The sequence below is a fragment of the Conger conger genome, chromosome 4, assembly GCF_963514075.1.
Source record: "Conger conger chromosome 4, fConCon1.1, whole genome shotgun sequence".
Classification (NCBI taxonomy): domain Eukaryota; kingdom Metazoa; phylum Chordata; class Actinopteri; order Anguilliformes; family Congridae; genus Conger; species Conger conger.
The window spans coordinates 78,923,201-78,992,886 of record NC_083763.1 but is presented as its reverse complement, the minus strand read 5'-3'; the positions used below and the strand labels follow the sequence as shown (position 1 = coordinate 78,992,886).

General features: G+C 46.2%; 2 protein-coding genes across 3 annotated transcripts; one reads left to right on the top strand and one right to left on the bottom strand.

Annotated features, from left to right (window-relative positions):
- Positions 1-33,046: 33,046 nt before the first annotated feature.
- spata18 (spermatogenesis associated 18) lies at positions 33,047-45,757 on the bottom strand. The gene is made up of 12 exons (XM_061238829.1): positions 45,625-45,757; positions 43,106-43,211; positions 41,263-41,378; positions 40,477-40,595; positions 40,018-40,113; positions 39,580-39,714; positions 38,784-39,015; positions 36,495-36,653; positions 35,584-35,759; positions 34,537-34,660; positions 33,533-33,598; positions 33,047-33,162 (listed from the first exon to the last, which is right to left on the bottom strand). The coding sequence occupies exons 1-12, from the start codon at positions 45,709-45,711 to the stop codon at positions 33,112-33,114; spliced, it is 1,467 nt and encodes a 488-aa protein (XP_061094813.1). The 5' UTR covers positions 45,712-45,757; the 3' UTR covers positions 33,047-33,111.
- Positions 45,758-48,494: 2,737 nt separating this feature from the next.
- sgcb (sarcoglycan, beta (dystrophin-associated glycoprotein)) lies at positions 48,495-58,907 on the top strand. Of its 2 annotated transcripts, none has more exons than XM_061238838.1 (6): positions 48,495-48,599; positions 50,175-50,384; positions 51,458-51,643; positions 52,851-53,042; positions 54,169-54,300; positions 54,836-58,907. In XM_061238838.1, exons 1-6 carry the CDS (start codon positions 48,585-48,587, stop codon positions 55,043-55,045), a joined length of 945 nt encoding a protein of 314 aa, XP_061094822.1. In that variant the 5' UTR covers positions 48,495-48,584; the 3' UTR covers positions 55,046-58,907. The 2 variants fall into 2 exon arrangements, with proteins under 2 accessions (XP_061094822.1, XP_061094821.1); XM_061238837.1 differs by lacking the exon at positions 48,495-48,599 and adding an exon at positions 48,746-48,869.
- Positions 58,908-69,686: the final 10,779 nt, after the last annotated feature.

Below are 69,686 nucleotides of genomic sequence, written 5' to 3'. Positions count from 1 at the left end.
TGTCTGTTGAGGTGTGTTTGTGACAATGTGTCTGTAGATGTGTGTTTGTGGTAGTGTGTTTGTAGAGGTGTGTTTGTGACAGTGTGTCTGTAGAGGTGTGTTTGTGACAATGTGTCTGTAGATGTGTGTTTGTGGTAGTGTGATTGTAGAGGTGTGTTTGTGACAGTGTGTCTGTAGAGGTGTGTTTGTGACAGTGTGTCTGTAGACATGTGTTTGTCACAATGTGTCTGTAGATGTGTGTTTGTGGTAGTGTGTTTGTAGAGGTGTGTTTGTGACAGTGTGTCTGTAGAAGTGTGTTTGTGACAGTGTGTCTGTAGAGGTGTGTTTGTGACTGTGCCTGTAGAGGTGTGTTTGTGACAATGTGTCTGTAGATGTGTGTTTGTGGCAGTGTGTTTGTAGAAGTGTGTTTGTGACAATGTGCCTGTAGAGGTGTGTTTGTGACAGTGTGTCTGTAGAGGTGTGTTTGTGACAATGTGTCTGTAGATGTGTGTTTGTGGTAGTGTGATTGTAGAGGTCTGTTTGTGACAGTGTGTCTGTAGAGGTGTGTTTGTGACAGTGTGTCTGTAGAGGTGTGTTTGTGACAATGTGTCTGTAGATGTGTGTTTGTGGTAGTGTTATTGTAGAGGTGTGTTTGTGACAGTGTGTCTGTAGAGGTGTGTTTGTGACAGTGTGTCTGTAGAGGTGTGTTTGTGACAATGTGTCTGTAGAGGTGTGTTTGTGGTAGTGTGTTTGTAGAGGTGTGTTTGTGACAGTGTGTCTGTAGAGGTGTGTTTGTGACAGTGTGTCTGTAGAGGTGTGTTTGTGACAATGTGTCTGTAGAGGTGTGTTTGTGACAATGTGTCTGTAGATGTGTGTTTGTGGTAGTGTGTTTGTAGAAGTGTGTTTGTGACAATGTGTCTGTAGAGGTGTGTTTGTGACAGTGTGTCTGTAGAGGTGTGTTTGTGACAATGTGTCTGTAGATGTGTGTTTGTGGTAGTGTGTTGTAGAGGTGTGTTTGTGACAGTGTGTCTGTAGAGGTGTGTTTGTGACAGTGTGTCTGTAGAGGTGTGTTTGTGACAATGTGTCTGTAGATGTGTGTTTGTGGTAGTGTGATTGTAGAGGTGTGTTTGTGACAGTGTGTCTGTAGAGGTGTGTTTGTGACAGTGTGTCTGTAGAGGTGGGTTTGTCACAATGTGTCTGTAGATGTGTGTTTGTGGTAGTGTGTTTGTAGAGGTGTGTTTGTGACAGTGTGTCTGTAGAAGTGTGTATGTGACAGTGTGTCTGTAGAGGTGTGTTTGTGAGTGTGCCTGTAGAGGTGTGTTTGTGACAGTGTGTCTGTAGACGTGCGTTTGTGACAGTGTGTCTGTAGAGGTGTGTTTGTGACAGTGTGTCTGTAGAGGTGTGTTTGTGACAATGTGTCTGTAGATGTGTGTTTGTGGTAGTGTGTTTGTAGATGTGTGTTTGTGACAGTGTGTCTGTAGAGGTGTGTTTGTGACAATGAGTCTGTAGATGTGTGTTTGTGGTAGTGTGATTGTAGAGGTGTGTTTGTGACAGTGTGTCTGTAGAGGTGTGTTTGTGACAGTGTGTCTGTAGAGGTGTGTTTGTGACAATGTGTCTGTAGATGTGTGTTTGTGGTAGTGTGTTTGTAGAGGTGTGTTTGTGACAGTGTGTCTGTAGAAGTGTGTTTGTGACAGTGTGTCTGTAGAGGTGTGTTTGTGACAGTGTGTCTGTAGAGGTGTGTTTGTGACAGTGTGTCTGTAGAAGTGTGTTTGTGACAATGTGTCTGTAGATGTGTGTTTGTGGTAGTGTCATTGTAGAGGTGTGTTTGTGACAGTGTGTCTGTAGAGGTGTGTTTGTCACAGTGTGTCTGTAGAGGTGTGTTTGTGACAATGTGTCTGTAGAGGTGTGTTTGTGGTAGTGTGTTTGTAGAGGTGTGTTTGTGACAGTGTGTCTGTAGAGGTGTGTTTGTGACAGTGTGTCTGTAGAGGTGTGTTTGTGACAATGTGTCTGTAGAGGTGTGTTTGTGACAATGTGTCTGTAGATGTGTGTTTGTGGTAGTGTGTTTGTAGAAGTGTGTTTGTGACAATGTGTCTGTAGAGGTGTGTTTGTGACAGTGTGTCTGTAGAGGTGTGTTTGTGACAATGTGTCTGTAGATGTGTGTTTGTGGTAGTTTGATTGTAGAGGTGTGTTTGTGACAGTGTGTCTGTAGAGGTGTGTTTGTGACAGTGTGTCTGTAGAGGTGTGTTTGTGACAATGTGTCTGTAGATGTGTGTTTGTGGTAGTGTGTTTGTAGAGGTGTGTTTGTGACAGTGTATCTGTAGAGCTGTGCTTGTGACAGTGTGTCTGTAGAAGTGTGTTTGTGACAGTGTGCCTGTAGAGGTGTGTTTGTGACAGTGTGTCTGTAGAAGTGCGTTTGTGACAGTGTGTCTGTAGAGGTATGTTTGTGACAGTGTGCCTGTAGAAGTGTGTTTGTGAGTGTGTCTGTAGAGGTGTGTTTGTGAGTGTCTGTAGAAGTGTGTTTGTGACAGTGTGTCTGTAGAGGTGTGTTTGTGACAATGTGTCTGTAGATGTGTGTTTGTGGTAGTGTGGTTGTAGAAGTGTGTTTGTGACAATGTGTCTGTAGAGGTGTGTTTGTGACAGTGTGTCTGTAGAGGTGTGTTTGTGACAATGTGTCTGTAGATGTGTGTTTGTGGTAGTGTGATTGTAGAGGTGTGTTTGTGACAGTGTGACTGTAGAGGTGTGTTTGTGACAGTGTGTCTGTAGAGGTGTGTTTGTGACAATGTGTCTGTAGATGTGTGTTTGTGGTAGTGTGATTGTAGAGGTGTGTTTGTGACAGTGGGTCTGTAGAGGTGTGTTTGTGACAGAGTGTCTGTAGAAGTGTGTTTGTGACAGTGTGTCTGTAGAGGTGTGTTTGTGACAGTGTGTCTGTCGAGGTGTGTTTGTGGTAGTGTGTCTGTAGATGTGTTTGTGACTGTGTCTGTAGAGGTGTGTTTGTGAGTGTGTCTGTAGAGGTGTGTTTGTGACAGTGTGTCTGTAGAAGTGCGTTTGTGACAGTGTGTCTGTAGAGGTGTGTTTGTGACAGTGTGTCTTTTGAAGTGTGTTTGTGAGTGTGTCTGTAGAGGTGTGTTTGTGAGTGTGTCTGTAGAAGTGTGTTTGTGACAGTGTGTCTGTAGAGCTGTGCTTGTGACAGTGTGTCTGTAGAAGTGCGTTTGTGACAGTGTGTCTGTAGAGGTGTGTTTGTGACAGTGTGTCTGTAGAAGTGTGTTTGTGACAATGTGTCTGTAGATGTGTGTTTGTGGTAGTGTGTTTGTAGAGGTGTGATTGTGACAGTGTGTCTGTAGAGGTGTGTTTGTGACAGTGTGTCTGTAGAGGTGTGTTTGTGAGTGTGCCTGTAGAGGTGTGTTTGTGACATTGTGTCTGTAGATGTGTGTTTGTGGTAGTGTGTTTGTAGAAGTGTGTTTGTGACAATGTGTCTGTAGAGGTGTGTTTGTGACAGTGTGTCTGTAGAGGTGTGTTTGTGACAATGTGTCTGTAGATGTGTGTGTGTGGTAGTGTGATTGTAGAGGTGTGTTTGTGACAGTGTGTCTGTAGAGGTGTGTTTGTGACAATGTGTCTGTAGATGTGTGTTTGTGGTAGTGTGATTGTAGAGGTGTGTTTGTGACAGTGTGTCTGTAGAGGTGTGTTTGTGACAGTGTGTCTGTAGAGGTGTGTTTGTGACAATGTGTCTGTAGATGTGTGTTTGTGGTAGTGTGTTTGTAGAGGTGTGTTTGTGACAGTGTGTCTGTAGAGGTGTGTTTGTGACAGTGTGTCTGTAGAGGTGTGTTTGTGACAATGTGTCTGTAGATGTGTGTTTGTGGTAGTGTGTTGGTAGAGGTGTGTTTGTGACAGTGTGTCTGTAGAGGTGTGTTTGTGACAGTGTGTCTTTAGAGGTGTGTTTGTGAGTGTGCCTGTAGAGGTGTGTTTGTGACAATGTGTCTGTAGATGTGTGTTTGTGGTAGTGTGTTTGTAGAAGTATGTTTGTGACAGTGTGTCTGTAGAGGTGTGTTTGTGACAATGTGTCTGTAGATGTGTGTTTGTGGTAGTGTGATTGTAGAGGTGTGTTTGTGACAGTGTGTCTGTAGAGGTGTGTTTGTGACAGTGTGTCTGTAGAGGTGTGTTTGTGACAATGTGTCTGTAGATGTGTGTTTGTGGTAGTGTGATTGTAGAGGTGTGTTTGTGACAGTGTGTCTGTAGAGGTGTGTTTGTGACAGTGTGTCTGTAGAGGTGTGTTTGTGACAATGTGTCTGTAGAGGTGTGTTTGTGGTAGTGTGTTTGTAGAGGTGTGTTTGTGACAGTGTGTCTGTAGAGGTCTGTTTGTGACAATGTGTCTGTAGAGGTGTGTTTGTGACAATGTGTCTGTAGATGTGTGTTTGTGGTAGTGTGTTTGTAGAAGTGTGTTTGTGACAATGTGTCTGTAGAGGTGTGTTTGTGACAGTGTGTCTGTAGAGGTGTGTTTGTGACAATGTGTCTGTAGATGTGTGTTTGTGGTAGTGTGATTGTAGAGGTGTGTTTGTGACAGTGTGTCTGTAGAGGTGTGTTTGTGACAGTGTGTCTGTAGAGGTGTGTTTGTGACAATGTGTCTGTAGATGTGTGTTTGTGGTAGTGTGATTGTAGAGGTGTGTTCGTGACAGTGTGTCTGTAGAGGTGTGTTTGTGACAGTGTGTCTGTTGAGGTGTGTTTGTGACAATGTGTCTGTAGATGTGTGTTTGTGGTAGTGTGTTTGTAGAGGTGTGTTTGTGACAGTGTGTCTGTAGAGGTGTGTTTGTGACAATGTGTCTGTAGATGTGTGTTTGTGGTAGTGTGATTGTAGAGGTGTGTTTGTGACAGTGTGTCTGTAGAGGTGTGTTTGTGACAGTGTGTCTGTAGACATGTGTTTGTCACAATGTGTCTGTAGATGTGTGTTTGTGGTAGTGTGTTTGTAGAGGTGTGTTTGTGACAGTGTGTCTGTAGAAGTGTGTTTGTGACAGTGTGTCTGTAGAGGTGTGTTTGTGACTGTGCCTGTAGAGGTGTGTTTGTGACAATGTGTCTGTAGATGTGTGTTTGTGGCAGTGTGTTTGTAGAAGTGTGTTTGTGACAATGTGCCTGTAGAGGTGTGTTTGTGACAGTGTGTCTGTAGAGGTGTGTTTGTGACAATGTGTCTGTAGATGTGTGTTTGTGGTAGTGTGATTGTAGAGGTCTGTTTGTGACAGTGTGTCTGTAGAGGTGTGTTTGTGACAGTGTGTCTGTAGAGGTGTGTTTGTGACAATGTGTCTGTAGATGTGTGTTTGTGGTAGTGTTATTGTAGAGGTGTGTTTGTGACAGTGTGTCTGTAGAGGTGTGTTTGTGACAGTGTGTCTGTAGAGGTGTGTTTGTGACAATGTGTCTGTAGAGGTGTGTTTGTGGTAGTGTGTTTGTAGAGGTGTGTTTGTGACAGTGTGTCTGTAGAGGTGTGTTTGTGACAGTGTGTCTGTAGAGGTGTGTTTGTGACAATGTGTCTGTAGAGGTGTGTTTGTGACAATGTGTCTGTAGATGTGTGTTTGTGGTAGTGTGTTTGTAGAAGTGTGTTTGTGACAATGTGTCTGTAGAGGTGTGTTTGTGACAGTGTGTCTGTAGAGGTGTGTTTGTGACAATGTGTCTGTAGATGTGTGTTTGTGGTAGTGTGTTGTAGAGGTGTGTTTGTGACAGTGTGTCTGTAGAGGTGTGTTTGTGACAGTGTGTCTGTAGAGGTGTGTTTGTGACAATGTGTCTGTAGATGTGTGTTTGTGGTAGTGTGATTGTAGAGGTGTGTTTGTGACAGTGTGTCTGTAGAGGTGTGTTTGTGACAGTGTGTCTGTAGAGGTGGGTTTGTCACAATGTGTCTGTAGATGTGTGTTTGTGGTAGTGTGTTTGTAGAGGTGTGTTTGTGACAGTGTGTCTGTAGAAGTGTGTATGTGACAGTGTGTCTGTAGAGGTGTGTTTGTGAGTGTGCCTGTAGAGGTGTGTTTGTGACAGTGTGTCTGTAGACGTGCGTTTGTGACAGTGTGTCTGTAGAGGTGTGTTTGTGACAGTGTGTCTGTAGAGGTGTGTTTGTGACAATGTGTCTGTAGATGTGTGTTTGTGGTAGTGTGTTTGTAGATTTGTGTTTGTGACAGTGTGTCTGTAGAGGTGTGTTTGTGACAATGAGTCTGTAGATGTGTGTTTGTGGTAGTGTGATTGTAGAGGTGTGTTTGTGACAGTGTGTCTGTAGAGGTGTGTTTGTGACAGTGTGTCTGTAGAGGTGTGTTTGTGACAATGTGTCTGTAGATGTGTGTTTGTGGTAGTGTGTTTGTAGAGGTGTGTTTGTGACAGTGTGTCTGTAGAAGTGTGTTTGTGACAGTGTGTCTGTAGAGGTGTGTTTGTGACAGTGTGTCTGTAGAGGTGTGTTTGTGACAGTGTGTCTGTAGAAGTGTGTTTGTGACAATGTGTCTGTAGATGTGTGTTTGTGGTAGTGTCATTGTAGAGGTGTGTTTGTGACAGTGTGTCTGTAGAGGTGTGTTTGTCACAGTGTGTCTGTAGAGGTGTGTTTGTGACAATGTGTCTGTAGAGGTGTGTTTGTGGTAGTGTGTTTGTAGAGGTGTGTTTGTGACAGTGTGTCTGTAGAGGTGTGTTTGTGACAGTGTGTCTGTAGAGGTGTGTTTGTGACAGTGTGTCTGTAGAGGTGTGTTTGTGACAATGTGTCTGTAGATGTGTGTTTGTGGTAGTGTGTTTGTAGAAGTGTGTTTGTGACAATGTGTCTGTAGAGGTGTGTTTGTGACAGTGTGTCTGTAGAGGTGTGTTTGTGACAATGTGTCTGTAGATGTGTGTTTGTGGTAGTTTGATTGTAGAGGTGTGTTTGTGACAGTGTGTCTGTAGAGGTGTGTTTGTGACAGTGTGTCTGTAGAGGTGTGTTTGTGACAATGTGTCTGTAGATGTGTGTTTGTGGTAGTGTGTTTGTAGAGGTGTGTTTGTGACAGTGTATCTGTAGAGCTGTGCTTGTGACAGTGTGTCTGTAGAAGTGTGTTTGTGACAGTGTGCCTGTAGAGGTGTGTTTGTGACAGTGTGTCTGTAGAAGTGCGTTTGTGACAGTGTGTCTGTAGAGGTATGTTTGTGACAGTGTGCCTGTAGAAGTGTGTTTGTGAGTGTGTCTGTAGAGGTGTGTTTGTGAGTGTCTGTAGAAGTGTGTTTGTGACAGTGTGTCTGTAGAGGTGTGTTTGTGACAATGTGTCTGTAGATGTGTGTTTGTGGTAGTGTGGTTGTAGAAGTGTGTTTGTGACAATGTGTCTGTAGAGGTGTGTTTGTGACAGTGTGTCTGTAGAGGTGTGTTTGTGACAATGTGTCTGTAGATGTGTGTTTGTGGTAGTGTGATTGTAGAGGTGTGTTTGTGACAGTGTGACTGTAGAGGTGTGTTTGTGACAGTGTGTCTGTAGAGGTGTGTTTGTGACAATGTGTCTGTAGATGTGTGTTTGTGGTAGTGTGATTGTAGAGGTGTGTTTGTGACAGTGGGTCTGTAGAGGTGTGTTTGTGACAGAGTGTCTGTAGAAGTGTGTTTGTGACAGTGTGTCTGTAGAGGTGTGTTTGTGACAGTGTGTCTGTCGAGGTGTGTTTGTGGTAGTGTGTCTGTAGATGTGTTTGTGACTGTGTCTGTAGAGGTGTGTTTGTGAGTGTGTCTGTAGAGGTGTGTTTGTGACAGTGTGTCTGTAGAAGTGCGTTTGTGACAGTGTGTCTGTAGAGGTGTGTTTGTGACAGTGTGTCTTTTGAAGTGTGTTTGTGAGTGTGTCTGTAGAGGTGTGTTTGTGAGTGTGTCTGTAGAAGTGTGTTTGTGACAGTGTGTCTGTAGAGCTGTGCTTGTGACAGTGTGTCTGTAGAAGTGCGTTTGTGACAGTGTGTCTGTAGAGGTGTATTTGTGACAGTGTGTCTGTAGAAGTGTGTTTGTGACAATGTGTCTGTAGATGTGTGTTTGTGGTAGTGTGTTTGTAGAGGTGTGATTGTGACAGTGTGTCTGTAGAGGTGTGTTTGTGACAGTGTGTCTGTAGAGGTGTGTTTGTGAGTGTGCCTGTAGAGGTGTGTTTGTGACATTGTGTCTGTAGATGTGTGTTTGTGGTAGTGTGTTTGTAGAAGTGTGTTTGTGACAATGTGTCTGTAGAGGTGTGTTTGTGACAGTGTGTCTGTAGAGGTGTGTTTGTGACAATGTGTCTGTAGATGTGTGTGTGTGGTAGTGTGATTGTAGAGGTGTGTTTGTGACAGTGTGTCTGTAGAGGTGTGTTTGTGACAATGTGTCTGTAGATGTGTGTTTGTGGTAGTGTGATTGTAGAGGTGTGTTTGTGACAGTGTGTCTGTAGAGGTGTGTTTGTGACAGTGTGTCTGTAGAGGTGTGTTTGTGACAATGTGTCTGTAGATGTGTGTTTGTGGTAGTGTGTTTGTAGAGGTGTGTTTGTGACAGTGTGTCTGTAGAGGTGTGTTTGTGACAGTGTGTCTGTAGAGGTGTGTTTGTGACAATGTGTCTGTAGATGTGTGTTTGTGGTAGTGTGTTGGTAGAGGTGTGTTTGTGACAGTGTGTCTGTAGAGGTGTGTTTGTGACAGTGTGTCTTTAGAGGTGTGTTTGTGAGTGTGCCTGTAGAGGTGTGTTTGTGACAATGTGTCTGTAGATGTGTGTTTGTGGTAGTGTGTTTGTAGAAGTATGTTTGTGACAATGTGTCTGTAGAGGTGTGTTTGTGACAGTGTATCTGTAGAGGTGTGTTTGTGACAGTGTGTCTGTAGAAGTGTGTTTGTGACAGTGTGTCTGTAGAGGTGTGTTTGTGACAGTGTGTCTGTAGAGGTGTGCTTGTGACAGTGTGTCTGTAGAAGTGCGTTTGTGACAGTGTGCCTGTAGAGGTGTGTTTGTGACAGTGTGTCTGTAGAAGTGCGTTTTTGACAGTGTGTCTGTAGAGGTATGTTTGTGACAGTGTGCCTGTAGAAGTGTGTTTGTGAGTGTGTCTGTAGAGGTGTGTTTGTGAGTGTCTGTAGAAGTGTGTTTGTGACAGTCTGTCTGTAGAGGTGTGTTTGTGACAATGTGTCTGTAGATGTGTGTTTGTGGTAGTGTGGTTGTAGAAGTGTGTTTGTGACAATGTGTCTGTAGAGGTGTGTTTGTGACAGTGTGTCTGTAGAGGTGTGTTTGTGACAATGTGTCTGTAGATGTGTGTTTCTGGTAGTGTGATTGTAGAGGTGTGTTTGTGACAGTGTGACTGTAGAGGTGTGTTTGTGACAGTGTGTCTGTAGAGGTGTGTTTGTGACAATGTGTCTGTAGATGTGTGTTTGTGGTAGTGTGATTGTAGAGGTGTGTTTGTGACAGTGTGTCTGTAGAGGTGTGTTTGTGACAGTGTGTCTGTAGAGGTGTGTTTGTGACAATGTGTCTGTAGATGTGTGTTTGTGGTAGTGTGTCTGTAGAGGTGTGTTTGTGACAGTGTGTCTGTAGAGGTGTGTTTGTGACAATGTGTCTGTAGATGTGTGTTTGTGGTAGTGTGTTGGTAGAGGTGTGTTTGTGACAGTGTGTCTGTAGAGGTGTGTTTGTGACAGTGTGTCTTTAGAGGTGTGTTTGTGAGTGTGCCTGTAGAGGTGTGTTTGTGACAATGTGTCTGTAGATGTGTGTTTGTGGTAGTGTGTTTGTAGAAGTATGTTTGTGACAATGTGTCTGTAGAGGTGTGTTTGTGACAGTGTGTCTGTAGAGGTGTGTTTGTGACAGTGTGTCTGTAGAAGTGTGTTTGTGACAGTGTTTCTGTAGAGGTGTGCTTGTGACAGTGTGTCTGTAGAAGTGCGTTTGTGACAGTGTGCCTGTAGAGGTGTGTTTGTGACAGTGTGTCTGTAGAAGTGCGTTTTTGACAGTGTGTCTGTAGAGGTATGTTTGTGACAGTGTGCCTGTAGAAGTGTGTTTGTGAGTGTGTCTGTAGAGGTGTGTTTGTGAGTGTCTGTAGAAGTGTGTTTGTGACAGTCTGTCTGTAGAGGTGTGTTTGTGACAATGTGTCTGTAGATGTGTGTTTGTGGTAGTGTGGTTGTAGAAGTGTGTTTGTGACAATGTGTCTGTAGAGGTGTGTTTGTGACAGTGTGTCTGTAGAGGTGTGTTTGTGACAATGTGTCTGTAGATGTGTGTTTGTGGTAGTGTGATTGTAGAGGTGTGTTTGTGACAGTGTGACTGTAGAGGTGTGTTTGTGACAGTGTGTCTGTAGAGGTGTGTTTGTGACAATGTGTCTGTAGATGTGTGTTTGTGAGTGTGTCTGTAGAGGTGTGTTTGTGAGTGTCTGTAGAAGTGTGTTTGTGACAGTCTGTCTGTAGAGGTGTGTTTGTGACAATGTGTCTGTAGATGTGTGTTTGTGGTAGTGTGGTTGTAGAAGTGTGTTTGTGACAATGTGTCTGTAGAGGTGTGTTTGTGACAGTGTGTCTGTAGAGGTGTGTTTGTGACAATGTGTCTGTAGATGTGTGTTTGTGGTAGTGTGATTGTAGAGGTGTGTTTGTGACAGTGTGACTGTAGAGGTGTGTTTGTGACAGTGTGTCTGTAGAGGTGTGTTTGTGACAATGTGTCTGTAGATGTGTGTTTGTGGTAGTGTGATTGTAGAGGTGTGTTTGTGACAGTGTGTCTGTAGAGGTGTGTTTGTGACAGTGTGTCTGTAGAAGTGTGTTTGTGACAGTGTGTCTGTAGAGGTGTGTTTGTGACAGTGTGTCTGTCGAGGTGTGTTTGTGGTAGTGTGTCTGTAGATGTGTTTGTGACTGTGTCTGTAGAGGTGTGTTTGTGAGTGTGTCTGTAGAGGTGTGTTTGTGACAGTGTGTCTGTAGAAGTGCGTTTGTGACAGTGTGTCTGTAGAGGTGTGTTTGTGACAGTGTGTCTGTAGAAGTGTGTTTGTGAGTGTGTCTGTAGAGGTGTGTTTGTGAGTGTGTCTGTAGAAGTGTGTTTGTGACAGTGTGTCTGTAGAGCTGTGCTTGTGACAGTGTGTCTGTAGAAGTGCATTTGTGACAGTGTGTCTGTAGAGGTGTGTTTGTGACAGTGTGTCTGTAGAAGTGTGTTTGTGACAATGTGTCTGTAGATGTGTTTTTGTGGTAGTGTGTTTGTAGAGGTGTGATTGTGACAGTGTGTCTGTAGAGGTGTGTTTGTGACAGTGTGTCTGTAGAGGTGTGTTTGTGAGTGTGCCTGTAGAGGTGTGTTTGTGACATTGTGTCTGTAGATGTGTGTTTGTGGTAGTGTGTTTGTAGAAGTGTGTTTGTGACAATGTGTCTGTAGAGGTGTGTTTGTGACAGTGTGTCTGTAGAGGTGTGTTTGTGACAATGTGTCTGTAGATGTGTGTGTGTGGTAGTGTGATTGTAGAAGTGTGTTTGTGACAGTGTGTCTGTAGAGGTGTGTTTGTGGTAGTGTGATTGTAGAGGTGTGTTTGTGACAGTGTGTCTGTAGAGGTGTGTTTGTGACAGTGTGTCTGTAGAGGTGTGTTTGTGACAATGTGTCTGTAGATGTGTGTTTGTGGTAGTGTGATTGTAGAGGTGTGTTTGTGACAGTGTGTCTGTTGAGGTGTGTTTGTGACAGTGTGTCTGTAGAGGTGTGTTTGTGACAATGTGTCTGTAGATGTGTGTTTGTGGTAGTGTGTTTGTAGAGGTGTGTTTGTGACAGTGTGTCTGTAGAGGTGTGTTTGTGACAGTGTGTCTGTAGAGGTCTGTTTGTGACAATGTGTCTGTAGATGTGTGTTTGTGGTAGTGTGTTGGTAGAGGTGTGTTTGTGACAGTGTGTCTGTAGAGGTGTGTTTGTGACAGTGTGTCTGTAGAGGTGTGTTTGTGAGTGTGCCTGTAGAGGTGTGTTTGTGACAATGTGTCTGTAGATGTGTGTTTGTGGTAGTGTGTTTGTAGAAGTATGTTTGTGACAATGTGTCTGTAGAGGTGTGTTTGTGACAGTGTGTCTGTAGAGGTGTGTTTGTGACAGTGTGTCTGTAGAAGTGTGTTTGTGACAGTGTGTCTGTAGAGGTGTGTTTGTGACAGTGTGTCTGTAGAGGTGTGCTTGTGACAGTGTGTCTGTAGAAGTGCGTTTGTGACAGTGTGCCTGTAGAGGTGTGTTTGTGACAGTGTGTCTGTAGAAGTGTGTTTGTGACAGTGTGTCTGTAGAGGTATTTTTGTGACAGTGTGCCTGTAGAAGTGTGTTTGTGAGTGTGTCTGTAGAGGTGTGTTTGTGAGTGTCTGTAGAAGTGTGTTTGTGACAGTGTGTCTGTAGAGGTGTGTTTGTGACAATGTGTCTGTAGATGTGTGTTTGTGACAGTGTGTCTGTAGAAGTGTGTTTTTGACAATGTGTCTGTAGATGTGTGTTTGTGGTAGTGTGTTTGTAGAGGTGTGATTGTGACAGTGTGTCTGTAGAGGTGTGTTTGTGACAGTGTGTCTGTAGAGGTGTGTTTGTGAGTGTGCCTGTAGAGGTGTGTTTGTGACATTGTGTCTGTAGATGTGTGTTTGTGGTAGTGTGTTTGTAGAAGTGTGTTTGTGACAATGTGTCTTTAGAGGTGTGTTTGTGACAGTGTGTCTGTAGAGGTGTGTTTGTGACAATGTGTCTGTAGATGTGTGTGTGTGGTAGTGTGATTGTAGAGGTGTGTTTGTGACAGTGTGTCTGTAGAGGTGTGTTTGTGACAATGTGTCTGTAGATGTGTGTTTGTGGTAGTGTGATTGTAGAGGTGTGTTTGTGACAGTGTGTCTGTAGAGGTGTGTTTGTGACAGTGTGTCTGTAGAGGTGTGTTTGTGACAATGTGTCTGTAGATGTGTGTTTGTGGTAGTGTTTTTGTAGAGGTGTGTTTGTGACAGTGTGTCTGTAGAGGTGTGTTTGTGACAGTGTGTCTGTAGAGGTGTGTTTGTGACAATGTGTCTGTAGATGTGTGTTTGTGGTAGTGTGTTGGTAGAGGTGTGTTTGTGAGTGTGCCTGTAGAGGTGTGTTTGTGACAATGTGTCTGTAGATGTGTGTTTGTGGTAGTGTGTTTGTAGAAGTATGTTTGTGACAATGTGTCTGTAGAGGTGTGTTTGTGACAGTGTTTCTGTAGAGGTGTGTTTGTGACAGTTTGTCTGTAGAAGTGTGTTTGTGACAGTGTGTCTGTAGAGGTGTGCTTGTGACAGTGTGTCTGTAGAAGTGCGTTTGTGACAGTGTGCCTGTAGAGGTGTGTTTGTGACAGTGTGTCTGTAGAAGTGCGTTTGTGACAGTGTGTCTGTTGAGGTATTTTTGTGACAGTGTGCCTGTAGAAGTGTGTTTGTCAGTGTGTCTGTAGAGGTGTGTTTGTGAGTGTCTGTAGAAGTGTGTTTGTGACAGTGTGTCTGTAGAGGTGTGTTTGTGACAATGTGTCTGTAGATGTGTGTTTGTGGTAGTGTGGTTGTAGAAGTGTGTTTGTGACAATGTGTCTGTAGAGGTGTGTTTGTGACAGTGTGTCTGTAGAGGTGTGTTTGTGACAATGTGTCTGTAGATGTGTGTTTGTGGTAGTGTGATTGTAGAGGTGTGTTTGTGACAGTGTTACTGTAGAGGTGTGTTTGTGACAGTGTGTCTGTAGAGGTGTGTTTGTGACAGTGTGTCTGTCGAGGTGTGTTTGTGACTGTGTCTGTAGAGGTGTGTTTGTGAGTGTGTCTGTAGAGGTGTGTTTGTGACAGTGTGTCTGTAGAAGTGCGTTTGTGACAGTGTGTCTGTAGAGGTGTGTTTGTGACAGTGTGTCTGTAGAAGTGTGTTTGTGAGTGTGTCTGTAGAGGTGTGTTTGTGAGTGTGTCTGTAGAAGTGTGTTTGTGACAGTGTGTCTGTAGAGCTGTGCTTGTGACAGTGTGTCTGTAGAAGTGCGTTTGTGACAGTGTGTCTGTAGAGGTGTGTTTGTGACAGTGTGTCTTTAGAAGTGTGTTTGTGACAATGTGTCTGTAGATGTGTGTTTGTGGTAGTGTGTTTGTAGAGGTGTGTTTGTGACAGTGTGTCTGTAGAGGTGTGTTTGTGACAGTGTGTCTGTAGAGGTGTGTTTGTGAGTGTGCCTGTAGAGGTGTGTTTGTGACAATGTGTCTGTAGATGTGTGTTTGTGGTAGTGTGTTTGTAGAAGTGTGTTTGTGACAATGTGTCTGTAGAGGTGTGTTTGTGACAGTGTGTCTGTAGACGTGTGTTTGTGACAATGTGTCTGTAGATGTGTGTGTGTGACAATGTGTCTGTAGATGTGTGTTTGTGGTAGTGTGATTGTAGAGGTGTGTTTGTGACAGTGTGTCTGTAGAGGTGTGTTTGTGAAAGTGTGTCTGTAGAGGTGTGTTTGTGACAATGTGTCTGTAGATGTGTGTTTGTGGTAGTGTGTTTGTAGAGGTGTGTTTGTGACAGTGTGTCTGTAGAGGTGTGTTTGTGACAGTGTGTCTGTAGTGGTGTGTTTGTGACAGTGTGTCTGTAGAAGTGTGTTTGTGAGTGTGTCTGTAGAGGTGTGTTTGTGAGTGTGTCTGTAGAGGTGTGTTTGTGAGTGTGTCTGTAGAAGTGTGTTTGTGACAGTGTGTCTGTAGACGTGTGCTTGTGACAATGTGTCTGCTGATGTGTGTTTGTGGTAGTGTGTGTGTAGAGGTGTGTTTGTGACAGTGTGTCTGTAGAGGTGTGTTTGTGACAGTGTGTCTGTAGAGGTGTGTTTGTGAGTGTGCCTGTAGAGGTGTGTTTGTGACAATGTGTCTGTAGATGTGTGTTTGTGGCAGTGTGTTTGTAGAAGTGTGTTTGTGACAATGTGTCTGTAGAGGTGTGTTTGTGACAGTGTGTCTGTAGAGGTGTGTTTGTGACAATGTGTCTGTAGATGTGTGTTTGTGGTAGTGTGATTGTAGAGGTGTGTTTGTGACAGTGTGTCTGTAGAGGTGTGTTTGTGACAGTGTGTCTGTAGAAGTGTGTTTGTGACAGTGTGTCTGTAGAGGTGTGTTTGTGACAATGTGTCTGTAGATGTGTGTGTGTGACAATGTGTCTGTAGATGTGTGTTTGTGGTAGTGTGATTGTAGAGGTGTGTTTGTGACAGTGTGTCTGTAGAGGTGTGTTTGTGAAAGTGTGTCTGTAGAGGTGTGTTTGTGACAATGTGTCTGTAGATGTGAGTTTGTGGTAGTGTGTTTGTAGAGGTGTGTTTGTGACAGTGTGTCTGTAGAGGTGTGTTTGTGACAGTGTGTCTGTAGTGGTGTGTTTGTGACAGTGTGTCTGTAGAAGTGTGTTTGTGAGTGTGTCTGTAGAGGTGTGTTTGTGAGTGTGTCTGTAGAGGTGTGTTTGTGAGTGTGTCTGTAGAAGTGTGTTTGTGACAGTGTGTCTGTAGACGTGTGCTTGTGACAATGTGTCTGCTGATGTGTGTTTGTGGTAGTGTGTGTGTAGAGGTGTGTTTGTGACAGTGTGTCTGTAGAGGTGTGTTTGTGACAGTGTGTCTGTAGAGGTGTGTTTGTGAGTGTGCCTGTAGAGGTGTGTTTGTGACAATGTGTCTGTAGATGTGTGTTTGTGGCAGTGTGTTTGTAGAAGTGTGTTTGTGACAATGTGTCTGTAGAGGTGTGTTTGTGACAGTGTGTCTGTAGAGGTGTGTTTGTGACAATGTGTCTGTAGATGTGTGTTTGTGGTAGTGTGATTGTAGAGGTGTGTTTGTGACAGTGTGTCTGTAGAGGTGTGTTTGTGACAGTGTGTCTGTAGAAGTGTGTTTGTGACAGTGTGTCTGTAGAGGTGTGTTTGTGACAATGTGTCTGTAGAGGTGTGTTTGTGGTAGTGTGTTTGTAGAGGTGTGTTTGTGACAGTGTGTCTATAGAGGTGTGTTTGTGACAGTGTGTCTGTAGAAGTGTGTTTGTGACAATGTGTCTGTAGAGGTGTGTTTGTGACAATGTGTCTGTAGATGTGTGTTTGTGGTAGTGTGTTTGTAGAAGTGTGTTTGTGACAATGTGTCTGTAGAGGTGTGTTTGTGACAGTGTGTCTGTAGAGGTGTGTTTGTGACAATGTGTCTGTAGATGTGTGTTTGTGGTAGTGTGATTGTAGAGGTGTGTTTGTGACAGTGTGTCTGTAGAGGTGTGTTTGTGACAGTGTGTCTGTAGAGGTGTGTTTGTGACAATGTGTCTGTAGATGTGTGTTTGTGGTAGTGTGATTGTAGAGGTGTGTTTGTGACAGTGTGTCTGTAGAGGTGTGTTTGTGACAGTGTGTCTGTAGAGGTGTGATTGTGACAATGTGTCTCTAGATGTGTGTTTGTGGTAGTGTGATTGTAGAGGTGTGTTTGTGACAGTGTGTCTGTAGAGGTGTGTTTGTGAGTGTGCCTGTAGAGGTGTGTTTGTGACAGTGTGTCTGTAGAAGTGCGTTTGTGACAGTGTGTCTGTAGAGGTATGTTTGTGACAGTGTGTCTGTAGAAGTGTGTTTGTGAGTGTGTCTGTAGAGGTGTGTATGTGAGTGTCTGTAGAGGTGTGTTTGTGACAGTGTGTCTGTAGAGGTGTGTTTGTGACAATGTGTCTGTAGATGTGTGTTTGTGGTAGTGTGTTTGTAGAAGTGTGTTTGTGACAATGTGTCTGTAGAGGTGTGTTTGTGACAGTGTGTCTGTAGAGGTGTGTTTGTGACAATGTGTCTGTAGATGTGTGCTTGTGGTAGTGTGATTGTAGAGGTGTGTTTGTGACAGTGTGACTGTAGAGGTGTGTTTGTGACAGTGTGTCTGTAGAGGTGTGTTTGTGACAATGTGTCTGTAGATGTGTGTTTGTGGTAGTGTGATTGCAGAGGTGTGTTTGTGACAGTGTGTCTGTAGAGGTGTGTTTGTGACAGTGTGTCTGTAGAAGTGTGTTTGTGACAGTGTGTCTGTAGAGGTGTGTTTGTGACAGTGTGTCTGTCGAGGTGTGTTTGTGGTAGTGTGTCTGTAGATGTGTTTGTGACTGTGTCTGTAGAGGTGTGTTTGTGAGTGTGTCTGTAGAGGTGTGTTTGTGACAGTGTGTCTGTAGAAGTGCGTTTGTGACAGTGTGTCTGTAGATGTGTGTTTGTGGCAGTGTGTTTGTAGAAGTGTGTTTGTGACAATGTGTCTGTAGAGGTGTGTTTTTGACAGTGTGTCTGTAGAGGTGTGTTTGTGACAATGTGTCTGTAGATGTGTGTTTGTGGTAGTGTGATTGTAGAGGCGTGTTTGTGACAGTGTGTCTGTAGAGGTGTGTTTGTGACAGTGTGTCTGTAGAGGTGTGTTTGTGACAGTGTGTCTGTAGAAGTGTGTTTGTGACAGTGTGTCTGTAGAGGTGTGTTTGTGACAGTGTGTCTGTCGAGGTGTGTTTGTGGTAGTGTGTCTGTAGATGTGTTTGTGACTGTGTCTGTAGAGGTGTGTTTGTGAGTGTGTCTGTAGAGGTGTGTTTGTGACAGTGTGTCTGTAGAAGTGCGTTTGTGACAGTGTGTCTGTAGATGTGTGTTTGTGGCAGTGTGTTTGTAGAAGTGTGTTTATGACAATGTGTCTGTAGAGGTGTGTTTGTGACAGTGTGTCTGTAGAGGTGTGTTTGTGACAATGTGTCTGTAGATGTGTGTTTGTGGTAGTGTGATTGTAGAGGTGTGTTTGTGACAGTGTGTCTGTAGAGGTGTGTTTGTCACAGTGTGTCTGTAGAGGTGTGTTTGTGACAATGTCTCTGTAGATGTGTGTTTGTGGTAGTGTGATTGTAGAGGTGTGTTTGTGACAGTGTGTCTGTAGAGGTGTGTTTGTGACAGTGTGTCTGTAGAGGTGTGTTTGTGACAATGTGTCTGTAGATGTGTGTTTGTGGAAGTGTGTTGCTAGAGGTGTGTTTGTGACAGTGTGTCTGTAGAGGTGTGTTTGTGAGTGTGCCTGTAGAGGTGTGTTTGTGACAATGTGTCTGTAGATGTGTGTTTGTGTTAGTGTGTTTGTAGAAGTATGTTTGTGACAATGTGTCTGTAGAGGTGTGTTTGTGACAGTGTGTCTGTAGAGGTGTGTTTGTTACAGTGTGTCTGTAGAGGTGTGTTTGTGACAGTGTGTGTGTAGAAGTGTGTTTGTGACAGTGTGTCTGTAGAGGTGTGTTTGTGACAGTGTGTCTGTCGAGGTGTGTTTGTGACAATGTGTCTGTAGATGTGTGTTTGTGGTAGTGTGTTTGTAGAAGTGTGTTTGTGACAATGTGTCTGTAGAGGTGTGTTTGGGACAGTGTGTCTGTAGAGGTGTCTTTGTCACAATGTGTCTGTAGAGGTGTGTTTGTGAGTGTGCCTGTAGAGGTGTGTTTGTGACAGTGTGTCTGTAGAAGTGCATTTGTGACAGTGTGTCTGTAGAAGTGTGTTTGTGAGTGTGTCTGTAGAGGTGTGTTTGTGAGTGTCTGTAGAAGTGCGTTTGTGACAGTGTGTCTGTAGAGGTGTGTTTGTGACAATGTGTCGGTAGATGTGTGTTTGTGGTAGTGTGTTTGTAGAAGTGTGTTTGTGACAATGTGTCTGTAGAGGTGTGTTTGTGACAGTGTGTCTGTAGAGGTGTGTTTGTGACAATGTGTCTGTAGATGTGTGTTTGTGGTAGTGTGATTGTAGAGGTGTGTTTGTGACAGTGTGTCTGTAGAGGTGTGTTTGTCACAGTGTGTCTGTAGAGGTGTGTTTGTGACAATGTGTCTGTAGATGTGTGTTTATGGTAGTGTGATTGTAGAGGTGTGTTTGTGACAGTGTGTCTGTAGAGGTGTGTTTGTGACAGTGTGTCTGTAGAGGTGTGTTTGTGAGTGTGTCTGTAGAGGTGTGTTTGTGACAATGTGTCTGTAGATGTGTGTTTGTGGTAGTGTGTTCGTAGAGGTGTGTTTGTGACAGTGTGTCTGTAGATGTGTGTTTGTGACAATGTGTCTGTAGATGTGTGTTTGTGGTAGTGTGTTTGTAGAAGTGTGTTTGTGACAATGTGTCTGTAGAGGTGTGTTTGGGACACTGTGTCTGTAGAGGTGTGTTTGTGACAATGAGTCTGTAGAGGTGTGTTTGTGAGTGTGCCTGTAGAGGTGTGTTTGTGACAGTGTGTCTGTAGAAGTGCATTTGTGACAGTGTTTCTGTAGAGGTGTGTTTGTGACAGTGTGTCTGTAGAAGTGTGTTTGTGAGTGTGTCTGTAGAGGTGTGTTTGTGAGTGTCTGTAGAAGTGTGTTTGTGACAGTGTGTCTGTAGAGGTGTGTTTGTGACAATGTGTCCGTAGATGTGTGTTTGTGGTAGTGTGTCTGTAGAGGTGTGTTTGTGACAGTGTGTCTGTAGAGGTGTGTTTGTGAGTGTGTCTGTAGAGGTGTGTTTGTGAGTGTGTCTGTAGAGAAGTGTTTGTGACAATGTATCTGTAGATTTGTGTTTGTGGTAGTGTGTTTGTAGAGGTGTGTTTGTGACAGTGTGCCTGTAGAAGTGTGTTTGTGACAGTGTGTCTGTAGAGGTGTGTTTGTGAGTGTGCCTGTAGAGATGTGTTTGTGACATTGTGTCTGTAGATGTGTGTTTGTGGTAGTGTGTTTGTAGAAGTGTGTTTGTGACAATGTGTCTGTAGAGGTGTGTTTGTGACAGTGTGTCTGTAGAGGTGTGTTTGTGACAATGTGTCTGTAGATGTGTGTGTGTGGTAGTGTGATTGTAGAGGTGTGTTTGTGACAGTGTGTCTGTAGAGGTGTGTTTGTCACAGTGTGTCTGTAGAGGTGTGTTTGTGACAATGTCTCTGTAGATGTGTGTTTGTGGTAGTGTGATTGTAGAGGTGTGTTTGTGACAGTGTGTCTGTAGAGGTGTGTTTGTGACAGTGTGTCTGTAGAGGTGTGTTTGTGACAATGTGTCTGTAGATGTGTGTTTGTGGAAGTGTGTTGGTAGAGGTGTGTTTGTGACAGTGTGTCTGTAGAGGTGTGTTTGTGACAGTGTGTCTGTAGAGGTGTGTTTGTGAGTGTGCCTGTAGAGGTGTGTTTGTGACAATGTGTCTGTAGATGTGTGTTTGTGTTAGTGTGTTTGTAGAAGTATGTTTGTGACAATGTGTCTGTAGAGGTGTGTTTGTGACAGTGTGTCTGTAGAGGTGTGTTTGTGACAGTGTGTCTGTAGAGGTGTGTTTGTGACAGTGTGTCTGTCGAGGTGTGTTTGTGGTAGTGTGTCTGTAGATGTGTTTGTGACTGTGTCTGTAGAGGTGTGTTTGTGAGTGTATCTGTTGAGGTGTGTTTGTGACAGTGTGTCTGTAGAAGTGCGTTTGTGACAGTGTGTCTGTAGAGGTGTGTTAGTGACAGTGTGTCTGTAGAAGTGTGTTTGTGAGTGTGTCTGTAGAGGTGTGTTTGTGAGTGTGTCTGTAGAAGTGTGTTTGTGACAGTGTGTCTGTAGAAGTGTGTTTGTGAGTGTGTCTGTAGAGGTGTGTTTGTGAGTGTGTCTGTAGAAGTGTGTTTGTGACAGTGTGTCTGTAGACGTGTGCTTGTGACAGTGTGTCTGTAGAGGTGTGTTTGTGACAGTGTGTCTGTAGAAGTGTGTTTGTGACAATGTGTCTGTAGAGGTGTGTTTGTGAGTGTGCCTGTAGAGATGTGTTTGTGACATTGTGTCTGTAGATGTGTGTTTGTGGTAGTGTGTTTGTAGAAGTGTGTTTGTGACAATGTGTCTGTAGAAGTGTGTTTGTGACAATGTGTCTGTAGATGTGTGTTTGTGGTAGTGTGTTTGTAGAGGTGTGTTTGTGACAGTGTGTCTGTAGAGGTGTGTTTGTGACAGTGTGTCTGTAGAGGTGTGTTTGTGAGTGTGCCTGTAGAGGTGTGTTTGTGACATTGTGTCTGTAGATGTGTGTTTGTGGTACTGTGTTTGTAGAAGTGTGTTTGTGACAATGTGTCTGTAGAGCTGTGTTTGTGACAGTGTGTCTGTAGATGTGTGTTTGTGGTAGTGTGATTGTAGAGGTGTGTTTGTGGTAGTGTGATTGTAGAGGTGTGTTTGTGACAGTGTGTCTGTAGAGGTGTGTTTCTGGTAGTGTGATTGTAGAGGTGTGTTTGTGACAGTGTGTCTGTAGAGGTGTGTTTGTGACAGTGTGTCTGTAGAGGTGTGTTTGTGACAATGTGTCTGTAGATGTGTGTTTGTGGTAGTGTGTCGGTAGAGGTGTGTTTGTGACAGTGTGTCTGTAGAGGTGTGTTTGTGACAGTGTGTCTGTAGAGGTGTGTTTGTGACAATGTGTCTGTAGATGTGTGTTTGTGGTAGTGTGTTGGTAGAGGTGTGTTTGTAACAGTGTGTCTCTAGAGGTGTGTTTGTGACAGTGTGTCTGTAGAGGTGTGTTTGTGAGTGTGCCTGTAGAGGTGTGTTTGTGACAATGTGTCTGTAGATGTGTGTTTGTGGTAGTGTGTTTGTAGAAGTGTGTTTGTGACAATGTGTCTGTAGAGGTGTGTTTGGCACAGTGTGTCTGTAGAGGTGTCATTGTCACAATGTGTCTGTAGAGGTGTGTTTGTGAGTGTGCCTGTAGAGGTGTGTTTGTGACAGTGTGTCAGTAGAAGTGTATTTGTGAGTGTCTGTAGAAGTGCGTTTGTGACAGTGTGTCTGTAGAGGTGTGTTTGTGACAATGTGTCTGTAGATGTGTGTTTGTGGTAGTGTGTTTGTAGAAGTGTGTTTGTGACAATGTGTCTGTAGAGGTGTGTTTGTGAGTGTGTCTGTAGAGGTGTGTTTGTGACAATGTGTCTGTAGATGTGTGTTTGTGGCAGTGTGATTGTAGAGGTGTGTTTGTGACAGTGTGTCTGTAGAGGTGTGTTTGTGACAGTGTGTCTGTAGAGGTGTGTTTGTGACAATGTGTCTGTAGATGTGTGTTTATGGTAGTGTGATTGTAGAGGTGTGTTTGTGACAGTGTGTCTGTAGAGGTGTGTTTTTGACAGTGTGTCTATAGAGGTGTGTTTGTGAGTGTGTCTGTAGAGGTGTGTTTGTGACAATGTGTCTGTAGATGTGTGTTTGTGGTAGTGTGTTCGTAGAGGTGTGTTTGTGACAGTGTGTCTGTAGATGTGTGTTTGTGACATTGTGTCTGTAGATGTGTGTTTGTGGTAATGTGTTTGTAGAAGTGTGTTTGTGACAATGTGTCTGTAGAGGTGTGTTTGTGACAGTGTGTCTGAAGAGGTGTGTTTGTGACAATGTGTCTGTAGATGTGTGTGTGTGGTAGTGTGATTGTAGAGGTGTGTTTGTGACAGTGTGTCTGTAGAGGTGTGTTTGTCACAGTGTCTCTGTAGAGGTGTGTTTGTGACAATGTGTCTGTAGATGTGTGTTTGTGGTAGTGTGATTGTAGAGGTGTGTTTGTGACAGTGTGTCTGTAGAGGTGTGTTTGTGACAATGTGTCTGTAGATGTGTGTTTGTGGAAGTGTGTTGGTAGAGGTGTGTTTGTGACAGTGTGTCTGTAGAGGTGTGTTTGTGAGTGTGCCTGTAGAGGTGTGTTTGTGACAATGTGTCTGTAGATGTGTGTTTGTGTTAGTATGTTTGTAGAAGTATGTTTGTGACAATGTGTCTGTAGAGGTGTGTTTGTGACAGTGTGTCTGTAGAGGTGTGTTTGTGACAGTGTGTCTGTAGAGGTGTGTTTGTGACAGTGTGTCTGTAGAGGTGTGTTTGTGACAGTGTGTCTGTCGAGGTGTGTTTGTGGTAGTGTGTCTGTAGATGTGTTTGTGACTGTGTCTGTAGAGGTGTGTTTGTGAGTGTATCTGTTGAGGTGTGTTTGTGACAGTGCGTCTGTAGAAGTGCGTTTGTGACAGTGTGTCTGTAGAGGTGTGTTAGTGACAGTGTGTCTGTAGAAGTGTGTTTGTGAGTGTGTCTGTAGAGGTGTGTTTGTGAGTGTGTCTGTAGAAGTGTGTTTGTGACAGTGTGTCTGTAGAAGTGCGTTTGTGACAGTGTGTCTGTAGAGGTGTGTTTGTGACAGTGTGTCTGTAGAAGTGTGTTTGTGAGTGTGTCTGTAGAGGTGTGTTTGTGAGTGTGTCTGTAGAAGTGTGTTTGTGACAGTGTGTCTGTAGACGTGTGCTTGTGACAGTGTGTCTGTAGAGGTGTGTTTGTGACAGTGTGTCTGTAGAAGTGTGTTTGTGACAGTGTGTCTGTAGATGTGTGTTTGTGGTATTGTGTTTGTAGAGGTGTGTTTGTGACAGTGTGTCTGTAGAGGTGTGTTTGTGACAGTGTGTCTGTAGAGGTGTGTTTGTGAGTGTGCCTGTAGAGGTGTGTTTGTGACATTGTGTCTGTAGATGTGTGTTTGTGGTACTGTGTTTGTAGAAGTGTGTTTGTGACAATGTGTCTGTAGAGCTGTGTTTGTGACAGTGTGTCTGTAGATGTGTGTTTGTGGTAGTGTGATTGTAGAGGTGTGTTTGTGATAGTGTGTCTGTAGAGGTGTGTTTGTGACAATGTGTCTGTAGATGTGTGTTTGTGGTAGTGTGATTGTAGAGGTGTGTTTGTGACAGTGTGTCTGTAGAGGTGTCTTTGTGACAGTGTGTCTGTAGAGGTGTGTTTGTGGTAGTGTGTCTGTAGAAGTGTGTTTGTGGTAGTGTGATTGTAGAGGTGTGTTTGTGACAGTGTGTCTGTAGAGGTGTGTTTGTGACAATGTGTCTGTAGAAGTGTGTTTGTGACAGTGTGTCTGTAGAGGTGTGTTTGTGAGTGTGTCTGTAGAGGTGTGTTTGTGACAATGTGTCTGTAGATGTGTGTTTGTGGTAGTGTGATTGTAGATGTGTGTTTGTGGTAGTGTGATTGTGGAGGTGTGTTTGTGATAGTGTGTCTGTAGAGGTGTGTTTGTGACAATGTGTCTGTAGATGTGTGTTTGTGGTAGTGTGTTTGTAGAAGTGTGTTTGTGACAATGTGTCTGTAGAGGTGTGTTTGTGACAGTGTGTCTGTAGAGGTGTGTTTGTGACAGTGTGTCTGTAGATGTGTGTTTGTGGTAGTGTGATTGTAGAGGTGTGTTTGTGACAGTGTGTCTGTAGAGGTGTGTTTGTGACAATGTGTCTGTAGAAGTGTGTTTGTGACAGTGTGTCTGTAGATGTGTGTTTGTGGTAGTGTGATTGTAGAGGTGTGTTTGTGAGTGTGTCTGTAGAGGTGTGTTTGTGACAATGTGTCTGTAGATGTGTGTTTGTGGTAGTGTGATTGTAGATGTGTGTTTGTGGTAGTGTGATTGTGGAGGTGTGTTTGTGATAGTGTGTCTGTAGAGGTGTGTTTGTGACAATGTGTCTGTAGATGTGTGTTTGTGGTAGTGTGTTTGTAGAAGTGTGTTTGTGACAATGTGTCTGTAGAGGTGTGTTTGTGACAGTGTGTCTGTAGAGGTGTGTTTGTGACAGTGTGTCTGTAGATGTGTGTTTGTGGTAGTGTGATTGTAGAGGTGTGTTTGTGACAGTGTGTCTGTAGAGGTGTGTTTGTGCCAATGTGTCTGTAGAAGTGTGTTTGTGACAGTGTGTCTGTAGAGGTGTGTTTGTGGTAGTGTGTCGGTAGAGGTGTGTTTGTGACAGTGTGTCTGTAGAGGTGTGTTTGTGACAGTGTGTCTGTAGAGGTGTGTTTGTGACAGTGTGTTTGTAGAGGTGTGTTTGTGACAGTGTGTCTGTAGAGGTGTGTTTGTGACAGTGTGTCTGTAGAGGTGTGTTTGTGATAGTGTGTTGGTAGAGGTGTGTTTGTGACAGTGTGTCTGTAGAGGTGTGTTTGTGACAATGTGTCTGTAGATGTGTGTTTGTGGTAGTGTGATTGTAGAGGTGTGTTTGTGACAGTGTGTCTGTAGAAGTGTGTTTGTGACAGTGTGTCTGTATGTGTGTGTTTGTGGTAGTGTGATTGTAGAGGTGTGTTTGTGACAGTGTGTCTGTAGAGGTGTGTTTGTGACAGTGTGTCTGTAGAGGTGTGTTTGTGATAGTGTGTTGGTAGAGGTGTGTTTGTGACAGTGTGTCTGTAGAGGTGTGTTTGTGACAATGTGTCTTTAGATGTGTGTTTGTGGTAGTGTGATTGTAGAGGTGTGTTTGTGACAGTGTGTCTGTAGAGGTGTGTTTGTGACAATGTGTCAGTAGATGTGTGTTTGTGACAGTGTGTCTGTAGAGGTGTGTTTGTGACAGTGTGTCTGTAGAGGTGTGTTTGTGACAGTGTTTGTAGAGGTGTGTTTGTGACAGTGTGTTTGTAGAGGTGTGTTTGTGACAGTGTGTCTGTAGAGGTGTGTTTGTGACAGTGTGTCTGTAGATGTGTGTTTGTGACAGTGTTTCTGTAGATGTGTGTTTGTGGTAGTGTGATTGTAGAGGTGTGTTTGTGACAGTGTGTCTGTAGAGGTGTGTTTGTGACAGTGTCTGTAGAGGTGTGTTTGTGACAGTGTGTCTGTAGAGGTGTGTTTGTGACAATGTGTCTGTAGATGTGTGTTTGTGGTAGTGTGTTTATAGAGGTGTGTTTGTGACAGTGTGTCTGTAGAGGTGTGTTTGTGACAGTGTGTCTGTAGAGGTGTGTTTGTGACAATGTGTCAGTAGATGTGTGTTTGTGACAGTGTGTCTGTAGAGGTGTGTTTGTGACAGTGTGTCTGTAGAGGTGTGTTTGTGACAATGTGTCTGTAGATGTGTGTTTGTGGTAGTGTGTTTGTAGAGGTGTGTTTGTGACAGTGTGTCTGTAGAGGTGTGTTTGTGACAGTGTGTCTGTAGAGGTGTGTTTGTGACAATGTGTCAGTAGATGTGTGTTTGTGACAGTGTGTCTGTAGAGGTGTGTTTGTGACAGTGTGTCTGTCGAGGTGTGTTTGTGGTAGTGTGTCTGTAGATGTGTTTGTGACTGTGTCTGTAGAGGTGTGTTTGTGAGTGTATCTGTTGAGGTGTGTTTGTGACAGTGTGTCTGTAGAAGTGCGTTTGTGACAGTGTGTCTGTAGAGGTGTGTTAGTGACAGTGTGTCTGTAGAAGTGTGTTTGTGAGTGTGTCTGTAGAGGTGTGTTTGTGAGTGTGTCTGTAGAAGTGTGTTTGTGACAGTGTGTCTGTAGAAGTGTGTTTGTGAGTGTGTCTGTAGAGGTGTGTTTGTGAGTGTGTCTGTAGAAGTGTGTTTGTGACAGTGTGTCTGTAGACGTGTGCTTGTGACAGTGTGTCTGTAGAGGTGTGTTTGTGACAGTGTGTCTGTAGAAGTGTGTTTGTGACAATGTGTCTGTAGATGTGTGTTTGTGGTAGTGTGTTTGTAGAGGTGTGTTTGTGACAGTGTGTCTGTAGAGGTGTGTTTGTGACAGTGTGTCTGTAGAGGTGTGTTTGTGAGTGTGCCTGTAGAGGTGTGTTTGTGACATTGTGTCTGTAGATGTGTGTTTGTGGTACTGTGTTTGTAGAAGTGTGTTTGTGACAATGTGTCTGTAGAGCTGTGTTTGTGACAGTGTGTCTGTAGATGTGTGTTTGTGGTAGTGTGATTGTAGAGGTGTGTTTGTGGTAGTGTGATTGTAGAGGTGTGTTTGTGACAGTGTGTCTGTAGAGGTGTGTTTCTGGTAGTGTGATTGTAGAGGTGTGTTTGTGACAGTGTGTCTGTAGAGGTGTGTTTGTGACAGTGTGTCTGTAGAGGTGTGTTTGTGACAATGTGTCTGTAGATGTGTGTTTGTGGTAGTGTGTCGGTAGAGGTGTGTTTGTGACAGTGTGTCTGTAGAGGTGTGTTTGTGACAGTGTGTCTGTAGAGGTGTGTTTGTGACAATGTGTCTGTAGATGTGTGTTTGTGGTAGTGTGTTGGTAGAGGTGTGTTTGTAACAGTGTGTCTCTAGAGGTGTGTTTGTGACAGTGTGTCTCTAGAGGTGTGTTTGTGAGTGTGCCTGTAGAGGTGTGTTTGTGACAATGTGTCTGTAGATGTGTGTTTGTGGTAGTGTGTTTGTAGAAGTGTGTTTGTGACAATGTGTCTGTAGAGGTGTGTTTGGCACAGTGTGTCTGTAGAGGTGTCATTGTCACAATGTGTCTGTAGAGGTGTGTTTGTGAGTGTGCCTGTAGAGGTGTGTTTGTGACAGTGTGTCAGTAGAAGTGTATTTGTGAGTGTCTGTAGAAGTGCGTTTGTGACAGTGTGTCTGTAGAGGTGTGTTTGTGACAATGTGTCTGTAGATGTGTGTTTGTGGTAGTGTGTTTGTAGAAGTGTGTTTGTGACAATGTGTCTGTAGAGGTGTGTTTGTGAGTGTGTCTGTAGAGGTGTGTTTGTGACAATGTGTCTGTAGATGTGTGTTTGTGGCAGTGTGATTGTAGAGGTGTGTTTGTGACAGTGTGTCTGTAGAGGTGTGTTTGTGACAGTGTGTCTGTAGAGGTGTGTTTGTGACAATGTGTCTGTAGATGTGTGTTTATGGTAGTGTGATTGTAGAGGTGTGTTTGTGACAGTGTGTCTGTAGAGGTGTGTTTTTGACAGTGTGTCTATAGAGGTGTGTTTGTGAGTGTGTCTGTAGAGGTGTGTTTGTGACAATGTGTCTGTAGATGTGTGTTTGTGGTAGTGTGTTCGTAGAGGTGTGTTTGTGACAGTGTGTCTGTAGATGTGTGTTTGTGACATTGTGTCTGTAGATGTGTGTTTGTGGTAATGTGTTTGTAGAAGTGTGTTTGTGACAATGTGTCTGTAGAGGTGTGTTTGTGACAGTGTGTCTGAAGAGGTGTGTTTGTGACAATGTGTCTGTAGATGTGTGTGTGTGGTAGTGTGATTGTAGAGGTGTGTTTGTGACAGTGTGTCTGTAGAGGTGTGTTTGTCACAGTGTCTCTGTAGAGGTGTGTTTGTGACAATGTGTCTGTAGATGTGTGTTTGTGGTAGTGTGATTGTAGAGGTGTGTTTGTGACAGTGTGTCTGTAGAGGTGTGTTTGTGACAATGTGTCTGTAGATGTGTGTTTGTGGAAGTGTGTTGGTAGAGGTGTGTTTGTGACAGTGTGTCTGTAGAGGTGTGTTTGTGAGTGTGCCTGTAGAGGTGTGTTTGTGACAATGTGTCTGTAGATGTGTGTTTGTGTTAGTATGTTTGTAGAAGTATGTTTGTGACAATGTGTCTGTAGAGGTGTGTTTGTGACAGTGTGTCTGTAGAGGTGTGTTTGTGACAGTGTGTCTGTAGAGGTGTGTTTGTGACAGTGTGTCTGTAGAGGTGTGTTTGTGACAGTGTGTCTGTCGAGGTGTGTTTGTGGTAGTGTGTCTGTAGATGTGTTTGTGACTGTGTCTGTAGAGGTGTGTTTGTGAGTGTATCTGTTGAGGTGTGTTTGTGACAGTGCGTCTGTAGAAGTGCGTTTGTGACAGTGTGTCTGTAGAGGTGTGTTAGTGACAGTGTGTCTGTAGAAGTGTGTTTGTGAGTGTGTCTGTAGAGGTGTGTTTGTGAGTGTGTCTGTAGAAGTGTGTTTGTGACAGTGTGTCTGTAGAAGTGCGTTTGTGACAGTGTGTCTGTAGAGGTGTGTTTGTGACAGTGTGTCTGTAGAAGTGTGTTTGTGAGTGTGTCTGTAGAGGTGTGTTTGTGAGTGTGTCTGTAGAAGTGTGTTTGTGACAGTGTGTCTGTAGACGTGTGCTTGTGACAGTGTGTCTGTAGAGGTGTGTTTGTGACAGTGTGTCTGTAGAAGTGTGTTTGTGACAGTGTGTCTGTAGATGTGTGTTTGTGGTATTGTGTTTGTAGAGGTGTGTTTGTGACAGTGTGTCTGTAGAGGTGTGTTTGTGACAGTGTGTCTGTAGAGGTGTGTTTGTGAGTGTGCCTGTAGAGGTGTGTTTGTGACATTGTGTCTGTAGATGTGTGTTTGTGGTACTGTGTTTGTAGAAGTGTGTTTGTGACAATGTGTCTGTAGAGCTGTGTTTGTGACAGTGTGTCTGTAGATGTGTGTTTGTGGTAGTGTGATTGTAGAGGTGTGTTTGTGATAGTGTGTCTGTAGAGGTGTGTTTGTGACAATGTGTCTGTAGATGTGTGTTTGTGGTAGTGTGATTGTAGAGGTGTGTTTGTGACAGTGTGTCTGTAGAGGTGTCTTTGTGACAGTGTGTCTGTAGAGGTGTGTTTGTGGTAGTGTGTCTGTAGAAGTGTGTTTGTGGTAGTGTGATTGTAGAGGTGTGTTTGTGACAGTGTGTCTGTAGAGGTGTGTTTGTGACAATGTGTCTGTAGAAGTGTGTTTGTGACAGTGTGTCTGTAGAGGTGTGTTTGTGAGTGTGTCTGTAGAGGTGTGTTTGTGACAATGTGTCTGTAGATGTGTGTTTGTGGTAGTGTGATTGTAGATGTGTGTTTGTGGTAGTGTGATTGTGGAGGTGTGTTTGTGATAGTGTGTCTGTAGAGGTGTGTTTGTGACAATGTGTCTGTAGATGTGTGTTTGTGGTAGTGTGTTTGTAGAAGTGTGTTTGTGACAATGTGTCTGTAGAGGTGTGTTTGTGACAGTGTGTCTGTAGAGGTGTGTTTGTGACAGTGTGTCTGTAGATGTGTGTTTGTGGTAGTGTGATTGTAGAGGTGTGTTTGTGACAGTGTGTCTGTAGAGGTGTGTTTGTGACAATGTGTCTGTAGAAGTGTGTTTGTGACAGTGTGTCTGTAGATGTGTGTTTGTGGTAGTGTGATTGTAGAGGTGTGTTTGTGAGTGTGTCTGTAGAGGTGTGTTTGTGACAATGTGTCTGTAGATGTGTGTTTGTGGTAGTGTGATTGTAGATGTGTGTTTGTGGTAGTGTGATTGTGGAGGTGTGTTTGTGATAGTGTGTCTGTAGAGGTGTGTTTGTGACAATGTGTCTGTAGATGTGTGTTTGTGGTAGTGTGTTTGTAGAAGTGTGTTTGTGACAATGTGTCTGTAGAGGTGTGTTTGTGACAGTGTGTCTGTAGAGGTGTGTTTGTGACAGTGTGTCTGTAGATGTGTGTTTGTGGTAGTGTGATTGTAGAGGTGTGTTTGTGACAGTGTGTCTGTAGAGGTGTGTTTGTGCCAATGTGTCTGTAGAAGTGTGTTTGTGACAGTGTGTCTGTAGAGGTGTGTTTGTGGTAGTGTGTCGGTAGAGGTGTGTTTGTGACAGTGTGTCTGTAGAGGTGTGTTTGTGACAGTGTGTCTGTAGAGGTGTGTTTGTGACAGTGTGTTTGTAGAGGTGTGTTTGTGACAGTGTGTCTGTAGAGGTGTGTTTGTGACAGTGTGTCTGTAGAGGTGTGTTTGTGATAGTGTGTTGGTAGAGGTGTGTTTGTGACAGTGTGTCTGTAGAGGTGTGTTTGTGACAATGTGTCTGTAGATGTGTGTTTGTGGTAGTGTGATTGTAGAGGTGTGTTTGTGACAGTGTGTCTGTAGAAGTGTGTTTGTGACAGTGTGTCTGTATGTGTGTGTTTGTGGTAGTGTGATTGTAGAGGTGTGTTTGTGACAGTGTGTCTGTAGAGGTGTGTTTGTGACAGTGTGTCTGTAGAGGTGTGTTTGTGATAGTGTGTTGGTAGAGGTGTGTTTGTGACAGTGTGTCTGTAGAGGTGTGTTTGTGACAATGTGTCTTTAGATGTGTGTTTGTGGTAGTGTGATTGTAGAGGTGTGTTTGTGACAGTGTGTCTGTAGAGGTGTGTTTGTGACAATGTGTCAGTAGATGTGTGTTTGTGACAGTGTGTCTGTAGAGGTGTGTTTGTGACAGTGTGTCTGTAGAGGTGTGTTTGTGACAGTGTTTGTAGAGGTGTGTTTGTGACAGTGTGTTTGTAGAGGTGTGTTTGTGACAGTGTGTCTGTAGAGGTGTGTTTGTGACAGTGTGTCTGTAGATGTGTGTTTGTGACAGTGTGTCTGTAGATGTGTGTTTGTGGTAGTGTGATTGTAGAGGTGTGTTTGTGACAGTGTGTCTGTAGAGGTGTGTTTGTGACAGTGTCTGTAGAGGTGTGTTTGTGACAGTGTGTCTGTAGAGGTGTGTTTGTGACAATGTGTCTGTAGATGTGTGTTTGTGGTAGTGTGTTTATAGAGGTGTGTTTGTGACAGTGTGTCTGTAGAGGTGTGTTTGTGACAGTGTGTCTGTAGAGGTGTGTTTGTGACAATGTGTCAGTAGATGTGTGTTTGTGACAGTGTGTCTGTAGAGGTGTGTTTGTGACAGTGTGTCTGTAGAGGTGTGTTTGTGACAATGTGTCTGTAGATGTGTGTTTGTGGTAGTGTGTTTGTAGAGGTGTGTTTGTGACAGTGTGTCTGTAGAGGTGTGTTTGTGACAGTGTGTCTGTAGAGGTGTGTTTGTGACAATGTGTCAGTAGATGTGTGTTTGTGACAGTGTGTCTGTAGAGGTGTGTTTGTGACAGTGTGTCTGTAGAGGTGTGTTTGTGACAATGTGTCAGTAGATGTGTGTTTGTGACAGTGTGTCTGTAGAGGTGTGTTTGTGACAGTGTGTCTGTAGAGGTGTGTTTGTGGCAATGTGTCTGTAGATGTGTTTGTGGTAGTGTGTTTGTAGAGGTGTGTTTGTGACAGTGTGTCTGTAGAGGTGTGTTTGTGACAGTGTGTCTGTAGAGGTGTGTTTGTGACAATGTGTCAGTAGATGTGTGTTTGTGACAGTGTGTCTGTAGAGGTGTGTTTGTGACAGTGTGTCTGTAGAGGTGTGTTTGTGACAGTGTTTGTAGAGGTGTGTTTGTGACAGTGTGTTTGTAGAGGTGTGTTTGTGACAGTGTGTTTGTAGAGGTGTGTTTGTGACAGTGTGTCTGTAGAGGTGTGTTTGTGACAGTGTGTCTGTAGATGTGTGTTTGTGACAGTGTGTCTGTAGATGTGTGTTTGTGGTAATGTGTCTGTAGATGTGTGTTTGTGACAGTGTGTCTGTAGAGGTGTGTTTGTGACAGTGTGTCTGTAGAGGTGTGTTTGTGAGTGTGTCTGTAGAGGTGTGTCTGTGACAGTGTGTCTGTAGAGGTGTGTTTGTGACAGTGTGTCTGTAGAGGTGTGTTTGTGACAGTGTGTTTGTAGAGGTGTGTTTGTGACAGTGTGTCTGTAGATGTGTGTTTGTGACAGTGTGTCTGTAGATGTGTGTCTGTGACAGTGTGTCTGTAGAGGTGTGTCTGTGACAGTGTGTCTGTAGAAGGCACTATACAAACAGAATCAGACTGAATGCCGGATCTGCTCTGTGGGCGGAGCCTCAAGCTCCCTCAGTTCTTTCTACCAATCCAAATAGAGCACTCCTTCTTTCCTCCAATCCCATACTGTCCTGTACTGCCCTCTGCATATTATTCCTTCTCCATGTGTTACATGGTGAATAATAATAATAATAATAATAATAATCCCCGTGGAGAATTCAGTACAGAAATTAGTCGATTTTGCGTTGATACATCATTTAATTGATACATTTTGCTATAAAACAAAGGCACACAAATTTGGAAATTGTACAGTGACAGACGTTTCATTCTCAGTAATAATCAGAGCACACAAACACACAGCATTCATGTCCCTGTTTCAGCACCACTCTCTCCTGGCTGGTGACGGCTGCCAGTTCATTTCCAAGGGACATAAGAACAGGATCATTGTTCAATCACTTTTTTAAAGCGCTCAGTCTTCAGCCTGGTCTGCAGTCTCTGCTCTCTGACTGACAGGGAGGCAGAGTGCTGAATTCCCCCTGGGATAGAGGCGGGGCGGGAACCTGCTGAGGGCACAGTGTCAGGGCTTTTCCTGCTTTCCGCAAACTTGCGAACAAGCGAAAATGTGTAAATAATGAAATGACAACATTATTCCGCTTCACTCTTCATTCAGACTGCGGCCACTCCCCTCTGGTCAGTGATGACCTTCTGGAGGAAGTTCATTAGACCCCAGCCCTTCTGGAGGAGTTCATTAGACCCCAGCCCTTCTGGAGGAGTTCATTAGACCCCAGGGCCATAAAGTCACTCAGTCAACAGCACCACTTTTGTTTTGTAACTCACAAAATCTTTAAAAAGCAAAAAGAAGACACACAAAAACTATTGCATCTTCATGTTTGCATTGGATCTGATAATCCTACACCCAGCACTACAACATTAAAAACACCAGCACAGAGAACACCTTCTCAAAACTGCAACTCTTTAGTAATGTGTATATTTGCTAATATTTAAAGACAAACAGCGTTTGACTAATTTACAGAGCACCTACACCATGGGTCAGTTTGTGGTGTTCTCGCCACAGAACTAAAAATAAGAGGAAAAAGTGTTTCTAGGAAACAACATTAATTAAAAAATGAATATCCAAACAAAATGATCACAGCACCTTTCACAGTTGAGAGCTTTCATTCAAGGGGAGGGGGGGGGGGGGGGGGTTTGTTTAAATCAATGTTTGGTCACAAAAACACATCTGAGGGCAGGGGTCAGGGGTCAGAGGGTAGGGGTCAGGGGTCAGAGGGTAGGGGTCAGAGGGCAGGGGTCAGAGGGTAGGGGTCAGGGGTCAGAGGGCAGAGGGCAGGGGTCAGAGGGCAGGGGTCAGAGGGCAGGGGTCAGAGGGCAGGGTCTACAGGCGGCTGGTGGAGAGGCGTCCTGGCGAAGGGCTGCGACTGGAACTCTGCAACACAGAGGGGGAGGAGTCAGGACTGGACCACTCAGAGAGAGGGGGAGGAGTCAGGACTGGACCACTCAGAGAGAGGGGGAGGAGTCCACTCAGAGAGAGGGGGAGGAGTCAGGACTGGACCACTCAGAGAGAGGGGGAGGAGTCAGGACTGGACCACTCAGAGAGAGGGGGAGGAGTCAGGAGTGTTTCTAAGCACCCCGGGAGGTCTTTCCACTGTCACAGCAGCACATAAACAACGTGCTAAGAATGCATAGACAACACAAGTTTACCACTCAGTGGTCAACGGCTGCTCGTTGTGTTTGTGTGTGTGTGTGTTTGTGTGTGTCCGGGTGGTTGGTGGTTGGTGGTTGGCACAGTAACGCACCAGGTTCCGGACGGGGCTCCCGGATCGGGAACGCACAGGGCTGGCACTCCGACTCCTGCTCCGCCACTGGAACACGGGAGAGACACGGCTGTTACCACGGTTACCACAACATTCCCCACTGCGTGCAGTGTCTACGGTCACACTCCAGGTCACGTTTCCCTGCTGCCGAGTCTGCGTGCGTTATAGTGAGCCACTTTAGCCCACTACTTTACGTTAACCTTAACGGCACGCTTCCAAAGTCAGAAAGCCAGCTGTTAGGGAATAAACACAGCCGGCACCTGATTGGTTAGAGAATACTCAATGCAGAAGGACACACCTACTCTACACACCCCAGAGCGCACGCATTACACTCAACACCCCAATTTACACACATCAGGAATCAAAGACTGGAGGTGATTAAAAGGAGAGGAGAGGTGTAGCAGCAGGAGGTGTAGCAGGGGGAGGTGTAGCAGCAGGAGGTATAGCAGGGGGAGGTGTAGCAGGGGGAGGTATAGCAGGGGGAGGTGTAGCAGGGGGAGGTATAGCAGGGGCAGGTGTAGCAGGGGGAGGTATAGCAGGGGGAGGTATAGCAGGGGGAGGTGTAGCAGCAGGAGGCAGGTGTAGCAGGGGGAGGTATAGCAGGGGCAGGTGTAGCAGGGGGAGGTATAGCAGGGGCAGGTGTAGCAGGGGGAGATATAGCAGGGGCAGGTGTAGCAGGGGGAGGTATAGCAGGGGGAGGTGTAGCAGGGGGAGGTGTAGCAGGGGGAGGTGTAGCGGGGGGGTATAGCAGGGGGAGGTGTAGCAGGGGGAGGTGTAGCAGCAGGAGGTGTAGCAGCAGGAGGTATAGCAGGGGGAGGTGTAGCGGGGGGGTATAGCAGGGGGAGGTGTAGCGGGGGGGTATAGCAGGGGGAGGTGTAGCAGGGGGAGGTGTAGCAGCAGGAGGTATAGCAGGGGGAGGTGTAGCAGGGGGAGGTGTAGCGGGGGGGGTATAGCAGGGGGAGGTGTAGCAGGGGGAGGTGAGGTACCAGAGCGCCCCTCCTGGTCACAGCCTCTCCCTTCATGATGATGGAGTCGTCCTCCATGAGAGCGGGCCACACGTGATAGGCCACCATCGGAGCGGTGAACTCAGAGTCGTAGCTCCGCCTGTACCTGAGAGAGACACGGCCATATTAACATTAGTGCAGATGACAGTATATATTTGTGAATATTAACATAAGTCCATGTGTAAGCATTGCTAGTATATTTGAGAGTGGATTGTTGGGCTTGTTGGAGTAAATCAGGGCTGAGTGTTGAGTGATATGGGTACAGGTGAGTCAGAGGGTATAGTGTGTAGTGTAGAGTGTGTAGTGTAGGGTCAGGGTTAGAGTGTGTAGTGTGTAGTGTGTAGTGTAAGGTCAGGGTTAGAGTGTGTAGTGTGTAGTGTGTAGTGTAGGGTCAGGGTTAGAGTGTGTAGTGTGTAGTGTAAGGTCAGGGTTAGAGTGTGTAGTGTGTAGTGTAAGGTCAGGGTTAGAGTGTGTAGTGTGTAGTGTGTAGTGTACGGTCAGGGTTAGAGTGTGTAGTGTGTAGTGTGTAGTGTACGGTCAGGGTTAGAGTGTGTAGTGTGTAGTGTGTAGTGTACGGTCAGGGTTAGAGTGTGTAGTGTGTAGTGTGTAGTGTACGGTCAGGGTTAGAGTGTGTAGTGTGTAGTGTGTAGTGTACGGTCAGGATTAGAGTGTGTAGTGTGTAGTGTGTAGTGTAAGGTCAGGGTTAGAGTGTGTAGTGTGTAGTGTGTAGTGTACGGTCAGGGTTAGAGTGTGTAGTGTGTAGTGTACGGTCAGGGTTAGAGTGTGTAGTGTGTAGTGTGTAGTGTGTAGTGTACGGTCAGGGTTAGAGTGTGTAGTGTGTAGTGTGTAGTGTACGGTCAGGGTTAGAGTGTGTAGTGTGTAGTGTGTAGTGTACGGTCAGGGTTAGAGTGTGTAGTGTGTAGTGTACGGTCAGGGTTAGAGTGTATAGTGTATAGTGTGTAGTGTACGGTCAGGGTTAGAGTGTGTAGTGTGTAGTGTGTAGTGTACGGTCAGGGTTAGAGTGTGTACTTGGTGTCGTTGTACAGCTCTCCGTCGGTGCTGAAGGCCAGCTCCAGGGGAGGGTCCAGTGTCTGCATGCTGAAGGCCACCTGACACGCCTCCCTTATGAAGCCGCTCAGCAGCACGAAGTCCACCTCCGGTGGGAACGAGATGCGGGGGTTCACACTCATCGAGCTCAGCACCTCCTGAGGGCCCCACAACCACAGAGTGACCCCCAGCCCAGAACCACACAACCCAGCCCTGTCCCAAACCCAGCCCAGAACCACACAACCACAGAGTGACCCCCAGCCCAGAACCACACAACCCAGCCCTGTCCCAAACCCAGCCCAGAACCACACAACCACAGAGTGACCCCCAGCCCAGAACCACACAACCCAGCCCTGTCCCAAACCCAGCCCAGAACCACACAACCACAGAGTGACCCCCAGCCCAGAACCACACAACCCAGCCCTGTCCCAAACCCAGCCCAGAACCACACAACCACAGAGTGACCCCCAGTCCTGTCCCAAACCCAGCCCACAACCACACAAACCAATCCTGTCCCAAACTTCAATCACCCCATAGGCATGTATTAAATTACATTACAGTTATTTAGCTAACACTTTTATCCATTACAGTTGATCAGACTAAGCAGGGGCCAATCCCCCCAGGAGCAATGCAGGGTTAAGGGCCTTGCTCAAGGACCCAACGGCTGTGTGGATCTCATTGTGGCTACACCAGGGATCAAACCACCGACCCATACAGTTTAGGAGGTGGAGCCTCCTGAGGAGGTTAGTTAACCTGCGTCTGCCATTGTTCTGAATACGGAGCCATTGCAGATAATTACTATTTTAGTATTTTAATGAACAATAATGTCAGCGAATTGCATTGAATCATCAGTGAAACAGTAGCAGCGGTATTTCGGGGTTTGGGGGGCTCACAGTCACACTGGCCTGCACGTCGTACAGGTCCAGGTTGCGCACGATGTAATCGACCACAGCGTCCTCCAGGGTCTCCGGGCCCAGGTGGGACGGGGAGAGAGTCTTCCTCACGCGCAGCTTAAACTGCCGGTACGCCAGTTTAGCAGCCTGGAAGGACTCCTGGGGGAGGAACACACCCACACGCTCACCAGCAGACACCATGGTCCTGAGATCATGCAACACACCCACACTCTCACCAGCAGACACCATGGTCCTGAGATCATGCAACACACCCACACTCTCACCAGCAGACACCATGGTCCTGAGATCATGCAACACACCCACACTCTCACCAGCAGACACCATGGTCCTGAGATCATGCAACACACCCACACTCTCACCAGCAGACACCATGGTCCTGAGATCATGCAACACACCCACACTCTCACCAGCAGACACCATGGTCCTGAGATCATGCAACACACCCACACTCTCACCAGCAGACACCATGGTCCTGAGATCATGCTAATGGTACTTAACACCTTAGCTTTTTACAATACAATTGCAAATATGTTAGTTTGTTTTATGTACATTTTTTGCTTGACAAAGGACATTGTCCACTGGCAATATCGGTGTCTTATTGAACAAAAAAAAAGGAATAGAGTAATATAACACTGAAATAGCTGTTTTTGGTCTTTGCTATGGCCCAGAACACTGACCTGCCTGGACTGAGGAGGAATCAGAGAACAGACGTGAGTTCAAGATGGTGAACTATGTTTGCAGAAAACCGATATACGATTTTAAATGAACATTTAATTTAGTTCGGCACCAATGCCTTTTCAATACAAATGGATGTGATGCGGTCTAGTAGAGCTAGCTCACTGATAAGCTGCGAACCTGGGATTTTTTAGAAATTAGAAAAAGATATCAGCAGCCATTTTTGTTCGTTGCACTCTATCTTTTCGTACTGTTAGCTAACGGGAGCTAATGTTCGTGACGAACAGAAATAAAGTTTGAATATGTTAGTAAACGGTAGCTAATGTTTGTGACGAACAGAAATAAAGTTTGAATATGTTAGTAAACGGTAGCTAATGTTTGTGACGAACAGAAATAAAGTTTGAATATGTTAGTAAACGGTAGCTAATGTTCGTGACGAACAGAAATAAAGTTTGAATATGTTAGTAAACGTTAGCTAATGTTCGTGCCAAACAGAAATAAAGTTTGAATATGTTAGTAAACGGTAGCTAATGTTTGTGACGAACAGAAATAAAGTTTGAATATGTCAGTAAACGTTAGCTAATGTTCATGACAAACAGAAATAAAGTTTGAATATGTTAGTAAACGGTAGCAAATGTTTGTGACGAACAGAAATAAAGTTTGAATATGTTAATAAACGTTAGCTAATGTTCATGATGAACAGAAATAAAGTTTGAATATGTTAGTAAACGGTAGCTAATGTTCGTGACGAACAGAAATAAAGTTTGAATATGTTAGTAAACGTTAGCTAATGTTCGTGACAAACAGAAATAAAGTTTGAATATGTTAGTAAACGGTAGCTAATGTTTGTGACGAACAGAAATAAAGTTTGAATATGTCAGTAAACGTTAGCTAATGTTCATGACAAACAGAAATAAAGTTTGAATATGTTAGTAAACGGTAGCAAATGTTTGTGACGAACAGAAATAAAGTTTGAATATGTTAATAAACGTTAGCTAATGTTCATGATGAACAGAAATAAAGTTTGAATATGTTAGTAAACGGTAGCTAATGTTCGTGATGAACAGAAATAAAGTTTGAATATGTTAGTAAACATTAGCTAATGTTCATGACGAACAGAAATAAAGTTTGAATATGTTAGTAAACGGTAGCTAATGTTCGTGACGAACAGAAATAAAGTTTGAATATGTTAGTAAACGGTAGCTAATGTTCATGACGAACAGAAATAAAGTTTGAATATGTTAGTAAACGGTAGCTAATGTTCGTGACGAACAGAAATAAAGTTTGAATATGTTAGTAAACGGTAGCTAATGTTCGTGACGAACAGAAATAAAGTTTGAATATGTTAGTAAACATTAGCTAATGTTTGTGATGAACAGAAATAAAGTTTGAATATGTTAGTAAACGTTAGCTAATGTTCGTGATGAACAGAAATAAAGTTTGAATATGTTAATAAACGGTAGCTAATGTTCATGACGAACAGAAATAAAGTTTGAATATGTATGTGGGCGATCTTGAACACACGTCTGGCCTCCTCTCACCACACAGAAATGAGGAGGAGGAGGAGGAGGAAGAGGAGGGGCAGGCCCGCACCACGGTGGCGATGAAGATGATCCTCTGCACGGTCTCGGTGTCGGCGATGTAGCGCCTCAGCAGGGCCTCCGCCTCCAGCCGCTCCAGGGCGTACAGGTCGCTGAAGCGCGACACCAGCCGGGCGTGGCGCGAGGAGCTGGTCAGCTGGGCACGCGTGGGCGAATCAGCTCTCAGCGGGCTGCAGGACCGACTGCGCCGAGGCAAAGGGCTTGGGGACCGACTCCTCACCAACCTGAGAGAGAAAAACCCAGAGTCCAAAACAATATGAAGCAGAGTATGGGAGCAGAGTATGGGAGCAGAGTGTGGGAGCAGAGTATGGGGGCAGAGTGTGGGAGCAGAGTATGGGAGCAGAAGCAGAGTATGGGAGCAGAGTATGGGAGTAGAGTATGGGAGCAGAGTATGGGAGTAGAGTATGGGAGCAGAGTATGGGAGCAGAGTATGGGGGCAGAGTGTGGGAGCAGAGAATGGGAGCAGAAGCAGAGTATGGGAGCAGAGTATGGGAGTAGAGTATGGGAGCAGAGTATGGGAGTAGAGTATGGGAGCAGAGTATGGGAGCAGAGTATGGGAGCAGAAGCAGAGTATGGGAGTAGAGTATGGGAGCAGAGTATGGGAGCAGAAGCAGAGTATGGGAGCAGAGTATGGGAGCAGAAGCAGAGTATGGGAGCAGAGTATGGGAGCAGAGAATGGGAGCAGAAGCAGAGTATGGGAGTAGAGTATGGGAGCAGAGTATGGGAGCAGAGAATGGGAGCAGAGTGTGGGAGCAGAGTGTGGGACAGGGGTAGATCTTCAGGCTCACCTGTCCTGCAGCAGGGCCTTCTCTGCACTTAGGTAGGACACCTCGTCCCTCAGCACCCGCACCTGCCTCTCATAGTCCTCCAGCAACTCCAGCCTCCGCTTATACAGGCCTGCCTGATCGAGAGAGGCCTGCAGCCTACACACACACACACACACACACACACACACACACACACAGACACGCGCATGCACACGCACACACACACACACACACACACACACGCATGCACACACGCGCACGCACACGCACACGCACACACACACACACACACACGCACACACGCGCACGCACACACACACACACGCACACACGCACACACACACACACGCACACGCGTACACACGTACAGTCACACAGAAACACATACAGAAATGAGCATGTCTAGGTTGATGGTGTCATGGTTACTGCAGGGTCGTTTAAAATGGAGAGTTAGCTCACTCTGCTCTCAGCTGCAGTATCTCGTCTTCGGTGGCCAGCAGGGTCGTAGCAGACTTGTTTTTGGTGTCATCCAGTTCCAGCTGAGCATCAGCCAACCTGAAATATGAGATACAGCAATCTTACAATGTATTCTATGCATTAGCACAATATGCTAAACATTAGCAAAGTGTGCTATACATTAGCACAAAGCATGCTATAGCATATATTGTACAACATGCAACGCATCAGTAGCGCATGCTACATGCTACATGCTGCCCCTCAGCACAATATTGTACTAATTCGAATGGTGCTACAGTATATGCATAATAGTCTCATGTTAACATCTCAGACTGTTGCGTTGAACTTCAAATGCTTTTATGCTTAAATACATTAGCTTGAACAAGGGGGACATTTTAAACAAGAAGACCAAGGGGCAGTTTGGACAGGGAAGAGCCGTTTGGATGGGCGGGCAGTACTGACTCCAGTTTGACGGAGTCCAGTTGCTGTCGGGTAGAGCTCAGCTGGGTCTCTATCTTCTGCATGTCGCAATCGTGAGAGAGAGAGAGCTCTCGAATCCTCTTATCTTTCTCCATACCCTCCTACAGAAAAAACACATTCAGCTACACACCACTGCAACACTCACAATCACAGCTACACACCACTGCAACACTCACAATCACAGCCACACACCACTGCAACACTCACAATCACAGCTACACACCACTGCAACACTCACAATCACAGCTACACACCACCGCAACACTCACAATCACAGCCACACACCACCGCAACACTCACAATCACAGCCACACACCACTGCAACACTCACAATCACAGCTACAAACCACTGCAACACTCACAATCACAGCTACACACCACTGCAACACTCACAACCACAGCCACACACCACTGCAACACTCACAATCACAGCTACAAACCACTGCAACACTCACAATCACAGCTAGAAACCACTGCAACACTCACAATCACAGCCACACACCACTGCAACACTCACAATCACAGCTACAAACCACTGCAACACTCACAATCACAGCTAGAAACCACTGCAACACTCACAATCACAGCTACACACCACCGCAACACTCACAATCACAGCCACACACCACCGCAACACTAAAATTTGTAGCTATACACTACTGCAATACAATTACAGTAACTGTCAACTGTGGCACACACACACATGCAAGCACACTCACACATTCACACACACATGCATGCTCACACACAGGCACAGGTGAGACTCACCTGGATGAGGTTAAGGCTGGTATCGGGGGTAACGTTGGAGGTTACCATGGTGAAGCAGGTGCCAAGCCAGGGCAGCAAGCGAGACTTGAGAGTTTCCACGCCAGCGTAGTGCCCGCCTACCACAGCCAGGGGGCAGCAGCATCACCCACACACCCAGCATCACCCTGACCCTGAACCTGACCCACACACCCAGCATCACCCTGACCCTGAACCTGACCCTGACATCCAGCATCACCCTGACCCTGAACCTGACCCACACACCCAGCATCACCCTGACCCTGAACCTGACCCACACACCCAGCATCACCCTGACCCTGAACCTGACCCACACACCCAGCATCACCCTGACCCTGAACCTGACCCTGACATCCAGCATCACCCACACACCCAGCATCACCCTGATCCTGAACCTGACCCTGACATCCAGCATCACCCACACACCCAGACCCTGACCCTGAACCTGACCCATACACCCAGCATCACCCTGACCCTGAACCTGACCCACACACCCAGCATCACCCTGACCCTGAACCTGACCCATACACCCAGCATCACCCTGACCCTGAACCTGACCCACACACCCAGCATCACCCTGACCCTGAACCTGACCCACACACCCAGCATCACCCTGACCCTGAACCTGACCCACACACCCAGCATCACCCTGACCCTGAACCTGACCCACACACCCAGCATCACCCTGACCCTGAACCTGACCCTGACATCCAGCATCACCCACACACCCAGCATCACACTGACCCTGAACCTGACCCACACACCCAGCATCACCCTGACCCTGAACCTGACCCACACACCCAGCATCACCCTGACCCTGAACCTGACCCACACACCCAGCATCACCCACACACCCAGCATCACCCTGACCCTGAACCTGACCCACACACCCAGCATCACCCTGACCCTGAACCTGACCCACACACCCAGCAAAGACCACCATTTCCCCACATGCCCAATAATAATCTGTTATTAGGCAGGAATAGACCTTAATTTTCAGAACGAAGCACTCATTCCATATTGCTACACCAGACTCACCCTCTCTGGCAGGGAGGTGCAGGGAGGTGCAGTGAGGTGCAGGGAGGTGCAGTGTGAGGTGCAGTGAGGTGCAGTGAGGTGCAGTGAGGTGCAGTGTGAGGTTCAGTGAGGTGCAGGGAGGTGCAGGGAGGTGCAGACTCACCCTCTCTGGCAGTGAGGTGCAGTGAGGTGCAGGGAGGTGCAGTGTGAGGTGCAGTGTGAGGTGCAGGGAGGTGCAGTGTGAGGTGCAGTGTGAGGTGCAGTGTGAGGTGCAGGGAGGTGCAGTGTGAGGTGCAGTGAGGCGCAGTGTGAGGTGCAGGGAGGTGCAGGGAGGTGCAGAGAGGTGCAGTGTGAGGTGCAGGGAGGTGCAGTGAGGTGCAGTGTGAGGTGCAGGGAGGTGCAGTGAGGTGCAGTGTGAGGTGCAGGGAGGTGCAGTGAGGTGCAGTGAGGTGCAGGGAGGTGCAGTGTGAGGTGCAGGGAGGTGCAGGGAGGTGCAGACTCACCCTCTCTGGCAGTGAGGTGCAGTGTGAGGTGCAGGGAGGTGCAGTGTGAGGTGCAGGGAGGTGCAGGGAGGTGCAGACTCACCCTCTCTGGCAGTGAGGTGCAGTGTGAGGTGCAGGGAGGTGCAGTGTGAGGTGCAGGGAGGTGCAGGGAGGTGCAGGGAGGTGCAGGGAGGTGCAGTGTGAGGTGCAGGGAGGTGCAGGGAGGTGCAGACTCACCCTCCCTGGCAGTGAGGTGCAGTGTGAGGTGCAGGGAGGTGCAGTGTGAGGTGCAGGGAGGTGCAGGGAGGTGCAGGGAGGTGCAGACTCACCCTCCCTGGCAGTGAGGTGCAGGATGCTGAAGAGCTGGCCCTGCAGCTGGGAGCTGAGCTCCAGAAGCTCACAGCAGCGGCCCAGACTCTGGTCGCAGGAGATCACCTGGGAAACAGAGCGTTACTATGGAGACTGAATATTGTAGAAATACACCTGCTGCAGGTAAGATGCTCTCACTGGCGGGGGAATTATGGGACAATAATTAGCTACGCTACGCCACAGTAACCACTGCCCTAAAGATAAATCTAGTTTTTACAGAGCAGTTTGGCAGCCTCAGGAGCAGGTTGCTAGAATATACAGTGCAGTCCATATGCATTTGGACAGTGACACATTTTTGGTTGTTTTCTCTTGGTACTTCAGCAAACAAGCAGTTGAAATAAAAACAATCACTACGTTGGTGAAGGGCAGACTTTAATCTGAGGGGTATTTCACTTCACTTTTCACATCCATACTGGGTGAGCCATGTCAGGATGGCCATGTGGTGCACACTGTGGCCCTGACACTGATCTGCCAGGCCTGCACTGCAGCCCTCTGCAGCTCCTGCTTCTTCTGGGGCCCATATTCCTTCAGTCTGGTCTTCAGGAGGTGAAATGCATGCTCAGTTGGATTGAGGTCAGGTGATTGACTTGGTCAGTCAAGAACATTCTACTTTTTGGCCCAAAAAAACTCCTTGGTTGATTTTTCAGCCTAATGATGGCCTGCTTTCCTGGCATTGACACTCCTTTGGTCCTCAGGTTGAGAGACAACATCAGACTCCACAGACAACAGTACTATACCTTTTTCTAGCTCTTTTATGCATGAACTCAGGGGGGCGACATGGCTCAGGCAGTAAGAGCAGTCGTCTGGCAGTCGGAGGGCAGCCGTCGGTGTGTGAGTGTGCGAGTGTGTGTATGAGTGGGTGAATGGAGAAGCATCAATTGTACAGCGCTTTGGATAAAGGCGCTATATAAATGCCTGCAATTTACCATTTACCATGAACTAATGATGAAATATCTGTCTAAGAAACAGCCAACTGTCCAAATACTTTTGGTCCTCTAAAATTGAGGGACTATGTATAACAACGGTTAAAATTCCACCCTAACAAAGAACACCTCATTCAACAGCTAGATCAGGGCTGCCCAACCTTGTTCCTGCAGATCTACCATCCAGTAGATTTACTCTCCTACACTAACTAAGCACCCCTCATTCAACAGCTAGATACCTGGGGTGCGTCTCCCGATAACGCTTAGCGCTTTACGAAGACTCTTTAGGTATACCTTACTAACGATGTTTACTTTTCTACGTGTGTTCCCCGAACTATCACTTAGGCGGTTGCTTAAGGGATAGCTTCTACGTGCGACGTTACTAGGCCTATCGACTCGCTCTAAGATCGATTATGCACTCCATGCAGCGACTGTGTGACTGCGTTATGAGAGAAAGTAGTGTTCTTTATTAATAAAACACTGTAGGAATACTTAAAAATATAGCATTTATCACGACTGGTGGGGACTTATTAATATAATTAAAAACTTACAAACTAAATTATCCCACCATGTATAGAATTTTCGCCAAATTATATACGCGGTTAGTGGTACGGTTTGTGGCCACGCCATCCAGCAATACGCCTTCTTTGGCATGTCATGTCATTATTTTAATATCTTTGTCATAGTGCCTTAAATGACTTTGCAATCAGGGTTGATTTGGCAGAAGCATTACATTACTAGTGTAATTCACTATTTTCTCTGACGTTTTCAATAAAAGCGCACCAACAAGCAAAACGCACCAACACGAAAAACTTTTCTTTTCTTTTTTTTTTTTACATAAGATATGACGGAGAAAACAAAGTAAGCGATCCCACAGCTTCACAGCAAACGAAATGGAGATATTGTTCGACGTGGCGCTGATTTTTTTTTTTTCTGTTTTAGGACTACGGTGTCCAACAAAACCAAGAAAGAACTATGGTTAAACATCGCTCCAGCACACAGAGAGTGGGAAATCGTCAGTTGCAGAGCGCGCGGGGGCGTGCCAACGCTCACAGTTTACTACGTCTCAAGAGTAACGAAGAATGGTTCCACGTCGCCACGGCAACGGGCGTCCATAGTAACCAAACTTTGTCCGAAAATCAATGTAATCAACAAGTAAATTTAACGCGATTAAAATACCGAAACAATTATTACGGGAGGTAGAAGTGCAGGTAGAATCTCGCATGTAGCCGAGTAAAATACGGTACGTTGCACTGCACTTAATAAAACCTCGTTTACGATTTGAAAACACGTTTCATTATGAAATTTCTGTGGCTGGTCTAACGTTATAGCAGTTACAGTAGGTAACCGGATAAGTTACACATGCTTATAAACTGTCTATAATGAGTCCTAAATTTGTCCAATACTAGTATTGCATCGTAGTAATTCCGAGGTAGGCTGGCTAGCTAATTATTTTCAATTTAATTAGCTATGCAGTAGCCTATATTAGTGCTTCTGGTGCGTTATGCTTAGCAACAGGTTTAAAGCAGTTTGAAGCAGCCTATTGAATTACTTACATGATAGTCTTTGTACCAGGACTCCAGTTTGTCCTGCAGAATGCTGAAGGATGAAGTATTGACCAGCCTCCTTAGCGTGTCAGCCATGTCTGTTTAACACGATAATCCCACGAAAGAATCTCCAGGACGTCCCGAACCGTGGGGACTTAATCCCGCCCAAGTGTGCGCCTGTCAGTGGCGCTCTGTATTTATACGGGGTGCGGATACGCTGCCTCAATCCGTTGCTGGCTTTCCTTTGATGCCACGGACGCCAAGCATCAGTTGTAGCAACGCGTGTTTTCCCAAGACCCGAGTTCAGGAATTCCAGTTTGCTCGGTACATACTGGTCGTTTCACCCGTACTGTTGGTCAGGCGAGTGCATATGCGCTGAGTATTTGGGGCATTATACTCGGAAGGTGTCCCGCTGACCTCTGTGATGTAAATGAAACCATTGAAACGTCATACTGTCAAACGACACACGGGTATTCGATGTCAAGTAGAGTAGAGTCTACAATAAGGTTTTCTTGTTGTTGTTTGTTTTGTACACGATGAGCCAGCTAGTAGCCTACACACTGGCAATGTTAAAAATGCATTATTATTATTATTATTATTATTATTATTATTATTATTATTATTATTATTATTATTCATAGTTAGCCTAGTAGCAGTAGTAGTAATAGTAGTAGTAGAAGTAGCAGTAGCAATAGTAGTAGTAGCAGCAGCAGCAGTAGTAGTAGTAGTAGTAGTAGTAGTAGCAGCAGTAGTAGTAGTAGTAGTAGCAGTAGCAGTAGCAGTAGCAGTAGTAGTAGTAGCAGTAGTAGTAGTAGTAGCAGTAGCAGCAGTAGTAGTAGTAGTAGAAGTAGCAGTAGTAGTAGTAGCAGTAGCAGTAGCAGTAGTAGTAGTAGTAGTAGTAGCAGCAGCAGTAGTAGCAGCAGTAGTAGTAGCAGTAGTAGTAGCAGTAGCAGTAGCAGCAGTAGTAGTAGTAGTAGAAGTAGCAGTAGTAGTAGTAGCAGTAGTAGTATGCCTTGCATGACAGCCAATCGGCGTTGGTGTGTGAATGGGTGAATGAGAAGCATCAATTGTACAGCGCTTTGGATAAAGGCACTATATCAATGCAGGCATTAACCATTTAGTAGTAGTAGTGGTAGTAGCAGTAGCAATAGTAGTAGTAGTAGTAGCAGTAGCAGTAGCAGTAGTAGCAGTAGCAGTAGTAGTAGTAGTAGTAGTAGTAGTAGTAGCAGTAGCAGCAGTAGCAGTAGTAGTAGAAGTAGCAGTAGTAGCAGTAGCAGCAGTAGCAGTATTAGTATTAGCAGTAGCAGTAGTAGTAGTAGTAGTAGTAGTAGTAGCAGTAGCAGCAGTAGCAGTAGCAGTAGCAGCAGTAGCAGTAGCAGTAGCAGTAGCAGCAGTAGCAGTATTAGCAGTAGTAGTAGCAGTAGCAGTAGTAGTAGTAGTAGTAGCAGTAGCAGTAGTAGTAGTAGTAGCAGTAGCAGTAGTAGTAGTAGTAGTAGCAGTAGTAGTAGTAGTAGTAGTAGTAGTAGCAGTAGCAGTAGTAGTAGTAGTAGCAGCAGTAGCAGTATTAGCAGTAGCAGTAGCAGTAGTAGTAGTAGTAGCAGCAGTAGCAGTATTAGCAGTAGTAGTAGTAGTAGTAGTAGTAGTAGTAGTAGTAGTAGCAGTAGCAGTAGCAGTAGTAGTAGTAGCAGCAGCATTATAAGCAGTACTTGTTTCATTGGCAGATATGTTGGCACATGGAAGCTTTGCCGTGGAAGTTAAACAATTTTTCCAACAACATGGTGACTGCTAAACAAAAATGGATGAGGATTGCTTCTTTTGTACCTAAAATGTTTTGTTGTTGTTGTGGCTTAAAGCACCAAATGTTTAATACAGACCCATCAGACTTATCCTATGAGCTCAAAGAGGAATAAGGGTCCAGACAATAGTCATCACATTACCACAACTCATCCCTTCTTGGTCAAATTGTTGGTTCCCAATGTTACTAGTAGTAGCAGCAGTAGCAGTTGCAGTGGCAGTATTAATATTCGTAGCCATTGCGTTTGTTGTTCTTTTTATTTTTTTACATTTTAAAAAGTGTTTTAAATTAATAAATACATTCAATAATATGAAATTACATTTATATTAATCGAAAGCGTAGGCCTAAACTCGAAATCGGAAACATGTATTCAATGGATTCAAGTTTAAATAGGGTTTAAGCTTTATCCCTGAATAAGTTATAATAAATGAATAAATAAATAGCCAACACCGATACGGAAACGAATGACTCTATTGCTATAATTAACACATGAAAGAAAAGCTGTATCCCAGGTGTTTGTTTCAAAGTTGAAGAAACCCGCCGGTGCTGAATAACTTTCACTGGGTGTGTTTATGGCTTTCAGCCGCTCTGTAGCTTTTTAGGCCACGTTTCCATTGCTCGTCTGTAAAAGACAATGTATATATTTTTTTTTAAACAAAAAACTAATTAGCTTTGTTTCTATTCATATTGCTATATTGCTTGGCGGTTTGTGTTTCATATTCTGCCATAGGCCCTCCGCTGATCATGAAGCATCAATGCCATGGGAGGAGTCCTAACATTCATAACACACGCATATGTGTCTCAGCACCAGTTTTAGAAAATTGTCATCTGTCCCACCCCCCAACCCTGTCCTGAAAATATCAATGAACACATTCCTAATCTCCTTTAAGGATTCGCTCCCATTAGCGAGTCTCAGCTAGGGGTGGAATATATACGAGCGCGGATTAAACGAAGCATACTGAGTGATTTTAACACAAGCTACACGTTTAATATGTATTAACATGTCTCATCCGTTTTGTCGGATATATTAAATTACAATTTCAAATGTTTGCAGTTCGGTACTTGCTCAGACTGACGCGGCGGCCAGACCCTATTTTCCAGACAGAATGGCACATTCCGCTGGCTGTCCGGAGCTGTCAAACGCCAGGAACGACAGGCAGAGGAGAGAGACACTATGGCGTCGGAACAGGTCTGTTTTAAGAATAATTTTTTTTTATCTCCACTACATTTCCTGAATGCTCCTTTTAAGATCTTTGATCAACGCATCCATAAATGCTGTGTTACATTCCGTGTGTTTAGCTCATGCGCTGAGGCTGTGGCTCCATTTGGAATAGCGGTTTTGTGCTGTTTTGACCAGACTGTGGAAAAAATGATTCCAGCTCTTCTGTGCGTTACATTCCCAGAACGGAGTAGCCAGAGCTGGGCCTACTATACAATTTGGGCATTATTTCTCAAGAGAGTACGTTGCTATTTGGCATTTGTTTTGCTGGAGAGCTTGCGTTTACGTTTAAAAATGCGTTTAATTTATTTTTGGCATAGCTACTCAATACAACAACAGTACAGGAGCAGCTAATGTCGGAGAAATGCTGCTGTTGATAGGCGTACATTCTTAAGCAAGCTGGGTTGTTACTCTTTCTGTATTCTGCGCTGTTGTGGCACTTTTTACCCTTTTCCACCCTCGGTACGTTGTGCGAACGGGTAAATTACATGTTTTAAGGTCCTATCCGGCCTATGAAATGTACTCGTTTCCGTTATATGTGACATACCACCGCGAGTTCTTGTTGGCTTTGTGATATTGCTGGTGAATGCGACCCCGACGCCGATTTTTTTGCGGTGGTTTGAAATCCCCCTCCCCCCAATCGGAGCTGTCAGTTATATCTTGAAATACAACATCGCAAAAAGTTATTTACATTCCCAGTGTGCCTTCTGGTCTCCTATTGGTCATATATGTGCTGTGGGGCATTAGGCAACTGGGGAAAACTGTTTAGCGTTAAAGTATGTGTGCACACTGTGTGTATTTGTGTGTGTAGGAGAGCTCTAATGGGTCAGTGTGTGTGTGTGTGCGTGTGTGTGTGAGAGAGCTCTAACAGGTCAGTGTGTGTGTGTGTGTGTGTGTAGGAGAGCACTAACAGGCCAGTGTGTGTGTGTGTGTGTGTGTGTGTGTGTGTGTGTAAGAGAGCACTAACAGGCCAGTGTGTGTGTGTGTGTGTGTGTGTGTGTGTGTGTAAGAGAGCACTAACAGGCCGGTGTGTGTGTGTGTGTGTGTGTGTGTGTGTGTGTGTGTATGTGTAGGAGAGCACTCACAGGGGTGTGCGTGTGTGTGTGTGTGTGTGTAGGAGAGCACTAACAGGCCAGTGTGTGTGTGTGTGTGTGTGTGTGTGTGTATGTGTAGGAGAGCACTCACAGGGGGGTGTGTGTGTGTGTGTGTAGGAGAGCTCTAACGTGTGTGTGTGTGTGTGTGTAGGAGAGCACTCACAGGGGTGTGTGTGTATGTGTGTGTGTGTGTAGGAGAGTTCTAACGGGTCAGTGTGTGTGTGTGTGTGTAGGAGAGCACTCAGAGGGGTGTGTGTGTGTGTGTGTGTGTGTGTGTGTGTGTGTAGGAGAGCACTCACAGGGGTGTGTGTGTGTGTGTGTGTAGGAGAGCTCTAACGTGTGTGTGTGTGTGTGTGTGTGTAGGAGAGCACTCACAGGGGTGTGTGTGTGTGTGTGTGTGTGTGTGTAGGAGAGCACTCACAGGGGTGTGTGTGTGTGTGTGTGTGTGTAGGAGAGTTCTAACGGGCCGGTGAAGAGGTCTATGCGGGAGAAGGCCATCGACAGGCGCAGCACCAATAAGGAGCACAACAGCAACTTTAAGGCGGGGTACGTCCCCATAGAGGAGGAGCGTCTCCACAAGACGGGTCTGCGGGGGCGCAAGGGGAACCTGGCTGTCTGCATCATCATCCTCCTCTTCCTCCTTGCCCTCATCAACCTCATCGTGAGTCAGGCACCCACCTCTGCTGCACCTGCATACACTCCACCTGCGTACACTCCACCTGAGATAGAGATATAGAGAGATAGAGATAGAGATAGAGAGAGATAGACAGAGACAGAGACAGAGATAGAGATAGAGATTGATAGCAATAGAGAGATAGAGAGAAATAGAGGTAGAGGTAGAGATAGAGATAGATAGATAGATAGATAGTTGCTTTACAGTGATGAGGGGGAAACTGATCTCGACCACCCCCTGGTGCAGCCCCACCCTGGTGCTTCTGGAGCTTCACATCAGCTGAGCTGGAGAGGGACCTCTAAGGGCATACACTCAGTGAGAACTTTATTAGGCATTTATTACACTTTTTAGACTTATTGCTGCTGCTGCTGTAGCCTATCCACCTACGCGTTGTGTGTTCAGAGATGCTCTTCTGCATACCACTGTTGTAATGTGAGGTTATTTGTGTTACTGTCACCTTCCTGTCAGTTTTGACGAGTCTGGCCTTAGATTTTATGGAATCGTGTACCCCACTGGTATGTATATGTCGGTCAAATGTCAGTTTTCCTTCCCCTCCAATTGATATCCTTTCATGCATGCAACTCTATTTTGCACAGGTGAAGTGTCATTGAGCACAGCTTATAGCTGGAGCTTGAAGCACCAGTGTGGTTAGGGTGTGGCTGTGTGGTTAGGGTGTGGCTGTGTGGTTAGGGTGTGGCTGTGTGGTTAGGGTGTGGCTGTGTGGTTAGGGTGTGACTGTGTGGTTAGGGTGTGGCTGTGTGGTTAGGGTGTGGCTGTGTGGTTAGGTCTTCATTCCAATCCGTTAAATGGTGTGTGAGACCAGAGGGAGGGGTGTGTGAGACCAGGAGACCAGAGGGAGGGGTGTGTGAGACCAGGAGACCAGAGGGAGGGGTGTGTGAGACCAGGAGGCCAGAGGGAGGGGTGTGTGAGACCAGGAGGCCAGAGGGAAGGGTGTGTGAGACCAGGAGTCCAGGAGACTAGAGGCTACGTTCACCAGTTTCTCCAGGGTTAATACTCCCCTGGCCGTCTCCCCCTCCCCTGCTCTGTGCCCCCTGTGGTAGATCACCCTGGTGATCTGGAGTGTGATCCGGATCGGTCCCAGTGGCTGTGACAGCATGGAGTTCCACCCCAGTGGGCTGCTCCGCTTCAAGCAGAAGGCCGACATGGGCGTGGTGCACCCCCTGCACAAGAGCACGGTCGGGGGCCGCAAGAACGAGGACCTGGTCATCACCGGCAACAACAACCCGGTCAGAGTGCAGAACTCAACCACAACACAACCACAACAACAACCCAGTCAGAGCGCAGAACACAACCACAACGCAACCACAACTGAACCACAACAACAACCTGGTCAGAGAGCAGAACACAAACACAACGCAACCACAACTCAATCACAACAACAACCCAGTCAGAGCGCAGAACACAACCACAATGCAACCACAACTCAACCACAACAACAACCCGGTCAGAGCGTAGAACACAACCACAACTCAACCACAACAACAACCCGGTCAGAGCGTAGAACACAACCACAACACAACCACAACAACAACCCAGTCAGAGCACAGAACACAACCACAACGCAACCACAACTCAACCACAACAACAATCCGGTCAGAGCGTAGAACACAACCACAACACAACCACAACAACAACCCAGTCAGAGCACAGAACACAACCACAACGCAACCACAACTCAACCACAACAACAACCCAGTCAGAGCGTAGAACACAACCACAACACAACCACAACAACAACCCGGTCAGAGCGCAGAACACAACCACAACACAAGCACAACTCAACCACAACAACAACCCAGTCAGAGCGCAGAACACAACCACAATGCAACCACAACAACAACCCAGTCAGAGCGCAGAACAAAACCACAACACAACCACAACAACAACCCGGTCAGAGCACAGAACACAACCACAACGCAACCACAACAACAACCCAGTCAGAGCGTAGAACACAACCACAACACAACCACAACAACAACCCGGTCAGAGCGCAGAACACAACCACAACACAAGCACAACTCAACCACAACAACAACCCAGTCAGAGCGCAGAACACAACCACAATGCAACCACAACAACAACCCAGTCAGAGCGCAGAACAAAACCACAACACAACCACAACAACAACCCGGTCAGAGCGCAGAACACAACCACAACAACAACCCAGTCAGAGCGCAGAACACAACCACAACATAACCGCAACAAAGCGCCAGAACACTCACCACACACCAGCTCAGGTGGTGGATTATTTTTTCCTGCAGCAAAACTGCAACCCGACTGTAGCACAACCATCTGCTCAGCCCCACAAACATACAGTTTCAGTCAATGCGTGTGTGTCAGTGGTGAGTAAATGTGTGTATGTGTGTGTGTGTGTGTGTGTCAGCAGTGAGTAAATGTGTTTATGTGTGTGTGTGTGTGTGTGTGTGTGTGCAGGTGGTGTTCCAGCAGGGCTCCACTAAGCTGAGTGTGGAGAGGGAGAAGACGTTGATCAGCAGTGACCTGGGCGTGTCCTTCACTGACCCCCGGACACAGAAAACCTTCTTCAGCACCGACTTCGACACTCACGAGTTCCACCTGCCCAAGGGCGTGAGCGTGCTCAACGTGCGCAAAGCCTCCACTGAGCGGGTGGGTCTACCGAGCAGCCACGGCCAAACCCTGCCCAGCCACGCCCCAACCACCCCCAGCCACGCCCCAACCACACCCCAACCACCCCCAACCACCCCCCAACCACCCCCAGCCACACCCCAACCACCCCCAGCCACGCCCCAACCACACCCCAACCACCCCCAGCCACGCCCCAACCACCCCCAGCCACGCCCAAACCACCCCCAGCCACGGCCAAACCCTGCCCAGCCACGCCCCAACCACCCCCAGCCACGCCCCAACCACACCCCAACCACCCCCAACCACGCCCCAACCACCCCCAGCCACACCCAAACCCTGCCCAGCCACGCCCAAACCACCCCCAGCCATGCCCAAACCACCCCCAGCCATGCCCAAACCACCCCCAGCCACGCCCCAACCACCCCCAGCCATGCCCCAACCACCCCCAGCCACGCCCCAACCACCCCCAGCCACGCCCCAACCACACCCCAACCACCCCCAGCCACGCCCCAACCACCCCCAGCCACGCCCAAACCACCCCCAGCCACGGCCAAACCCTGCCCAGCCACGCCCCAACCACCCCCAGCCACGCCCCAGCCACGCCCCAACCACTCCCAGCCACGCCCCAACCACACCCCAACCACCCCCAGCCACGCCCCAACCACCCCCAGCCACGCCCAAACCACCCCCAGCCACGGCCAAACCCTGCCCAGCCACGCCCCAACCACCCCCAGCCACGCCCCAGCCACGCCCCAACCACTCCCAGCCACGCCCCAGCCACGCCCCAGCCACGCCCAAACCCTGCCCAGCCACGCACCAAACACACCCTAACCACACCCAGCCACTCTCAAACCTCACCCAGACACACCCTGACCACACCCAGACCCTGCCCACCCACACCCTAACCACACCCAGCCACACCCAAACCCTGCCCACCCAGTCACACCTGAACGTCACCAGCCACGCCCTAACCACACCCAGCCACTCCCAAACCTCACCCAGCCACACCCAAACCCTGATCTCTTTGCTCCATATCTGCTCATCACCACATTCCTCCCCTCATATCTCACCATCTCTGTCTGTCTGTCTCTCTATCTCTCTCTCCCTCTCCTTGTTGAGGATGACCTGTTCTGTTCTTCCTCCTCAGATCACCAGCAATGCAACCTCAGACCTGACCATCAAAGGTGAAGGCAAGGCCATCGTCCGTGGCAACGAGGGCGTCTTCATCACGGGAAAAACTGTGGAGTTCAAGATCGGTGGAGACATCGAGCTGAGAGCTGTGAGTGTGTTTATACAGTCTTTATCTGTGAGTGCGTTTATACAGAGTCTTTATCTGTGAGTGCGTTTATACAGAGTCTTTATCTGTGAGTGCGTTTATACAGAGTCTTCATCTGTGAGTGCGTTTATACAGAGTCTTTATCTGTGAGTGCGTTTATACAGTCTTTATCTGTGAGTGCGTTTATACAGTCTTTATCTGTGAGTGCGTTTATACAGTCTTTATCTGTGAGTGCGTTTATACAGAGTCTTTATCTGTGAGTGCGTTTATACAGAGTCTTTATCTGTGAGCTCAGAGCTGTGAGCGTGTTTATTCATCACATATTTGTGATCGCACACCTAGGTAAGGATGCTGATGATGATGATGGTGGTGGAAGTGATGATGATGTTGATGGTGGTGATGATGATGATGTTGATGATGATGAGGATGATGTTGATGATGATGTTGATGATGGTGATGTTGATGATGATGTTGATGATGATGGTGATGGTGTTGATGATGGTGATAATGATGGTGATGACGCCCCCTCCCTCCCCAGGAGAACAGCATCACTCTGAACGGGCTGGTGACGGTGAGCCCCTTGCGGATCCCGAACTCGTCGGTGGGGGGGTCAGAGCTGCTGCAGTCGGAGGGGGCGGAGCGGTACAAGCTCTGCATGTGTGGGGACGGGACGCTGTTCAGACTGCAGGTGCTGTACCAGGACATGGGCTGCCAGACCTCCCACAACCCCTGCAGCGCCGCCCACTGAGCCCCGCCCCTGCAGGGCCCCCCCCCACTGAGCCCCGCCCACCTCACTGGGCCCCGTCCATCTCACTGGGCCCCGCCCATCTCACTGAGCCCCGCCCACCTCGCTGAGCCCCGCCCCCGCAGAGCTACGCCCCCTGCTGCACCACACCCACCCATCGCTGCCATGGAAACCACACCCCCCAGGCAGGATCAACCTCTGACCAGTGAAGAGCACACACACATACACACACACTCCCAGGTGCACACACACACACACACACACACACACACTTCACTTCATAGCTGTTCAGACAGCCTGCATTGATCTTTCACCATTCTTAGCCCAGTACGACAGATGGTATCACCATTTTAATCCTGCATATTGAATAAATGACTGTGGCAGGTTGACCCTACTGGAGAGCCCCTCCCTCAGGCAGAGAAGAATTGTCTGTGGACAGGACAGATCCAGCTCCTGTCTCTACGTCTGTTCAGTGTATGAAAATCGCTAATGCCAGCAGCCACACCTGTTAGCATCTTTTCAGTTTGCCAACTTCAGTCTTGTTTGTAACTGCACTTAATGTATATGCTATTGCACAGCACCATCCACATTAGCTACATGCTAACACAAGCCACTGTCCACATTAGCTACATGCTAATGCAAGCCACTGTCCACATTAGCTACATGCTAACACAAGCCGCTGTCCATATTAGCTACATGCTAATGCAAGCCACTGTCCACATTAGCTACATGCTAACACAAGCCACTGTCCACATTAGCTACATGCTAACACAAGCCACTGTCCATGTTAGCTACATGCTAACGCAAGCCACTGTCCATATTAGCTACATGCTAACACAAGCCGCTGTCCATTTTAGCTACATGCTAATGCAAGCCACTGTCCACATTAGCTACATGCTAACACAAGCCATTGTCCATGTTAGCTACATGCTAACACAAGCCACTGTCCATGTTAGCTACATGCTAACGCAAGCCACTGTCCATATTAGCTACATGCTAATGCAAGCCACTGTCCACATTAGCTACATGCTAACACAAGCCATTGTCCATGTTAGCTACATGCTAACGCTAGCCACTGTCCATGTTAGCTACATGTTAACGCAAGCCACTGTCCACATTAGCTACATGCTAACACAAGCCACTGTCCACATTAGCTACATGCTAACACAAGCCACTGTCCACATTAGCTACATGCTAAAGGAATCACCAACATACGCATTTCCAGCACGCTAACACATATGGCCCTCACAGCATGCAGAGAACCATGGGGTGGGCGGGCCTGCCGGTCCTGATACTGAGGGGGGATTTATATAAAGTACAGTGCCGTGAAAAAGCATTCACCCCTATCCTGATTTCCTCTATTATTGCATAAGCAAGGCCCATTCCCTTATTTTTGCAATACACTGAATACATTTGGGGTTGAGATAAAAGGATGAACACGAGACAAGGGTTCAGAATTTGCTTTTATTTTATTTATTTTATTTATTTATTTGCTTTTATTTCCTGGTATTTACACATAGATGTGTTAAACTACTTAGAACATAGCACCTTTGGTACCAGACCACCCAATTTTTAGGTGAGCAAAACTATTGGAACAGAAAGTATTTAAGTAAATTACACTTAATATTTGGTAGCGCATCCCTTACTTGCAATAACTGCATCAAGCCTGTGACCCACTGACATCACCAAACTGTTGCATTCTTCTTTGGTGAAATGCATGCTCAATTGGGTCTGGTGATTGACTTGGCTCATCTGAAACCTTCCACTTTTTCTCCCTAATGAAGTCATTTGTTGTGTTGGCAGTGTGTATCTTAAGTTGGCAGACAGAATGTTTTTGTAGACTTCTAAATTCATCCTGCTCCTACCATCATGAATTACATCATCAATAAAGATTAGTGAGCCCACTCCAGAAGCAGCCATGCAAGCCCAAGCCATGACACTTCCTCCACCGTGCTTCACAGATGAACTCCTCTCATCTTTCTCCACACTTTGGCCTTTCCATCACTTTGGTAGAGGTTAATCTTGGTCTCATCAGTCCATAAAACTAAGTTTCACTTATGTGGCTCATCTCTGTACTTCTTTGCCAATTGTAATCTCGCCTCTGATTCTTACTACTGAGGAATGGTTTGCATCTTGTGGTATAGCCTCTATATTGCTGCTCTCTAAGTCTTCTTCGAGCAGATGATTGTGATGCCTTCACCCCTGCCCTGAGGAGATTGTTTGTGATGTCACTGACTGCCCTGTGGAGATTGTTGGTGATGTCACTGACTGATGTTTTGGGGTTTTTCTTCACAGCTCTCACAATGTTTCTGTCATGAACTGCTGTTGTTTTCCTTGGTCGACCTGTTCGATGTCGGTTGCTCAGTACACCAGCGGTTTCATTCTTTTTCAGTTGTTGTCGAAGCTCTGTCCTCAATGCTTGTGCAATGGCTCTGGTTGATTTCCCCTCTTTTATAAGCTTCAAACCAGCTTGCTTTTTTTCCCCAAAGACAGCTCTCTGGTCTTGATGTTGGTTTATCTTTTCAAACACAAATGCAGTCTTCACAGGCAAAACCCAAGGCTAAAACCAAGAGTAAATATTCAGAACTATTTATTGTTTAACCAATCAATCTAACAGGAAACATCTGGGCAACAAGAAACACCAGACCAGTCAGCCGCATGTTCAAATGGTCAAATGGTTCAAATCTAGATAAAAATATCGGGAAAACCTGAAATTCGAATCTGTCATATTATGTACATGTTTTGACCTCAAACTCAGTTGTCTTCAGTGTATAGCAACAACAAAGGAATTCACCTTGCTGTCCCAATACTTCTGGAGGGGACTGTATTTGCCACACTGAATGGTTCCAGATGTAACATCAGACAAAGGGAACACAAGTAAACACAAAGCACATTTTTTAAATTAAATTAATTTCATTTATTTAATGAGGAAACACCCATAAACACTCCCTTAAACAGGTACAGCTGTGTTTCCTCAGGGAAGCCATTCAGTGTGACACATATGCAATAATACAGGAAATTGGAAAGGGGGCAGATACTTTTTCACAGCAATGCATGTGTGCGTGTTGGGTAAACTGTAATTGTACAAACTACCATTGACTTCACACTGGACATTATTGAACTGCTTACAATTACTCAAAAAATGTAATTCAAGGTATTTTGTATATTTAAAAAACAGATCTGAGTGTAGATCTCATCAGATCTATTAGATCCCACTGTAGTCGACCGCTGCAAAATGTAATTAAACTACATGTTTGTACATGTACATGTAGTTAAATGACTCCCCAACACTATATTTATAGTTTTAATTGCTTATTTTTGTATTTTGTTTGGAGTGCCCACTCGTGTGATGCACTGTGTATCTGCCAGCTTGTGTGCGATATTTATAACTTTTACAGTTTTCAGCGAGGGTGTCTTACGCTGTTGAAACTATGGCGCCCCCTAGTGGTCATCTCAGCTCTAGCACCAGTGAGGCCTCATGGCCCAGTGGAGCCCTCACTCATCATCAGTCACAAACTGATTTCAGCCAATCACAGGGTTTCCCTGAAACTGTCCCTCTTGCTCACGGTCCTTTAATGGACTTTCAGCCGAGCAGGGAGGGTGTCAGCATCCGCATGAACATGCCAACACTGACAATCTGTTGTGTTTATACATCTGTGGTATCCCCCTCTCTGTGGTGGATTATTAATGTCTGAGAGTGCAGGTCGATCCCCTCTCCATGGTGGATTAGTACTGTCTGAGAGTGCAGATCTATATATTCCCCTCTCTGTGATTGATTAATAATGCTGTAAACGTCTAAAGTGTACAGACTTCGATCCGCCGTCATTAATACTGGAAAATTAATAAAGTGCCATGTTTGAACCTCCGCAGTGTCTGTGTATCTGTTCATCCGTCTTAAACATTTTCTCCTCAAAGGGACCAGACGCGTATTCAAGGCGGCAAACTACTTATGTTTGCAGCAAATAGTTACTGTTGAACGATTTTAACTGAATATTCCATTTAGTTCGCCACCAACGCCTTTTGAAAACAAATGAAAGTGACTTAGGCTAGGTCAAACAATGCCAGCTAGTGGACTCGTTGCTTACCTGTGATTTAACTTTAAAGGTAAGAACAAATATTACACTGATAAAGTGACAGCCAAATAATTGTCCTTTTTTTGTTCTCTTTTGGCGCCTTCCCCATTAGCAGACATTTTTTTGTAGCCGCGCACTACCTCTTCAAGCTGTTAACGTTAGCGAACGTTTGTGGCGAACAGAAAAAATAAAATATTTAATATTTTGGCGAACGTAAGCTAACGGTTGCCATTTGAAGGTACAGTACTGCGCAAACGTCTTAGGCACCTGCATAACATTGTATGCAGATAAGATTCTTTCAAAAATAATTCAATGAAAGGTCCTAAATAAACGTACCATAAATTTTACATTACATTTGAGTAGTTTGGCTGAATCAACTGGATCAAATTAATATTTGTTGTGACCACCCTTCGGGGTTAAAACGGCATCATTTGTCTGAGACATAGAACTGCAGGACAGCGTTGGCTAAGACAATCAGCAGGGAGGTTGTTCCAAGCATGTTGTATAACTTGCCACAGTTCTTCTGCAGACTTTGGTTGGCTCCTTGCTTCTGATCTCAGACAGCCTTGATCAAGTTTTTATGTAAAATGTAGTCAATTGCTTACAGTAATATGGTACTTTTTAAAATGAAATACAAAAATGTCTCTGTAAAATTACATCTTTTGGAAAATGAATATTTGGAAATCTGAAATGTGTTATTTTATACTAAAACACCAAAAAATAAACATATATATATATAATAAAGTCTAGGGTGCCCAAGACCTCTGCAAAGTACTGTAAGTCTGGTGATATATCCACCCTGAAGAAGTAAAAATACAGGTAATCAGACTAAAGCTGCTCTCGTGACAATAAACAAACGCTAAGACAGGCAGTGACTACACACGGGAACCGAGCGCTGGTGTTGAAACTTGTCATCCACCCCGGAAGCCGTTAGTTTATTTAACAGTAACAAGCCGCAGAAATGTGTGAAAGTAGTGGGTTGTCTGCGGTTATAAAAGGCTAAATTGTGAACTTGCTTTGTGAAATCAGAAATCCCAAAACGGCAACAAAATAACCGGGCTAACTCAGTTAGCCATGTAGCCTACACTCTGCCTGGGTCCGCGTTGCTAGTAGTGTACGCTACATCTGCCTGCTTCATACACAGCTGTGATGTGGTTGGACACACCAGGAAAGGTCAGCTGCAAACAAGGTTTAAACGAACCCTGATGGTGCCCAATTTATTTTGAGCTGCGCGTACGCCAGGCTACGCAAGTCGGTCTTTAACACTCCCTCCACAGGAATTTAATGGCCTTACGCCGATCATGTGAAAGCCGCTTGCGAGGTAATAATTAGCCTTCAGGTACAGGTCAGTGTGAGTGGAGTGTAAAAACAGGTAAGATATTAACGGAAGCATGTGATTGGCTGGCAGAGCTTGCTGCTGGGCTGCTGCAGAGACTTTGGTCACTCTCAGAGCAGTAGAAACACAGGGCATTGTGGGTAGCCGTGGGTCTTGTCCCCAGAAAAAGTATTAGACCCAAGTAGGAGTGCTTACGGGTGAGTTTACCTTGAAAAAAGATCCTTTGTGTGTGGTACAGTGTGTTGTTTACATGAGTGTTTTTGTAGTTGTGTGCAGTAAATTCAGAAACAAAGAATTTTGGTGTCTGTGTGTGTGTGCGTCCATGCAGGTGTATATGCAGTTAAGTGCGGTATTATGGTGTAATTGTGGGATGTTCATTGTGTGTGGTAATGTATGGGTTGAGTAAAGCAGGTGTACAGTTGTGTGAGTGTGTGTGTTCAGTGTGTATGTGTGTGAGTGTGAGTGTGTGTGTTCAGTGTGTGTGTGTGTGTGTGTGTGTGTGCAAATGCAGGTATGTATGCAGTAAAGTACTGTATTTACACTTGCTTAGGAACGCTATACTAAGTGCTGGTGGAGGGAATTTATGATGTCTTTTTATATTTTGTCATTCATTTGTTTTTAACTACTGTTTCTGTTTTGTTACTATTTTACATGTTCAAAATAAAGATTCAAATAAAATAAAATAAAATACTGGGTGGGGCCACCCTATGCTCTCAAAAACTGTATGTGTGTGTGTGTGTGTGGGTGTGTCTGTATTTGTGTATTAAAGTGTGTGTGTGTACCCTATGTGTGTAGTTGTGTAGTAAAATGTGTGTGTGTGGGTGTGTCTGTATTTGTGTATTAAAGTGTGTGTGTGTACCCTATGTGTGTAGTTGTGTAGTAAAGTGTGTGTGTGTGTGTGTGTGTAGTAAGTGGTCTGGTTCCGCAGGTCTCCTGCTTGTCCAGGCAGTGATGGAGCGGTCTGGCTGGAAGGTGTGCGCTGCAGTGATGCTGATTGTCCCCTGGGGGGCGCTGTGCTCCTCCTGCCCATGGCCCTGCCGGTGTCAGGGGGGGGGTTCCCTGCTCAACTGCTCCTCAGTGGGGCCATCCTTGCCCCCCCTGCACCCCCCCGCCTCAGTCACCGCCCTGGACCTGTCCCACAACGGCCTCACCTGTCTCCCCATGCCCCGCAACGGAGCCTCCCTGCCCCACCTCACACAGCTCCACCTGGGCCACAACCAGCTCACACACCTGTCCCTCTGCCAGAGCCCCCCCAGCGAGGAGGGGCCGTGCAAGACCTGGGCCCCCGCCCTGGAGCTCCTCTCCACAGAGAGAAACCAGCTACAGCACGTCCCTGAGGGCAAGTACCATACATCACACACTATACTGTGTGTTATATACACTATACACACTACACTGTGTTATATACACTATACACACTACACTGTGTGTTATATACACTATACACACTACACTGTGTTATATACACTATACACACTACACTGTGTTATATACACTATACACACTACACTGTGTTATATACACTATACACACTACACTGTGTTATATACACTATACGCACTACACTGTGTTATATACATTATACCCACTACACTGTGTGTTATATACACTATACACACTACACTGTGTTATATACACTATACACACTACACTGTGTTATATACACTATACCCACTACACTGTGTTATATACACTATACCCACTACACTGTGTTATATACACTATACACACTACACTGTGTTATATACACTATACACACTACACTGTGTTATATACACTATACACACTACACTGTGTTATATACACTATACACACTACACTGTGTTATATACACTATACACACTACACTGTGTGTTATATACACTATACACACTACACTGTGTTATATACACTATACACACTACACTGTGTTATATACACTATACCCACTACACTGTGTTATATACACTATACACACTACACTGTGTTATATACACTATACACACTACACTGTGTTATATACACTATACCCACTACACTGTTATATACACTATACCCACTACACTGTGTTATATACACTATACACACTACACTGTGTTATATACACTATACACACTACACTGTGTTATATACACTATACACACTACACTATGTGTTATATACACTATACACACTACACTGTGTTATATACACTATACACACTACACTATGTGTTATATACACTATACACACTACAATGTTATATACACTATACACACTACACTGTTATATACACTATACCCACTACACTGTGTTATATATACTATACACACTACACTGTTATATACACTATACACACTACACTGTGTTATATACACTATACCCACTACACTATGTTATATACACTATACACACTACACTGTGTTATATACACTATACACACTACACTGTGTTATATACACTATACCCACTACACTATGTTATATACACTATACCCACTACACTATGTTATATACACTATACACACTACACTGTGTGTTATATACACTATACCCACTACACTGTGTTATATACACTATACACACTACACTGTCTTATATACACTATACACACTACACTGTGTGTTATATACACTATACACACTACACTGTGTTATATACACTATACACACTACACTGTGTTATATACACTATACGCACTACACTGTGTTATATACATTATACCCACTACACTGTGTGTTATATACACTATACACACTACACTGTGTTATATACACTATACACACTACACTGTGTTATATGCACTATACCCACTACACTGTGTTATATACACTATACCCACTACACTGTGTGTTATATACACTATACACACTACACTGTGTTATATACACTATACACACTACACTATGTTATATAAACTATACACACTGCACTATGCGTTATATACACTATACACACTACACTATGTGTTATATACACTATACACACTACACTGTTATATACACTATGCACACTACACTATGTGTTATATACACTACACACTACACTGTTATATACACTATACACACTACACTGTTATATACTCTATACACACTACACTGTGTTATATACACTATACACACTACACTGTTATATACACTATACACACTGCACTATGTATCATATACACTATACACACTACACTGTGTTATATACACAATGCACACTACACTATGTATTATGTACGTTATACACTCACTGAGCACTTTATTAGGTAGACCTGTACACCAGCTTGCAAATATTTAATCAGCCAATCATGTGGCAGCAACTAAATGCATAAAAGCATGCACACGTGGTCAAGAGGTTTAGCTGTTTTTCAGACCAAATATCAGAATCAGGATGTGATCTAAGTGACTTTGACCGTGGAATGATTGTTGGTGCCAGATAGAGTGGTTTGAGTATTTCAGAAACTATTAATCTCCTGGGAAAGATCAGGCTCTTTAATTTGTAGAGAATGGTGCGGAAAAAACCCCCAGTGAGCAGCAGTTCTGCTGTTAATGAGAGAGGTCAGAGGAGAATGGCCAGACTGGTCAAAGCTGACAGGAAGGTCACAGTCACGCAAATAACCTCACATTACAACAGTGGTATGCAGAAGAGCATCTCTGAACATACAACATGTGAAAACTCTAAGTGGATAGGCTACAGCAGCAGAAGACTTAAACAGTCTAAAACATAAGTCTAATAAATACCTAATAAAGTGCTCACTGAGTGTAGACTGCATATCCTGTATGTACACACTATATATGTCTATACACACACTATATATGTCTATAAACACACCATACACACTGTATTGTGTGTGTATGTGGGCTGGGGGAGGGTGTGTGTTGTAAAATGTGAATGACTTTCTACAGCTGGGACTTTGATCCGAGACATAAACCCCTTCAGCCAATTACAGGCATTTAAGGGGGCAGTTACTAATAATCATGAAATAATTACTTTAATAAGGTTCTAAAGATCAGACGGCATTCAGTGTGACAAATATGTGATAATAAAGGAAATCAGGAAGGGGGCAAAAGCTTTTTTCCTGTACTGAACATGTGCAGGTGAACCTGCTGTACCTGCCTCTCTCTCCTGCAGGTGTGTGTGGGCCAGCTGCTCTGCACACGCTCGATCTCTCCCACAACAGCATCTCCACTCTGCAGGACCAGGACCTGCAGGGCTGCTCTCACCTGAGAGAGCTCTACCTGCAGAACAACCTCATCTCCACACTCCACCCGCTGGCCTTTAGAGAGCTGCAGGAGCTCAGGGTAATACACCTGCACCTGCTACACCACACCTGAACACACCTCTACCTGCAACACCACACCTGAACACACCTGTACCTGCTACACCACACCTGAACACACCTCTACCTGCTACAACACACCTGAACACACCTCTACCTGCTACAACACACCTGAACACACCTCTACCTGCTACACCACACCTGAACACACCTCTACCTGCTACACCACACCTGAACACACCTCTACCTGCTACACCACACCTGAACACACCTGTACCTGCTACACCACACCCCACACCTCTACCTGCTACACCACACCTGAACACACCTGTACCTGCTACACCACACCTGAACACACCTGTACCTGCTACACCACACCTGAACACACCTGTACCTGCTACACCACACCTCTACCTGCTACAACACACCTGAACACACCTCTACCTGCTACAACACACCTGAACAAACATGCACCTGCTACACCACGTAACACGCTAACGTGTGTGTGTGTGTGTGTAGATGCTGTAACGCTGTGTGTGTGTGTGTGTGTGTGTGTAGATGCTGTAACGTGTGTGTAGATGTTGTAACGCTGTACATGTGTGTGTGTAGATGCTGTAACGTGTGTGTAGATGCTGTAACACTGTACGTGTGTATGTGTAGATGCTGTAACGTGTGTGTGTGTAGATGCTGTAATGCTGTACGTGTGTGTGTGTGTAGATGCTGTAATGCTGTACGTGTATGTGTGTAGATGCTGTAACGTGTGTGTGTGTAGATGCTGTAACACTGTACGTGTGTATGTGTAGATGCTGTAACGTGTGTGTGTGTAGATGCTGTAATGCTGTACGTGTGTGTGTGTAGATGCTGTAATGCTGTACGTGTATGTGTGTAGATGCTGTAACGCTGTACGTGTGTGTGTGTGTAGATGCTGTAACGTGTATGTGTGTAGATGCTGTAACGTGTATGTGTGTGTGTGTAGATGCTGTAACGTGTGTGTAGATGTTGTAACACTGTACGTGTGTGTGTGTGTAGATGCTGTAACGTGTGTGTAGATGTTGTAACGCTGTACGTGTGTATGTGTGTAGATGCTGTAATGCTGTACGTGTGTGTGTAGATGCTGTAACGCTGTACGTGTGTGTATGTGTGTAGATGCTGTAACGTGTATGTGTGTAGATGCTGTAACGTGTATGTGTGTAGATGCTGTAACGTGTATGTGTGTAGATGCTGTAACGTGTGTGTGTGTAGATGCTGTAACACTGTACGTGTGTATGTGTGTAGATGCTGTAATGCTGTACGTGTGTGTGTGTAGATGCTGTAACGTGTGTGTGTGTGTGTGTAGATGCTGTAACATGTGTGTGTGTGTGTGTAGATGCTGTAATACTGTAGTGTGTGTAGGTGCTGGATCTGAGCGCTAACGCTCTCAGGGCCTTGCCGGTGCCAGCCTACCTGTCGCTGCGGAGTCTGCACACCCAGGTGGAGGTGAGGGGGAACCCCTGGAGGTGTGACTGTGGGCTGCAGGCTGTCCGCCGGTGGATGGCCGTGGCCTCAGACGGCCCGGCCTGGCGCGTGGTGTGTGCCGAGCCGCCCGCCCTGGTGGGGAGAGACCTCCTGCAGCTGGACCACACACACCTCACCTGCAGCTCACCTGGGGGAGGGGCAGAGCCTCACCAGGAAGTGACTGCGCACCTGGGGGTCGAGATTCTGCTGCCTTGCCGGGTCTCAGACGAGGGTAAGGCCAGAGTAATCGACTCACAGAGATCAGGGTAAGGCCAGAGTAATCGACTCACAGAGATCAGGGTAAGACCAGAGTAATCGACTCACAGAGATCAGGGTAAGGCCAGAGTAATCGACTCACAGAGATCAGGGTAAGGCCAGAGTAAACGATTCACACAGATCAGGGTAAGGCCAGAGTAAACGATTCACACAGATCAGTGTAAAGCCAAATTAAACGATTCATTCAGATCAGGGTAAGGCCAGAGTAAACGATTCACACAGATCAGGGTAAGGCCAGAGTAAATGATTCACACAGATCAGGGTAAGGCCAGAGTAAACGATTCACACAGATCAGGGTAAGGCCAGAGTAAACGATTCACACAGATCAGGGTAAGGCCAGAGTAAACGATTCACACAGATCAGTGTAAAGCCAAATTAAACGATTCATTCAGATCAGTGTAAGGCCAGAGTAAATGATTCACTCAGATCAGTGAAAGGCCAGAGTAATCGATTCACTCAGGCCAGGGTAGCCAGATTAAACAAATTCCCAGAGTAAACTAAAGCTGCCAGTAGTTCAGTAAAAGCCCCCATTGCTGGTTCTAGGGCTGCGGTCTGTGGTCTTTAGATATAAATGAGTGGGTCTGGACTGACTGGACTGTGGGAAGAGGAGGAGGATGCTCCAGTAAACCATATGATGATATTCCATTTTAAATGGGCTGTTTTGTATGCAAGTTATATCTGAAATGCCTGAAAATGTATTTAGTCATCGTTTAATGTTGGCAGCTGGTGCTGCCCTAAACAAAGTGTAAATCAGTGAAATCTTGTGTGCTGGAGTTTATATATATATGTGTGTTTGTTTGTTGTTTGTTTTTGTTTGCGTGTGATGGGCAAGTGCAACTGCCATGGATGACTATATTTGCATTTTAACATTTACTTTTATTTAACATTTACATAACATTTTCATATTTTACACTGCTGTGTCCAAGACAAATTTCCTTCTGATCAATGGTCTCTTACCCGACCTCATCTCACCAGATTTGAGTCAGGCATTTTGGTGGACGCCCGACGGGTCTATGAGACGGGTCCGTGCTGAGCAGGGCGGGGGCCTGGTGATCCGGGGCATGACGGAGCGGGACCAGGGTCTGTACGTCTGTGTGTGTGACTCACAGCCCGACCCGGTGGGTCTGTACGCCGTGCGCGTGCGTGCTGGTGCACGTGGGGCGGGCGTGAGTGCTGGTGCACGTGGGGCGGGCGTGCGTGCTGGTGCACGTGGGGACCAGGCGGACCTGGCTCTGGCCGTCAGTCTGTCCGTCATCCTCACCTTCCTCGCCGCCTTCGTCCTGGGCGCGCTCACACGCCCCCTCCTGGACGTCCTGTGGGGGAAGATCCGTGCCCGGCAACACCCCCCGGCAACAGCCACGCCCACGGCGACGGCCTATGACAACCGAGGCTTCTCAGAGAGGGAGGGGTCTGAGGCGGGGGAGGGGGTGGGGCTTGGGGGGACCGGCATGCCCTATTACATCACGGTCCACCCCGAATCCGACGGCTCCCAAACCCGATCGGACGGCAGAGAGAGGGACACTGTCACGGAGGAGGAGGGCCGCCCAACGGCCGTTTACGAGAACATCCCCCCCAGAAAAGGCCCCGCCCCACAGCCCTTCCCAAGGGGGGGCTGGCCACACCCCCAAGAGGAGGGGCTAAGAGGAGCAGAGCAAGCTCGTGCCGGCAGCACAGATGGGGACCAATCGCAGTCTTCCTCAGAGGAAGAGGCCGCCCACCCCAGCCACACCATGGAGTTTGAGCCCATTCCGGATCCCCAGGACCTGGGGATAGAGGAGCTCAGCAGCACCGGATCCGATCCGCTCAAGCCCGACCGTGACCCCAACCGTGACCCCGACCGTGACCCCAGCCATGACCCCAACCATGACCCCGACCGTGACCCCAGCCGTGACCCCAACCATGACCCCAACCGCGACCCCAGCCTTGATGACCTCTCCGATCCATCTCACACCTCCAGGGAGGAGTCTGCAGTCTTCCCGGCCCCCGATTGGACGGATTCCCCCTGGGAGCCCCGCCCCCACGCAGCTCAGGCCACGCCCCTGGAGCTGGACACGGAGGTGTGGACGGACAGCGGGGAGAGTTTCGAGTTCAGCGACGTGCTACTCCAGGAGACCAGCAGGGGGAGCTCCAGCCTGGCCCTGCAGCTGAAAGAGGGGCCCTGGTCCCCCTTCCACCCGTCAGCAGCAGAGCAGGACCCCCGTGACTCGGCCCAGAGGGGCGTTGCCACGACGCTGCGCCCCGAGCACTCTGGCTCCGGGGAGGAGGCAGATGCACCCTGGGTAATCCACGTGGCGGGCCAGGCGGGTGTGACTGCAGACGGAGACACAGAGCGCCTGGGGGCGGGGCCCTATGTGTCACATGATGCAGAGGGGTGTGGTCACAGCCCAGAGGTGCCAGAACGTGACCAGGAACCCTGGACCAGTTTGGAGTTGGGACAGGACCCGGAACCCTGGTCCAGTTTGGAGTTGGGTCAGGACCCAGAACCATGGTCCAGTTTGGGATTGGGTCAGGACTCAGATCCCTGGTCCAGTTTGGGGCTGGGTCAGTTTTGGGGAAACAGTTTTGGGGAAACAGACCTACACCCAGTCCAGCACCCCACCCCTGCTGACCCACCCTACCCCATAAAACCCTGGAGAAGTTTCACCCGCCACACCATTCCACAAGAGGACACACCTCCTACCCTAGAGGACACGCCTACTCCCCTAGAGGACACGCCTCCTACCCTAGAGGACACGCCTCCTACCCTAGAGGACACGCCCACTCCCCTAGAGGACACGCCTCCTACCCTAGAGGACACGCCTACTCCCCTAGAGGACACGCCTCCTACCCTCAAGGACACGCCTACTCCCCTAGAGGACACGCCTCCTACCCTAGAGGACACGCCTCCTACCATAGAGGACACGCCTCCTACCATAGAGGACACGCCTCCTACCATAGAGGACACGCCCCCTCCACCACAGGAAGTGGATATAGAGGGGGAGTGGCCTATGCAGGGGGCGGGCCCTCTGACCCCGCCCTCACAGGGGAGCCAGAAGCAGGATTGGAGGAGAGGGGGGCTGTTCTTCCAGAAGCGGAGAGTGATGGACACATTTTCCGCACCCCCACCAGGCTCTAGCCATCTCCTGGACGCCGGGGTCACCGTGGAAACAGTCACCATGACAGCGGGGGATAGTGCCGGGGAGATCAGTGTGGGAGGGGCCGAGGGAGGTTGTGTGACCTCTGACCCGACTTCCTACTTCCT

Coding starts and splice junctions, on each gene's coding strand:
- spata18 (XM_061238829.1), bottom strand. CDS start 45,711: ATGGCTGACACGCTAAGGAGGCTGGTCAATACTTCATCCTTCAGCATT. Junction 40,596..41,262: donor CCAGCCTTAACCTCATCCAG/GTGAGTCTCACC, acceptor TTTTTTCTGTAG/GAGGGTATGGAGAAAGATAA. Junction 40,114..40,476: donor CTGGACTCCGTCAAACTGGA/GTCAGTACTGCC, acceptor CTCATATTTCAG/GTTGGCTGATGCTCAGCTGG.
- sgcb (XM_061238837.1), top strand. CDS start 48,780: ATGATTCCAGCTCTTCTGTGCGTTACATTCCCAGAACGGAGTAGCCAG. Junction 51,644..52,850: donor TCACCGGCAACAACAACCCG/GTCAGAGTGCAG, acceptor GTGTGTGTGCAG/GTGGTGTTCCAGCAGGGCTC. Junction 54,301..54,835: donor GAGACATCGAGCTGAGAGCT/GTGAGTGTGTTT, acceptor CTCCCTCCCCAG/GAGAACAGCATCACTCTGAA.